We start from the raw sequence: 72089 nt of genomic DNA on the forward strand, positions 1-72089 counted from the left end.
ATTGAAAGGACCACTGGTCACAATCTATATAAAGTCTGCACTAGTTCCAAAAAGTAACATGAACAATTTACTTTTCAAGGCTTCAACTCTTATTCCAAATAAAATATGTGGTAAATAAACATAAATACACAGTCAGTAACACACTTAAAAGTGTTCCAGTCTATTGACCAGTGGGGATGTAAACTTCACTCACCTTTAACGACAGCGCCCAGGAGAAACACAAAAGGCAGATAACTGAGAACCATCTTTACGGTCTTCGGTTGTAAGGACCGGCCGGTGAAGAAGCTCCGTGTCCCGCCGGTTTCACGGTGAGTTTAACGGTGGGTATAACGGTGAGATAACGGTGCTGTGCAGTAGCTGTTTCCCCGGGCTGTTCTGCTGCCTGCTACAGGTGGCTCAGACTGAAAGCTGCAGCCTGTGACAGCATTAAAAGCTTTAGTCCCTCCTCTTATTGGCCGGCTCTCCTGTCACTCAGAGCAGCGGTTCTGCCTTCACCCATAAACCAGAGCTTGAACCTGTCATCAACAATGCAGAAGTTAAGTAAGCTATATGTGCACGAAACGTATATGTTTAGCTGTGAACAAAAAGTGAACAAAAAGGAACGTGTTCATGTTATGTTGGGCAGGACTATTTATCCTGAGGGAACTTTATCATTAGGCTTCACCATGACTACCACACAATGATCCATACCCAATCAAATTAGACCTATGTTGAGAATATTTCCTGATGAATCTCAAATGTTTAAATAAAGTTCATCACCTAAACATCATCCAGACACACTTTTTTTTAGTATACATATCATAAGAACTCAATTAAATTCTGCCCTAAATTCCCACAATGTAAAACTAAAATTGACATTCACTTAGTTTTGGGGATTTGATATTATCTAAATTACCATGTCCTCTGAGGTTCCAACTGTGTTAGAACTGTGTTAGAACTATTAAATAAATGTGAAGTTTAAATCCCATTCAATGCTATCAATATCTCTTGTAAGGGTTTTGTATTTTGTTTTCCGGCGGACTCTGGTCCGAAAATGAGAGCACAAGAGTTCAAACATAATACATGTCAATGTCATCCCTCTTCTTCCTGTTGCTATCCTCTAAATGGGCTCAACCATTTCAGTCTAAATAGGCTTTGTTAGGAAATTATAGGGCTGCTCCTCAAAAAATGAATCTGTTATATTTTCAGTGTTTATGTAACATCACAGACTATTTTATGAAGTAAACAAGCAATTGATGACAGACCCTTGTTATTTGTACTTGAGTTGGGTTCAAAAAGTTCAGTTTATCAAATCAGAAACGTATTTTCTTACTTAGCCTTTGTGGAATATTGTCATCAACACACTTTGCTTTGGCCCTAACATTATATAAAATAACATTTGGAAAACAAAAACTCAGTAAATAAACTGCTAGAGCTCTACAACCATTGTAACTAAATACAGTATTACAGTCAACGTTTGACTTTTTATAGACAATAATCTTTCTTTGGCAATATACTGCATTGTCACTATTTATTGCACAACTGTTTTGACATTTGCTTAATTGTGGATGACACAACTGGTTATTGCAAATGTTGAACAAAAGCAAACATATGAGAAGAACAGTACATTTATATAAATGAAGAACTATCACATTGGTCATACGTATTTAAAAACATTACAGTTGAAAGCCCAACAGATTTTCAGCCTACATAAAACAATCCTGACTGCTTATCAATGTTTGTCATACAGAAACTATTTGTATGTGTATTAATCAGAAGCTGAAACAAATGAATGATTGATTTCTTCATTAAATGGATTATTCAGTGGTAAGTTTTCAGGATGCAAACTGATTTTCTAAACTTTGAAAATGACAATTTTAAATGAAACTGTTACATCTTTATAATATAATACTAAGAAGTAACATTTTCAATTGAAAAACAACTGCTCTCCTACGAATACATTATAATTCAACTATTTTATTTATTCATAAACAATAAAAATTCACAAACTATATTTTCACATGTTCTATGTTGCCATAGCACAGCTTTTATGGCTCTGCTGCGGGACACTCCTTCATAAGAGACATAACGAATGAACAGCAGTGTAAACACATACACATAGCCGTCCTCACTCTTATCTCATGCAAATGCTTTTGGACATTGCACCATTTTTCAATACATTGTGTTGACTTCTTCCACCTGGCAACCAATATTAATGTTAGTGATGTGTCTTATTTCAGGACTGGATTCTGAGCAAAATATTTGTCCGGCTTAATATCTATTTTTTTTAGATGAGCATATATTTTCAACCAAAGAGAGAGACAAACTTAATAATAAAAACGTCATAATTATTAACATTGGATAAAGATGATCAAATGTTCTAAGTGGACCACATCAAAGTCTTGACATGTTAACTATATTTTTATCCCAATATAAAATAAAAAGACAAATAAATGTGCAAACAGCTCTCTGAGGCTCTACTAAAGCACAGTGGTGTTCAAGCCAAATGCTCAAATCTGAAAGCTAACATTCTGATGTTGAGCACGTATCCTGTTCATCATGTTCTTATTGAGCAATGTTGCATGCTAACATTTGCTTATGAGCTGTTATAAACACAAAGTACAGCTGAGGCAGATGAGAAGGTAAATACAAAGTAGGACCGATGGCATTGGCAATAGCCATAAAGGTGAAGGGGTAACAAATTGGAATTTATATTTATCTTAGAAAGGTCCTGTCCTGTCAAACTGTCTACTTAAATATATTTTGAAAAGTTTTACTCAAAATCACAGATGTCCATCTCATGGTGGCACGATACGAAAAATCAGGCAGTGACCAAAGCCATGGAGTCATCTTCTAGATATATGTGAAGAATGTAACAGTAATCCATGAAGTAGTCATTGAAATGTTTCATTCTGTAACCAAAGTGGTATACTTACTGACCAACAGACATATACTTGTATTCCTGTAGCCAAGAATAGTGTGCCTAAAAAGACTTATTTGCATTCTGTATTTAATTAAACTAACTAATGACTCATTCTACAGCATTAAAACTCACTCCTGTTTTTTTTATTGCTGCTGTTCCCTATTCACCATCTCTCTGTGTACACAACCCCATATATAGCTTCTTCCCAGCTTTGAAGATAAGAACATCATATTCCCGTCACTCTCGCATCCGCCCTGTCAACAGACCTGTGTCCTCTGGAGGAGAAAGAGACCTCACTAATAACAGTTCACCTCCCTCAGAATGAACTCGGCTTCTGTCTTAGTGCGTTCACTCAAAAGCACCTCTTAGACATTCAGCTCAGGAATTAAGGCGTACTGTTTTATTGCCACCATCTTGGCATCAAAACGATGTGGTAAGGTAATCAAATCCCCACGTCACACCTTGACCATTCTTGCTCAAAACTTTTATGGCTTCCCCATTTTCGAACAATGAGTGAAATGGGCTTACTGACTCATGATGATGCACAGACTTCTTAGAATGTTTAGAAATAGCAAATCCACAACATCTTTAATCATATCATTATCACAAAGGTCAATATTTTATTCAGTCATTTCTTCACTGGACAAAATGGGATTGGTGCTGAATCGTGCAGGTTTTGGGTGTGGATAACAGAAGCTGTGGAAAGATTTGAAAGTTAATGTTTGCAAGACAAACGCACATGAAAATGCAGGTTTCATTCTTTGGTGATGGGAAGACAACATCTCTTTTTGAATGACTTTGAGGAAGAAGATTAATTCCCGGAAGCGATAATAAATGGGAACTAGAGAATATGAAATCACTGATGTGAATATAAAAGGTTATATTTGTTTGGACGTGCAGTGGTGGCTGTGCTGCAGCGTCTTGATAGAGGGGACTAAATAAATACTTAGTTGCATATTTATCTATATTAACTTACCGAGGACACTCGTTGCCTGCCCCTCAAGCTTGGAACCTGCTTCAAACTGAGCTGAAACTCAGAGAGCTGGTCTCATTAGAAACACTCAAAGCAACTTTAACTGACCTCGAAGCAGGCCGCTGTGTCTGTAAATGCTTTGGCTAAACTTGGTGTATGACTGTGTTGTGATTGTGTGTTTTTTTTGTTGTTTTTTTTAATTGTTTGTAACTGTAAAACTGTCTGAAACTGTGCTGTTACCATTCTTGGGCCAGGACTCTCTTGAAAAAGAGATTTTTAATCTCAATGAGACCTATCCTGGTTAAATAAAGGTTAAATAAAAATTAAATAAAATAAAATATGACTTTTATTTCCGTTTTGCAAATGTACCTTGATTTGTGAACTTATAAGCAGTAGCAATGCAGGAATGACTAAGATTCGCCATAAATGAATAATATATACATTCATTTTTTCCCAATGGTTTGCTTAAATAACCCATATATAAACTAACATTTACCGTGTTAATGTTACATTAACGGTGATGCACTTCATGTGCTCTAAAAATCCTGGAAACGGGGAAATGTAGTAAACCGGGAGAGGGACTCATTTAGAGATGACGTTTTAGTTTTCATATTGCATCCTGATGAAACATGCAATGTTTTTTGCAGTTCTATGGAGGTGTGATGGCATTTTACGAGTGAATGTAAACCAACAGTCTATTAAGCCCTGGTCTTAAAAGAAAAAGATGAGCAGCATTAGAATCCAAAGATGAGCTGTCGAATGAGCCGAGTGGGTCTGCAGGCCTGCATTTAAAACTTAATAGAATTTCAAGCAGAGATTCAGTTTAAGTCCATGCTTTCTTCATAAAAATCTATAAAACAGCGACAAAGTTGCTAAAAGAGAAATATAAAGAATGGATGAGGACCAAAGCATATTAGAGCGGCATTAGGGTTTGATAACAGAGGACTTTTCACTTGTAGAACACCAACACCACCATGTGGTGGAAATAAACAGCTGAGATACAGTAAGCCCGTTATGCTACCAAACATGAATGAATACATGCTGTAGTGACAGTTTTTCCTAATCAGACTGATACATTCATTTGAGTGTAAACATGCATATGCTTCAACATGTATAACGGCACTCCTCACAAAAAGGATGACAGAACAGCTCTTGATAACAGTATTTTTTTTATTTTTTTCTCCCTAATCACTTTTAAATTCATTGGACAAGTACAGTCTTGTGAAATGTGTCACAAGAAGCTGGAAGAAAATAAAAATGGAAGATATCAGCTACAAAATTTGGCGGTGATAAAAAAGAGGGGGAAAATATACTAAAATTAAAATGTATACAGGGGTCAGAATTCATTCAAGATTTAGTGTTTTGTAAACAATAAGCATATTGCAACAATATGGAAAATCAGATCTGGAGGAGAGAGGTCGAACTGAAGAGACTGAAAACTGGCTGGCTTCCGACAATTACAGAAACCCTTAAGCATCATGTCTTAGTGAGTCACATAAATGTCATGAACACAAATGTTTAAAACTAGTCACACAGAAACATGACTTATTTGTACACACAAACAACAGCATTTCTGCTACATACATCAAACCGTCACTCCTGCGTCCCTGGGTTACTGTGATATGAGGTATATGTGAGGCGACTTCTTGTTCACGCCTCAACCGTTCAGCATGGCAACATATTATTTAAGATATTACAGCATTGCATTCACTCTGCCATGTTCAATGATTGCTTAAAACAACAGGCCATTGGGGCATAAAGGGGTTCAAAGACTCATTCAGCAGAGTGATATCATGTCCAGCACTCGAGGACAGTTGTAGCTATGGAAGACTGCGTACTTATTGTTGTCTTTACAAAATAATCGTACAGCATAAATACATTTAAAAATCAGCGAGAAATTACATTTTACATTTACTAGACAATATTTTGCACCTGCACTGCTCAGGAATAGGCACCCAATTTCTATTGGGACAAATATGCTCGGTAATGCCAGCATATGTGAGATATCTAAATGCTTACAAACATTTGGGTCAGCCACCTTTTAGTTCGTAATGTATATGGCCGCCTCTCAGTAACAGCTTGAGAAATACTTCATCACTAACACATTTGTCATCAAATTCAATAAGAAAGCAAAAGCTTCTAAGTTGGGTAACAAGTCAAAACTAAAACTAGAGGTTTGAATTACATTTACATTATCCCGATTAAATGTTAATTTATTTTAAAAGTCCCCCCTCCCCCCAATCTAAATGTTCCCTAAAAGTAAGGAGAAAGAGAAAATCTGAATGAAAAATCCCACTTTTCCATATCAACTCGGCAACCGCCTCCCCCCGCCCACCATCCCCATAGAAACCATGCCACCCAAACGAAGGGTATCCACATCATACCCCCTTGAAAATATGTTCAACCCAGAAACCCCTTCTGCATATGCCCAAACTCGTCTCTGTCCAAAAGCCAGTCCATACCTGACGTTTGAGCTTCCTTGATCTGACACGGTAATTTACGCAATGTAAGAAAAAACGGCTCAAAGTGCTAATTGGATTCTTTTAAAGAAATAAGAGAACCGAGGAAGAAGCGGGGGCAGGAAAAGGGGAAGGCCATTCTATCACTGTCCAACAGCAACCTCTATTGGCCAATTAAAAGCCCAACATCACTTTTGCTCTCCAAAAATATAGCAAGGACAACATTTAGCCCCCAAACCCGCCCTCATTCTTCCTCTACTTCAACTGGCAGTTCCCCAGAATGATTAAATCTGTTTTTACATTAATATATATTGTTATAAATATATATAGATATATATATATGGCCCTTATTGAAGAAAACATGAGTTTCACATTGACACGAAAGTACCATAATCTCTATATAGCCAAGTAGAAAGTGTTTTCAGTGCTCATGTGAGCTGGCAGCAGTCTGTTTGTGTCACACTCATTCAACAAGTAATAAAACATAAGAAAAATCCTCTTTGAAGTCGCAAACTAACTTCTGAAAAGAGCGCTCACTGCACCCCGTAGGCTTCTCCTTTTTCACTTTTTCCTGAGTAATACTTTAAACCTTGTAACAGACAACAACTTTTTTTTTGCGATTTCAACTCTGGGCTATTCCCTGCCATCCTTGTTATGTTCATTATTATTTTACAATTGTAAAGTTGATTGCTCAAACACTTCAGCTCATTGTAAAAGCAAAAAGTCCGGTGCAACTCTACTTAGTAAAAGTTCTTTCAGTTCATCATTTCTTGACCAGTCCTCATGCCACTAATATGACAAGAATAAACAGTAAATACATATTTAACTTAAAAATACCAGATACTTAAAAAAAGTTGCATTTGCAAGAAGCCTCGCAGGCTTATTGTTGGGAGAGGACTGGGCACACAAAAATAGAGCATCAGTATAATTAAAAGAAAGATGACACTTAAAAAATAATAATAATAACAACAACAACAACAATAATAAAATAGGAGCACTAAAAAAAATTCAAACAAGAACATCCACTTTAACGAGTGTTCTCTCCCTCTCAGGCTCTCATCTGTAGCTTTGGCTTGTTGTAGTTTTGGAACCTGTACTTACTGGCTCATTGACATCAGATAACAAACTACTATACCCTGAGAATTGAGACACAGGCGTCCGTATCCTGTGATCCACCTCCCCGCCATTGTCAGTGCCGTAAGACAAGCCGCGGCCGTCTGCCTTGAACTGGGAGCCAAAGGCCTGGGCAAAGTTTTCTATCTGGTAGGAAGGCTTTGAGGAGTCCAGAGAGGCCAGATCCTGCGAGGGGGCCAGAGGGTAGACCACTGTGCTGTTCTTGCCGGGCAGCTGCTCCTTATGGCGGCTCAGGTCAGATGGGCTGATCTGATAGGAGGGGGGAGTGGAGGAGTGCTGCTTCTCCATCTGGTCGGTAAGCTCCTGAGAAGGGGTGAGCTGCTGGTGGGTGGAGGTCTCCAGGCCGCTCAGGTGGAAGCTGTGCTGTGGTGAGGATCCCGTCAGCATCGCAAAGTGAGACTTTGGCACAGAGGAGGGCAGCGAAGGCGAGGCCACCGACTGGCCGTACCCACACTCCATCGGGGACGTAGTGTAGATGTTCTTGTCAGCGTAGATGAGAGTTCCTTGATGGGAACTGGTGAAGGGTCCTGAGGCGGGAGGACCCAGAGGGAAGCTGGCACTGTGGCTGGTGCGCTCCAACGCCTGCAGCAGGAAGCGAGAGTATTCGTGCATCATGACCGTCTTCTCTCCAGACGGGCTGGGGGTGTCGGCGCTGTGGCCGATGTCAGCGCCGTCTATCGAGACGGGGTGCAGATCCACGTGATGGTCGCCAATGTCAAAGTGAACGTCGTGGTGCGAGCCCTCTGGTTTCTGAGTGTAGTGGTCCAGGATGCTCTGCAGCACCTCGTCTGGGATGCCCGACTTGTCGAGACAGAGAGGAGCGTCACTGTCCATGGCGCTGGAAACAACGCCGTGATTTACAGAATGCTGGGAAGACAAGTGGCCGACACCGACATCATACTCACTGCTGGATATCCCAGCAACCCCTGGCCCTGATGAGTTTGCATTGTTTGCTGCGTGAAGGTAGCGCCTTTTCTTGATGAACTGCATGGCGTCGTCGTAGTTGCTGCTGGTGGGCTCTACTTTAGCTCCATTGGTTTGCATGAGGCCAAGACCATCCATGCCCCCGCTCTGCTCCAACGAGTCAGCTTTGGCCTGTCCCAAACCCCCCTTTTCAAGGCTCTTACGATTAGCCTTCTTGAATGCCATCTTTGGAGCCTGGGCATGGTGGCCCTGCTGCATGCTGGGTCCTGGCTCAGTAGAGGAAGATACCGTTGGATTCTCGACAGAGTAATCATGGATGTTGTAGCCCCCAGGTACAGCCCCTTGAATGTGCTGTTCCCTCGACCCTCCTCCATCCCCCTTCTTTTTCTTGCGCTCCCCTCCCTCTCCATTATTTTTGGACCTTCCTCTCTTCCTACCAATATTCCCAATGTTTTCCTGAGTTATTCCATAGCTGCCATGTCCCAAGTCTACACAACCCAGATCCATCATCCCGGGATCCAGCCCCTTCTTTATGGCTTCTCCACAGGTTCGCTTGTGCTTAAGCAGTCGGTCTGTCCTAGAAAAATACTGAAAGATACAACAACAAATGTTTTATTTAAAGATACTTTAAGAAGCGACTTCAGACATTACAAAAGGAATTTAAGATTCATTCATTTTCAATGACTCAGTCTAGGATTAAAAATAGATACAGTGGGGGAAAAAAGTATTTAGTCAGCCACCAATTGTGCAAGTTCTCCCACTTAAAAAGATGAGAGGCCTGTCATTTTCATCCTAGGTATACCTCAACTATGAGAGACAAAATGAGAAGAAAAAAAAGAAATCCAGAAAATCACATTGTCTGATTTTTAAAGAATTTATTTGCAAATTATGGTGGAAAATAAGTATTTGGTCAATAACAAAAGTTCATCTCAATACTTTGTTATATACCCTTTGTGGGCAATGACAGAGGTCAAACGTTTTCTGTAAGTCTTCACAAGGTTTTCATGCAGATCTCCTCTAGAGCATTAATGTTTTGGGGCTGTCGCTGGGCAACACAGACTTTCAACTCCCTCCAAAGATTTTCTATAGGGTTGAGATCTGGAGACTGGCTAGGCCACTCCAGGACCTTGAAATGCTTCTTACGAAGCCATTCCTTCGTTGCCCGGGCGGTGTGTTTGGGATCATTGTCATGCTGAAAGACCCAGCTACGTTTTTTGCAGAAAAACAGCCCCAAAGCATGATGTTTCCACCCCCATGTTTCACAGTAGGTATGGTGTTCTTTGGATGAAACTCAGCATTCTTTCTCCTCCAAACACGTTTAGTTGAGTTTTTACCAAAAAGTTATATTTTGGTTTCATCTGACCATATGACATTCTCCCAATCCTCTTCTGGATCATCTAAATGCTCTCTAGCAAACTTCAGACGGGCCTGGACATGTACTGGCTTAAGCAGGGGGACACGTCTGGCACTGCAGGATTTGAGTCCCTGGCGGCGTAGTGTGTTACTGATGGTAGCCTTTGTTACTTTGTTCCCAGCTCTCTGCAGGTCATTGACTAGGTCCCCCCGTGTGGTTCTGGGATTTTTGCTCACCATTCTAGTGATCATTTTGACCCCACGGGGTGAGATCTTCCGTGGAGCCCCAGATCGAGGGAGATTATCAGTGGTCTTGTATGTCTTCCATTTTCTAATAATTGCTGCCACAGTTGATTTCTTCACACCAAGCTGCTTACCTATTGCAGATTCAGTCTTCCCAGCCTGGTGCAGGTCTACATTTTGTTTCTGGTGTCCTTTGACAGCTCTTTGGTCTTGGCCATAGTGGAGTTTGGAGTGTGACTGTTTGAGGTTGTGGACAGGTGTCTTTTATACTGATAACGAGTTGAAGCAAGTGCCATTAATACAGTTAACAAGTGGAGGACAGAGGAGGCTCTTAAAGAAGAAGTTACAGGTCTGTGAGAGCCAGAAATCTTGTTTGTTTGTAGGTGACCAAATACTTATTTTACAGAGGAATTGACCAATTAATTCATTAAAAATCCTACAATGTGATTTCCTGGATTCTTTCCCCCCATTTTGTCTCTCATAGTTGAGGTATACCTAGGATGAAAATTACAGGCCTCTCATCTTTTTAAGTGGGAGAACTTGCACAATTGGTGGCTGACTAAATACTTTTTTGCCCCACTGTATATCAATCAATGTCTGCCTGTGTTAAAGACAAAGTGCCTGGGCAGATATGGTTAACAAAACTCCACATATTTATTTTTTCCCTTATATAGCATTATGTGGATCATTTACATTTGAATGACTTTCCCTCAAAATTAAGCAGTGTGTGTAAACACCCTTTTAAAAAAGTAGAATGGAGAAACCAGCTCGAGTAAGCTAGAAAGTTTGAAAGTACACAACCGAGAATATCTGCCCCTTCCTTCAGACTTCCTGACAGAGCCCCTCCTCAAACACACACGAATGCGCACATGACCAATGAGGGCACGAGATAAGTTTGAGCACGAGATGGAAGGCTGACATGCAGGTAGGCCATCTAATTATCTGCCGCGGGATCATTGGTCGTGCTTTTTACAGCGCCACGGCTTCCACAGTTTAAATATTTGTATATATTTATTGTCAACGCATTTAATTTATTCATCGCTATCGGGCTGTTAAGAGCATTCCATGGAATTTAACAAAAAGTGTTTCTGAAGTGAATTACCTACCCTACCTTTAAGCTTTCGATTTACAAAATATCATATTAAATAATCGGGGTAGTAAACCGCTCACTGACCTGTTGGCAGGTCTCACATCTGTAGGGCTTCTCTCCGCTGTGAGTCCTCTTGTGCCTCTCCATGTGGTACTTCTGAATGAAACGCATGTTGCACTGGTCACAGCTGAATGGCTTTTCTCCTGCATTACAAAGACAGCAGCGCTCAAGGTTAGTTGTTATTGGAAGCACATAATGACTCGCAGATTAAATAAGATATTATACGGATGGTTTTCGTCAAAACACTCACCGCTGTGGATTTTCTCGTGTCGCTGGAGAAGGTATTTCTGAATGAAACTCATGTTGCACTGATTGCATCTGAAGGGTCTTTCACCTGAAAGGAAAAATCACAGATATATATATACTGTAAAAAAAAAAATGTCATTCCTAAATGGTCATTGCCACATTTATGGTTAACTTTTTTGAAAATTAGAAGCACCTCTATACAATAATGAAATTGACTGACTTTGCACACTCTTCACAAAAGCCCTGTGTGTTCGGGGGTAAGGCAACTGATTGTATTGAATTTAATATCAATAGTCTAATTCAGTATTTGGTACATTAACATTCACAACACATGCCGTTCTCAAAGGAGCTCAGACTAAAATGGACCATCATCATTCTAAAAAGGAACAAAAATGAATACAAATTAAGTGTTTAATCGTGCTGATCGTATACTTTTAAAATCAATTATCTGAAATCACTAAACTTTAGCAGATGTTATATCATTCTGAAAATACACTTTTTTATCTTAGGTTACCTTTAGCTGATAGTATCATTTTCTGAAATGCTGAACTCTAGCCGTTTTATAATAACTGCTTTGGTCACAAAACTGCTAATCATCTCACATTGAAACCAAAGTGTTTATCGTAATGTTGTAACGTAGGGTTTAAAAGTCTTTTAGCTGACTTTGCTAACATTCAGCACTGACGTGGCAGTAGAGGCTTAAAGCTAAAAAAAGAGTTGTCCCTCCCTGTTTCCATCGCAGCAACACTCAGTTTCTAAACGTTTACAGCCTGTCCTGCTATTTTTCTAAGATAACGTTTGTTTTGCCCTTATCAAAATACATGATTTAAAAAAACAAAAATGACAAAAGATGAGCATCATGGTAAAACGTGCACTGTAAAATACCTGTGTGGATGAGGACGTGTCTACGTAGGTGATAGGAGCTTCTGAAGGATGCAGCGCAGTGCTCACAGATGTGAGGCTTGTTCCCCGGTGACATGTTGCCTCCTTCTCCATCCGGCATCATTGATTGCTGTGGAACCACAACAGAAACACAGGGGTCAGATTCAGTCAGCTGCCCTCTATATCATCTTTCATTATTCAAAAGGATCAGTTCATATTGGGTAGATTAAATAATAAAGCATTATTCTACAGATTACGCTCATAATAAATCTATTTGGACAATGTTTTCGTGTTGAAAAGAAATTACATAAACATATTTATTTATTTTTAAAATGTGTATATTTGTAATCATTTTTATTTATCCATTTAATAGATCTACATTTGCAAAATATGAAATTATTCACAGATATATATTTCAAACCTTTGCCTCATTTCTCTTCTTTCTTGGTTTACCATCCTGTCCATCACCATTTGACCTTCGACCTTTCCTCCCAGTGGGCTCCTTTCCTAACTGACTCGGCAGCTGTGAGGATGACAAAGGGAGAGGGAGAGGGCCGTGAGAGCGAGCTGCGGCAGGGAAATTATTTGATTGCAGGTTAAGGGCCTAAGCCTAAAAAAAAAAAACGATCCAGCAAACAAGTCTGTTTTTTGCTCACACAAACAAACAAAACACTTGGACAATGTCTAGTGATTGTCTGCTGAGCACCCATTGCGCACGCTGTGGTTCTAGTGGGTAAAATAACAATGCCATAAATTCACGGCCTTTCTTTGTGTAAGCAGCTTGTAATTCAATGAGAGCCATTATCCACTAGTCTAACCTCTTGTCTCTAAGAAATAGACAAAAACTGAACACCTCACATTCTAAACAATACAAGTATTACGCTTCACTAAACTTTATCACAAACAATCTGTGTTGCATATTTATGCAACATAAATAAAAAGATTGGTTCCTGATTGCTTCCTTTTTGCCTTCCAGCATTGCCCATTATTTCCCAGTGAACATGTTGCAACTCGGTGCCATATGGAGACTGACAGGGTACATGTGGGTGCACCTGCTGTTCTCAAAATTAGCTCAATGTTTAGGGCAAGAACAGCAGACAGAATAGCCGAAATAAAATAAAACTTGATTTGAGCAGTTTGTGGGCTAAAAACGCTATTTTACTTCCAAAAAGTCTCATCACTGTGTGAGAAAATGCAACAATTTAGGAGCACGACAAAAGAATACAGACTGTAAGGCTTATTAACATAGATTTCCTTAAAGTAATAATGAGAGCCAGACTGAAACATTTAAGGGTTGTTAAATCCTTAAAATAAAAATGTTCCTTCTGGCAGTGTGAGGACAATCATTAAAAAAATGTTTCAACAAACTTGCACCTAGAGCCCTGATGACCTAGGGTTTGAGGCTATTGTTAGAAGTGTGTGGTTGTGTGTATTTCTATTTGAATAAGCACAAAAGACGTCTGAAATGAAGGGCAAGCTCAAACAAGACAGCTGTGTCTCTGCCATGACGTTTTCATTCATGCTGAAGCGGTATGACATCACCCTTCTACCCAGAAAGAGAAACAGAGGGAGGGAGGGAGCGATGGGGGGGCGGCACTCATTTATATTTTGCATCTAAAGCCATCAGAAGATTTATGTCACCATAAACAGTTTCACACAGATTCTTCCCCGCACCCATCCTCTATCAGGTCCCCCTCTCTCAGGCTTTTAGAAATATTGGCTGTTGCACAATACAGCAGGGACTTTTATACTAACCAAAAAAGCATTCACTAATTTAGATTTTCTTAATGATCTTGGTGTATGTTGTTTCCTAACCACAAAATAATGCACTGAAGGAAAAGCTTATAAAATGAAGGGGTTTATATGTGTATATATACACACACACGCATTTTATGTTATAATGACAACGAGCTGGCTGGATCTACTGCAAAATATTGCTAGCCACAAAAGAAGATCGAAAACACTAACACTATGCATGCTATCTGACGTGTTTTATTAACTTGAATGAATAATGTATGATATATAAGAGATATTAATGTATTTATTTGTGACAATTAATCAATTATTTTACTTATTGTTTCAGCTCTTAACTTGAGCAAAGCTATTTTTTCAGCTATAACTCCCACTCACATTCTGATTCCAGTGGTACTTACGTTGCCCATGTTGAGATCATGCACCAGCAGGCTCTGGTTGTTACTGACTGTCACCTCCAGCAGCTCTGTGCTCTTCCCCAGCCCTCCGGGATAAACTGGCAGGCGGTAATCGTGTTCTGACATCTTCTCCTGCTTAATACCCATGGCGTGAACATAGTCTCCCACCCCTGCACACCCCATGTGCCCACCCTGGGTGCCCATGCTGCAGTCAGGCGAGTCACGCTCCTTCTTCAGGATCATCTCTTGTGATGGAAGGTCCTGCATGACGGAGTGGGCGGCCAGCCGGGTGAAGCTGGTCACCGGGGGTAGGTGGCTGAACATTAACATGCCAGGGCCGAAATTGGAGTCCATGCTCTGGTTTGAGCGCAGGTATTCATTGCCTAGTTTGTCTTGAACGATGTTCATGATGGAGGCCGGCGGGAAGGAAAACTATAGGGTGGGAATTAGTGTCATTCTGTGAGGGGGAAAAAACAGTAGAAGTTCAACATTAAAACAGTTAAAGGTCACATCAAGGAAGACATAAAAGGAAAAACAATCGGTGGCGATACACACAAATAATAGACAACAATTACGGAGCCAGTTAATCTCGGTCTTCAGGAATCAGTGTCACGGCCTGTGTTCTCACAACTGGGCGCTTAGTCGGATTAAATGTGATGGTTTGTGGGTCAACAAAAGGGCTGCAGTCTGGCACATTTACAAGTGTTATCAAGCAAAACAGACAACACTTGGGCTACAGAGTACGAAATATATCTCTAGTTGATTGCACTCTGTGTTTACAGTATTTTACAAGGCAAAAAGGTCACAGTGGCTCAATGCTAGACACAACACAAGAGGAGGAATGAGAGGATTGAAGTTGTGTTAATCTGTTTGATGGGGCTGTCTGACCCAGTCATCCTATTTGCATGAGCTTATCTGCCAATGAGAGTGCACATACACTGCATCAGAAAGGCTGTTGGTTTAATTACGTAGCTACAGGATAATCAAATGCATGTGTTGAGCTCCGAGCGAGATGTTTATTAATGATATTTGAAAATGGTGTATAACGTGTTCATATCTAAATAAAATGTATGCATGCATTGCACGCAGGTATCCAAATGTTGGACATGTGACTCTCTAAAGTGTTATTTTATTTATTTTGGGCAATTTACACTGAGGTTACATTAGTATTTCAAATTAAATGATTTGTACATACTCTACAGATATCTTTGGCTGCCACATGAACGACCCGTTCAGCTAATGAGTGCCATCTGACTGCTGACAAATGCCTTCAGCTCTGATGGCGAGCTAGCAGAAATAACCTACCCGGCTAACAAAAAGCAAACTTTTAATAAAAAAGAATAAGACTTCCGCCACTCCGACTGACTTCATCTTTGTCATATCTGTCTCAGCACACAAAGCGTACGTTGAGAGGACCCCGTGGTCTGCGTGCATTTAAGAAAAACTACCAAGCTTGTTGGCTATTCAATTAGCTACCTAGCTAACCATTTGGCTAACCACTCTTGCGGGGCCCTTCTCCTTTGTGATGCAGGATCAGGCAATAATTAATATGGCCATGCAATAACAGCAGCAGACTTGCGCTTGATGAACACCAAAAAAACGAGCAAATATGAACAGAAAAAAACAACAAAAGCATGAGAGAAGTCTATTCTGTTTTAAGACAAGTAATCAAAGTAAGTTTTGTACTTTTTGAGATGAAATTAAAGAATAAGAGGGAGATATCATTACACACTAGCATTACACAAGACGCACACAATCACCGAGCTGGAGAAATGATCAAGGACAAATGCTAGTTAGCGCATGCAAAATAAATGTAAACACTTATCGTACATTGTTTTAACTTATTATTGGCTGTTATCTCCAAGTGTTTGGCTTCGTTTTCCGGGCTGTGGACCGACTGTAAGTGATGGGACGACAACACAAGCATGACCCATAACAAACGGCCCATACAACTCTAGCGAACAATGATGCTCGTCCGGCTAGCCGAGACAGCTAACTTAGCAGCTAACTAGCGGTAACGTTAACGCTAGAGCTCCGTGCTTTGTTGTCTGTCCCGTCCCGGGTGTCACTGCTACAACGACCGGATAGGTCGATAAACTTGATTTCATGAATTTATCTTACCGTTGCATGACCATGACCTGCTATTTAGGCTCGCGTAGTTCACCCTCAGCTGTCCGTTTCAATATCTAGAGCCAAAACATTGTTCTCCCGCAGCTGCTGGGTTCTTCCATCTTGCCTCGGCGCTGAGGATTCTGGGTCCTGAAGACGGATGCGTCCTGTAACATAAAATAAACATTTTTTGATTTGTGTTGTTTGACTAAAGGCAATCGTGATATCCATATATATATACAACTATTAATACTTTAAAAAATGCCCATATTTTAATAACATCGTTTCATAGTTAAGTAATCATCGTCAATAGGCCATTATTCCTGCACGTTTTATAATTCTTGCATTTTATTTGCATACATCTTCAAATACGTTACTCTTTTTCACGAGTGAAGTTTTAACAAAGAATACTTTTTTATTCATGTATACATACTCAAGTACTCTACTGAGGTGAACTTTTGAAGTACTTTAGTATTTCTATTTTATATTTCTTTAAACGTCTACTCTACTACATCTGATGTGAATATTGTTCTTTTTACACCATAACATTTTTAAATAGCCTAGTATTGTTACTAGGGACTGTAATTACTAATACAAATCCATCTAATTAATTTGAACATATCATTGTATTGGTTAGGCAGCCCTGCAGTATAGATTTCTGTATACATTAAATCAAATGAGTTCCTCCTTTACCAGCTGCCACATGAAGCAATGAACACATTAATGCATCACTTAAAAAGTATAAATTAAAAACAGCGTAGTTTTAAATCACAAAATAAAAAAAAAACATTATTGCATACATCAAATAATATAATTAAATTAAAGTTGGTCTTATTGTCAATTTCTACAAATAGCAACTATAGGTTTTTTTCGGTGTCTTATTTAGGTTTAGTGATTAGTTTATTAATAAAAATAAAAATAACTTTTATTTTTTGGATGTCTATTCAGTCTCGCAAATTAATGTAGCTTCACACATTAATGGAAAGGGGGAACAATCCAGCTTGAATGGCAGTAGTGGATAAAGATCCACAAATGCAAACAGCTGAATGGTTCAAACCACAGCAGAGCGAGTCTCGGAACAGGCATTCAGATGATCAGATGTATTCAGAAGCCCTTAGATCTGCCAGATGAATGACTATGTATACATCTAAGAGCACATCAGTCAGGCCTTGCGCCCCCTACTACTAATTGCCTTTGCTAATGAACCAATTAATTCAGAAAGCAGTAACTAATGGAAATGCAGTCAGTAGAGTAATGCAAAAAAGGTTACCGAGTGAATTTGTTATGTCCTCGCTCCTTTCATACATCCACGATGACAACCCGCTGTTGACATCAGTGATATCTTTGAAATCACTCTCCTCAGTGTTTAAATATGTATGATGGTCCCCGGATAAATCTAGATGGTAATCAGATTACATTTGAACTTCTAGCTTAATCAAGTTCATCATCTTATTATTTAAATGTAACCAAAAAAACAGATATGAAGAAATGAACAATGTTTAAAAGGAAGGAATTTGTTAGAGGGTGTAAGGAGAAATTAAAAGCTTAAAGCATCTCCATATAATATATTCTACATTTAAAAACTGCATATTAAGAGTTACCATATAGCTTTTGACAACTCTTAGGCTACTAAAAATATTCTGTATTTAAGTATAGTTTTATTCATGGACATATTACACATTTGAAAACACTTAGATAAAAAATGTTGTGTGTTGAATGAATGGCTGAACTCGATCTTAGTTTTTCTAAAATGTGTGGCTGAAGTCATGCATGGCCAATAAAAGTAAATAAAGTGCTCATGTTTGCATGTTTTAAACACAGTTGCCTTTATACACACCCAGACATGGAGCAACATTATTATTTATTTTGAGTTGTGTTTCTGGCCACCTCATCCAATATGAACTATACTCCAAGAACTGTTTCAGTCTTCTTAGAGAAATATCCCATTTTATCTGCTAAATGATGTTTACCTGATAGATGCTGAGTCTGTCTGCTGTTTGGTACTGAGCAGGTATTGTTACAGCTCTTTACTGAAACAGCTGTATGCTGTGACCAAAAAGGACACTATGAAAGCCGTGAGAGTGAACCAAACCAGCAAATATGCAGGCTGTAAAACCAAAACAATGGGCTGGAAGGAATTAACTTGAGTAACGATTCTATTTGGTTTTTACGCTTGGCGTTTGATTCACTGTTGGTATAAAAATGTTCATGTAGCATTTGTAATCCTGTAAAACCTGCGCACAAACACACAGAAGCACATATAAAGGTTGACCTTCCTGGTGTTTTTTCAATGTCCTGTTCTGAGTGTCAATCTAATATTCGTAAATGTCACAGCCTGTCTCAACTTTCCATCACCCTCAACACTCAGCGAATGTTTGGGACACGGAGGTCAGAGACATTATGACTCCTGCACTTTGAGTCATGTCGTATAGCACTGACTCTACTTTGAATTAAGTAATATGCCTTCATTGCGAAGGAGACAGAGGAGTGATTACTTCTCTACTTCTGTATGGCAAAATGTGTAACAGAGACGGTTATCAAGTCCTCATTAATAATTCAGCCTGTGTGCAGCATGCCTTTGTTCCCTCCTCTCCTGAATCCATTGTAACCACACACACACAACAAATAATTTGATTGTGAATGCTCAATTTGCTTTCTCATCTAAAATTGGAACCCAACAAAACAGTTAAAAGCCACATTTAGTGGTTGCCTGCGTGCTGATTTGTATTCTTACTGGGAAAGCCTGATTCCTTCTTATAACAGATGGCGAGCCTGGCCGTCTACCTCTAATCCTCAATTGTCAGGAGAATCACAGCCGTGTTTGGGTTCCTCTACTGAGACACAAGTCTTTTAGTTATTAAAAAACTGTGCAGTGGTTAGACTTGTACCATGGGGATTAAAACACAATTGAAATGATTCTATTTGGTTTAATAATATTTGGTGCCACAAGCAACAAATAAGAAACTATCAATACTACACCTATTTGTTTGGTATTATACACAGTAAACCGGGCATATACACTTATAAAAGCTTATAAGCTACTACCTCATAAGGTTTGACTGCGCTTATAATTTTTTGTTAAATGCAGAAAAGGCTATAAAACATTCCTTTTTCTTTAAAAATACAATACTGTACTGTTTTCTTGCATACAGTTATTTGGACAGAAAAACATCAGAACATCTGGGAATGGTCTATGGTTGTCATGCAGCCAACTGCGACAGGGATATTTAGTATTATATCAGGGCCTTTTGATTAGGACAAAATAAAAAAATACTTTAAATTAGACAAACCTTTGTCAGTAGAGGGTGCTGATGAGTAAATAACTTTGCCATCTGCACAATGAGTCCATAGGCCCCCTTTTGTAACCAGATTTATGAATTTATGCAACTATTGCTGCCACTAATTTAACTTCAGAAAAATGATTATAACTTTTTTGCAGCCACTAAATGTGCACTTAATTTACCCTAAAACTGCCTGGTTCATCATAAGCTCTTATCTATTTTTAATTTGTTGTATTTTGTTGTTGTTGGGTTTACAAATTATGTCCCATACCTGTTTTTTTTTTAACTTGCTGGTGTGTTGCCCTTTCCCAAAAAGCACCTAAAAAACATGTTTCCCAATATCAAAGATATGTTCATTACACCATTTATTATTAACTTTGCGGGAGAAACTTTAACTGTATATTAATTAATAATAGTAATAATGAAATGCAAAAAGGCATTGTATTATATCTAATTGAAACCAGGGCAAAGAGATCCAAGGGCATTGCATCCTTTTTAAGGTGTCCTTTGGGAGGATACTTGTCCAGGATATCCTCCTCTCTAGCAGCAATCCAATGTCTAAATCAATAGAAAGGCTTCACAGGAAAGAGGAGAAGCAACGATTTAAAATGGGCAAAGCTTGTGAATGTTACTGGGACATTTGATAAGCTTTACTAATATGACACGGGTGAAAAGAGGCACACATAACTACCCTGTTTTAGATCAAATATGCACATATATCGTCTCTCCAGTAGATGGCAAAGTTTGACTTAAAAGCACAACTCCAATCTTGTTACTCGGGATCTCTGTGACCCTACATGCTCATACTTATAACCATGGAGCAACTACAATGTGAAGAGAATGTGAGAACTTATAAGTTATTAATTCAAACAGTATTTACTGATATTATATAATATACAAACCAAGCCATATACAGTTTCCCAGAAGAACTACAAAGAAGCGTCAAATTGTCCACCTCGCTCACTTAACACTCAAACGCAGTCTTGTGTAACTCTCCCCTCCTCTCTCCCTTCCCCCTTCTCCTCGCATCTCCCTCTCTCACTCACACACACTCCCACTCCCCTCCTCATCCTCCACAGCCCACCAGAAGCTGTCAATGGAAGATCCTCGTATTTCGCTCTGCTGGTGAGGACACGCCAGTCAAAGAGAGTGGAGACTGAGCAGAGCGCACAGTACAGTCAGCGATATTGTGATGTCATGTGAAACAACTGGAAGAATATTGGATATTTGTATTTATGAAAACGGACCAGGGGCTTCAAAACACTGACATTCGCGTAATTTTTTTTTTTTCTCCAACGTTTTACGCGCGCTGAAGTGCCCATGGCGCTTTTTACGCACTGCATGTAACCAGTGATTTGGAGCCTAAAACTATCGTAAACATGGATTAAACAGCAGGTAATCTTTCTTTACTTTAGGAGAGCTCAAATGGCGGCACTTCGAAGAAAATTTGGTGAAGACTACCAGGTGGTCAACACAAACCGGGCTACCACTTTTGCTGCTCCGGTTAAGAAAAAACGCCAGCGCTTCGTGGACAAGAACGGTCGCTGCAATGTGCAGCACGGAAACCTCGGGGGAGAGAGCAGCAGGTACCTCTCTGACCTCTTCACCACTTTGGTAGACTTAAAGTGGCGATGGAACCTTCTCATCTTCACCCTAACTTACACCATCGCTTGGCTGTTCATGGCATCTATGTGGTGGACCATCGCTTATATCAGAGGAGACATACATCATGGCCATGACCCTTCCTACACCCCATGTGTGGCCAATGTTTACAACTTCCCCTCCGCTTTTCTGTTCTTCATCGAGACTGAGGCGACGATCGGTTACGGTTACCGGTACATTACAGAGAAGTGCCCGGAAGGCATCATCCTCTTCTTGTTCCAGTCACTGATGGGCTCCATAGTGGACGCTTTTCTCATCGGATGCATGTTCATAAAAATGTCCCAACCTAAGAAACGTGCAGAGACGCTCATGTTCAGCCAGGACGCGGTGATTTCTCAGCGAGACGGCAAGCTGTGCCTCATGTTCCGTGTGGGCAACCTGAGGAACAGCCACATGGTGTCCGCTCAGATCAGGTGCAAACTCATAAAGGTAAGCTCGAGCACCAGATTTTTCTGACGATAATAACTCTTCAGAAAAACTTGCTGAAGTGCGGAAGTTGAGCACATGTTGTTGTCCATAAATCATACCTTCTTTCATTCAGATTAAATTCTTACATGTAAATAAATATTCAGTGCTCCAACTTATGATACTCCATGCTGCTGCATTAGTGTGGATAGTCAAAGTATTGTTTACTGTAGACCTATGAAAATAGTGAAAGCTAAGGGAGAGTAAAATAAAAAAGGCAATTTATTTGTATACACAATGACTGCAGGAATGAATTCCCTTTACCTTCCTCATCTGAGTCCACAGGAAAAGAAAAAGGTGCATAATGCCTGTTTAAATTAACCTTTTGTTTTTCATAGCTTGATATTAAGCAGGGCTCACACTATACTTGTTAAACAAAACAGGATAGGTAACATTACCATAATCCTCCAGCTGCAGGGTGGTGAGGCTGAGTGTCAGCAGGTGCATCTCAAACACTGAGATAAGACAGTGAGGCAGGTCTTTGTTGGAAGCGCTGCAGTAACCAGCGTCGGTGGTGGCACAGGCTGGACAGAAAGATGTGTATCAGTAAATACATGTGGCAAAGAGATGGCCCCCTGAGAAAGACAGTATTTATGGGCCTCATATAGAAATTATTATTTTGTTTATCTTTGGGATTTGTTTTATTAAGTTTTCAATCCTTCAGATATACAATTACACACCAAAAAAGGAAAGGTTTTTAATCTGCTGTACAAACTTTGCTATGGTGGTTATTTACTAAGGATGACCTCAGCTGTTTTCAAACCAACTTCGCACACTGAAACAAGCAGAAATGCAGAAAATGACCACAAACAATTTGAAGGTCATGCTCCTATTATAATTAAGGTAATAGATCTTCTTTCAGCCATATATTGTAAGTCGCTTTGGATAAAAGCGTCTGCTAAATGCAATGCGATGTAATGTAAATCCATGTTAAATGTGCAAACAGGGCCATAAAGAAGACCAACAGCATTGGTGAGGTGCTTGGATGTTGTTTATGTCAGTGTTCTCATCCGCACAGTCACACCAAGCAATGATTGGTCAGCTTAATGATAGGAGGAAAGGAGTTATTCCTCAGTTAAAAGCTCAGAGGAAATTAACAACCCAATTGACAAAAAGTCAATGCCAACTTCCCTCCTCTCTACTGTGACAAGCTATCAGCATCTCCATCATAATTGTTCATTTTAGTTTATCGCCACACTTGAACTCAATAATAATCATAATAAGGAATAATCTAGATTTGTGTTGATTAAAAAGACAAAGGCATGCAAGGCATCAAATAAAAGGTTCAGGATTTGTCTCGCATTGAACTGCAAGAAATACAATCTCTATAAATTCCAAGACCTCTCTGCCAAGCCCACATCTTTTTTACACTCTCTCTCTGTGAAATACAATACAAAAAAACAGCATCCACTGTGTGCTCCTTGGTGGCTTTTTTCACAGTTTTGCTCCAGGGCTTTGTAGTCTAACCTTATTCTTTCGCTTCAAAGACTTTCTTACCGAGACTGAATTTTCTCAGCAGCTCTTTCAGGACACAGAAAAAATTAACAAGTCATCGTGCAACAATAAAAGCATGTTGAGGCTGAAATAATCGTATCTTGTCATATTACACATCAGATAAATTGTTTAAAAAAACCATCAAATAATAAATAAAGTAGTAATCATATTTTTTACTAAATGCTTTCAGTGCAATCCTGGTGTAGAAATGATGGTGGTGCTGTTGAACTGCTACCTTCTTCATGTCATACCTTTTCATATGAAATACTCAGGATGACTGGCAGATGAAGCATTTGAACTTAAATAACCACTGTGTGTAAAAAATTTTTTGTTAAATAATTTTAGTGATGATGACTTGTACATCATGCTGTATCTAAAAACAGATTGGATAAACAGCTCACTGACACAACATCTAAACAAGTGCTCCTAATCTCTTCTACAACTTAACTACTTCCATACCATCTCATGGTATAACATCTCAAATGAATAACATGCAAGAGTTAGTTTTAACCAACCCAAATAGGTTATGTATGATTGTGAAAGGAAGCAGTAGCACCTTTGGTTTTGACCCTGTTCACGTGTTGGGGATGTTGACACAAAATATAGTTTAGTGCAATGCAGCGTAAGATTAAAGTAGCAGTTTTTCACTGAACTTTGATTTGAAGTGGGCCTCTGGCCATCTGCCCACAACCAGGTACAAAGTTTAAGTCATAATTTCCTCTCAGTAAGGGCCACACTGCTCATTAACTCTGTTAGGAGGTCATTTGGCCCGCAGTGGAGGGACAGGAGAAAGCTTTTAGCCACCTGAGGTCAATAGAGACAGAAAACAAAGACATGGCCTTCATATCTGCAGCAAAAGAAACAGAAATATAATATTTGTCCAACAGGGGCAATGATGAAAACCATTAATTCCTGAAGGCTTATTAGTCTCTTGTGTCTTGGGCTGTGGTTGAATATGGTATGTTTTGCTTGGGTAAGGTTCCTAACTGAAGTAAATGATCCAGAAGTATCTATGTGCAGCCATGATAAGAGTTATTTTCAAGGAAAGGTGCTTTATTTCTAATCCCATTGAGCATATAGTAGACTGGACCATCATTTACCAAAATGAAATGATCAAATATTTCAATAATTCCTTGTGGCAGCAAAACATATATGTCAACAACATCCTTGCAAGTGCAGTCTGGTTAAGCAGCAGCCTGTTCTGTAGTCCTTACAATCTGTCAAATATTTATTCTTTTTTTTTTTTACGGAAAATAAAAAAGGTTGTCCCCTTTTCACATTTAACATATCCCCATGTTGTTTCAGTAAACCTGGAATCATACAAGGTGACAAAGCTCCAAGGGTAAATGTACAATTGAGCCGTCAGATTAAGCTGCAAGTGTTATTTAGTGCAGTCTAAATTCTATCAGTATAGCTTCAATCCACAGAGCCCTGTCAGATGATAAGGCCTGTTACAATTGGAGCCACTTGGTTCTGCTGTGTTTGGACACCAGAGCTCTGCTGAACTGTCTTGGATGATTACTGGGTAGCAGCACACAGGAGAAAGGAGAGGAATACACCAATCGAAGCTGTCATACAGAGTCCCACCATGAGCAGTTGAAATGCAGCTTTTCAGAGCCTCCATGACAGACTCAGAGGGCTTCCTGCTGGAACATCCTCGCTGAAAATATGACTTGAGTATTGGGAGGGTGGAGGAATTGATTGAAAGTGATTGAAAGTGGTGAGAAAGCTGTAGAGACGTTTGTAGTAAGAGGGGATGCATAGAAAGAATTACAGCATTTTTTCCTTAATATTTTCATTGTGCCTCCTATTTCAAAGACATACAAGGGAAATAAATCCTCTTAGCTGTACACTGTATCTCCTTGGAGGATTGCAGGATGGGCTGCATACACTCTTCAATAAAACTGGAATTAATTTCCATTTCTCATCTAATAAGAGTAGAGATGTAATTATACTATCAGGTTTTTGGAGGGCTGCAGAAAGGCCTTGAAAACCTGCATTGATGAGAAAGAAGACTAGAGCCAGAAAACCTCAAGACTCTGGACTCCTCACGCTACTTTCACCTTTTGTATGCTAAACTTAAATAATTCAGAGTCTACACAGTTGTATAGAGTGTTTTACTTGGAGAATACATGCTCAAAATGAACAAGCACACACAAAATCTCAAGTGTTTTTGTTTAAAGGCATTCCAAAAAAGGCCTAGGGGAGGTGAAGTGTTCATTATGTGAAGGCAGCAGACTAAATTAGATAATGCAATGTTATTTTTGAATAAACGTTATATCTTCAGGCTACTTACAATAACAATGTATGAGCCTTGTTAAAATATTTTCCACACCCAAGTAGAGGCGGCACAGTCATAGCAAGATTTTTGCCACAACAATCGCTAAAGTCCCTAAATGTCACATTGAGGTTTTCAACTCTTTCCAAGGAGGCACATGGAAACCAGAGCATAATGCACAACAACTAGATTTCAGGCAAAGTAGCACCAAACTATATTTAAAACCGGTTTTGTCTTGGTTTGACTGACCTGACAACCACCTTATGTTGGTGAGCATAAGCCTCTACTGCCACATAATCAGTTTGACATGCATCCTTACCAGATTTACAATTGCATCTAGCAGCTTTTCACTTGTCATTCACCATCTTTCTTTTTATTTTTCAGAGAACCTATAGTATAAATAAAATACCTTAAGTAACAATGCAGATTATTTATGTTATAGCTTTCCCTTTATGCATAGCACATTTGGGACGTTAAGAGTGTGGAGTTTAAAATTGTTGGATTGGTTTATAGTTGGATTTGTTTGACAGAAATGTGAGATTGCATTTAATCAGTTTTGGGCTGTTGCCTATCCCTAATTGCTGTGTGCACATATTGCAGGGGTTAATAATTGCAATATTCATGTTGTCATCCATAATTTAATATGAATTCAGGTAGTCTTTTGTAAACTTTTGATGGACCATCTATATCAGGTTCTGACTTGGAGCAGTTAGGCATGTGAACAGTAATTGGTCTTTCCAACTAGGATGTTCCTTGAGGCAGACATTTTCACAGCAGAAGAGATGCGGCAGAAGGCTGAATTATGTGTGTGAACAGCTCATTATTACTCACGTGAACCTAAAAACAGCTTGCCGGTCTTTCTTTCTATGTTTACCTACAGCTTTCTGTCAGCTGTTTCTGTGAAAGGATAATGGGAAACAGATAAGTCCGGTTCTCAGTAACATTAACCATGAACCATTAACAATGACTGTGTAATCTTTCATTTTAGCCTTCTATACTCTCCAAACATTCTTACACCCAAAAGAAATGATATGCTTTCTAGATTTCCAACACTGGCCTCATGATAACAGGGAAATGGTCAGCATGCTCCCTCCAGCCTGTGTGGCAGGAAAATAAAGAGACAGACTCTCTTTTGCCTCAGTGTCTCTTTGTGATCACCCATTTTAGTTTTGAGAACAGCCAATCAGACAGCACATGTGTTGTAAATAAGCTGCATTTCAGTTTATGATATCGTAAAACAGTAGATTGTAGTAGCAGAGGAATTGCCGTTCACCTGGTAAACAGACAGCTCGAAGGAACTGTAATCAGATCACTACCAGGGGTTTTCAGTTGAATGAAAACTAAAAACTATTAACAATTTAAACAACAATTTTGAATGATTGCGTCTAAATTGTCAGTTTGGCTGTATGGAGATTAATATGTTGACCTTATAAACTGGTCAAATGCAACTGCACAAATCTGCTTCAAGAAGGTTATAATGAGCTTTTGGTATAATGATCATTTTAGATGCTGTAGTTTGATGGGGCTGTTAAATTGTATTACATGGCACAGATTCTGTTATTTAGCCCACCCTAATTGAAATAAATGGGGTGGACACATAATAGAACATCTGTCATTCTAACAAGAAACAATTCAGCAGCACGACAAATTAAATCCTCCAGAGAATCATAGAACTTGCTGTATTAAATAAACAAATCTCTTAAAAAGTTTTTATAAAACTAATACAAGTTCTGCAATTAATTCCGTCTATCTAAAAAGGTATTTTGTTCAGTTAGATACACCTATCTAAAAAGAATGAAGGCGGAGTCTATTCTTTGACACAAATGTAAAATGTATTTTGTTACGTTCCCTCCTAAACTAGGGGTACAAAGGGAAGTAACAAAACACAAAATCTACCGGGCGAGAGAAAAAGGAGAGGAAACTGTCCTTTGAAGCCACAAAGTGATGCTTTAATTAATGAAAGAAAAGAGGGTATCTGGCAGAAGGGAAGCCATGAGATGCCGTTAGCTTGTCAGACGACCTGATTGCCTACAAGCACCTCCACCCACTCTCAGGCTGCTGATTGATGAAGGCCAGGCAGAGCATGGAGTGGAGTTGGGTAGGAAGATCAGGCCACTTTAGTTGTCATCCATTTGTATTTATCACCTGTCTTCATCCATGAGCATCATTCACACAACTGAAACACATGAATCAGAGCCACAATGCCTTTCTAATGATAATGAATAGTTATTGTTTACAGGTGTTCTTGCAGCAATATCACCCAAAAGGATAATTAAATATGGATTTTCCACAAGTTGGTTTTGATTCATCAGAGCTCAGTGAGATAAATCAGATCATTTGTTAGTGTAGTATTTACATACAAAAAAAACTGTATACAAGCTCAGCTTTCTAAGGATCTTTGTGAAGGAGAAGCGTAGGAGAGTGCCAGAGGGGTCTGTGTAAGTAGCTTTGCCTGTCAATGTTGGCATACAGTCATCCATCATTTTAATCTTAAGCAAGGAAGACAGAAAGAGAAAAGTAGAATTTCCCTGAGCTAGCATGACATAACCCACATCCACCTAAAGAGTAATCATTGGCCTGTATGCACCTGAACAATGCCCCGCTAACGTGAAAGTGGTTTTCCAACATAAATCCAGGAGAGCAGCTCATTGATATTCACAGGAGATAGAAATAGAAAGGAATGTTTTCAGGGAAAGCAAAGCCTGTTTACTCACACTTCATTCATAGTTGGCTTCTAGGGAGCTATAAACTAGGGGGGGTAATGTCACTGCGAGGTCAGGGTGTAGTTGTGCTCCGAATGTTAGCTGCGGCAGTCAGGTCTGGTTGGAAGAGAAGACAGAACCAGAAATATAGAGAAGCCAATTTATTTATGAATTAAAATAATATGCTCACACCCTGAAACCTCACATGAATCTCTATCTTTCTTATCTTCCACTCTTTCAAAACTATTGACAAATAATATATTTTTTTCTAAATGAAAATGGATCAGTAATAAAAGTGGAAGAAAGGAACACCTCGTAGAAAAGAAAAATTCAAATGTTGAGTATTTTGGCATGAACAAGAACAAAAGATCCAGGAAAAAGGCAGAAAGAGTTGTACTGTATAGAAGAGGGTTGGGACTGTGTGGGAGATTTTTATGAACTGTTGTGAGAATGTATGTGTGGGTGGGTGGCTAGTCACTAATTAATGGTTGGATGTGATTTAGGAAAAATCTTTTGCTTTAAAATTATTATTAGAAAAATAAACTGTTTTTGTTGTTGTAATTTCCTCTTTGTGATGTTATTTTAAGTAGAAAAAATAAATGCTTACATTGAAAACAGAATAAACTTACTTATGTTATGCTTATGGAAATCCAACCAGCTCCTCGTTATCTCAAAGGTGTTGATTTGCAAAGATGACCTTTGCAGGTCAGATGTTTTCTCTTTAATGGCATGGCAGCAAGTTTCATTATTTCTTTAAAAAGGGGTCGGCCATTCCTTCAAGTTTATATACTTAAATATTTCACATGGGTTTTAGGAAATCCACAAGCCTCTCTCTGACAGCAGATGTAAGAAGACGGCCCAACATTTAAAGGTGAATACGGGGTAACACAGGCAGCTAAGGCAAACGAGGAGAACAGGTGAACAGATTGATTAGACAGAATAAGACAGGAAAGAAGAAAAACACATTCAGGGCCTTGGTGCGGTGCTTGAGCGTCATCTGGGCGATAAAATGCTTCTGCACCAGTTAACACTCGGTGGGCCATTCCTGTCCAAACACGGCTATTTCATACATGCAAGTTCTTCTAAAAATGTGAGTGATGCACATATTCTGTGGCCACTGCTAACAGGGCACAAATATATATATGTATTTTTCATTTTTAAGAAATATAAGTAGTCTTATCATAAATATATAATCAGACACGATAAGATTCAACGAAGCAGAAGAAAAACAGATGATTATAAACATTAAATTATTGGATTTAATTAACAGATCACAGATACATTCATTAGTTAGATCAAGGGGATCATCAGAAATGTTTACTGTTGCAGACCCCACCCATTTTTGCTAATATTCCCATATTTTGTCAGGGATACTATAAACATGATTTAAAAGTCAACAAAGGTTGTGTCCCACAGAGCCATTTATCAAAGTCGATTTAGATTTTCTTGAGGGACTTTAGCGTCCATTAGCGTGCAGGCCGACTGTTGCATCCGAGGTTAAGTTATATACCATCACCCCGCTCTGGAGGAAGAGGCTGAGCGTGATATTCCTCTGCTTCCCTTGAAACTAGATTGATAAATATCCAGTGCCTATGCCTGGTTGGGGATTCTTGTCGCGTTGAAGCCGTCTATGAGTTATCATAATTTCTACCAAACTTCTCATTCTCTTACTTGTTCTCATTTAAGTTGCAGTTTGAGACAAGCAGTGGTAAACGTATCCAATCATTCACAAGTAAGTAAAGCTAAGACAAAATAAAAAAATGTGAACTTAGAATCTCTGATTAATCACGTTAAGATCCCTCATATTAAATTAATTTTATAATTACCCCTTGTTGCTTATGTATTGATCCGTCAGTACTAACAATTTGACTCTTTTCTGTCTTTTCTTTTACTTTCTTGGCTCTTCCGTCTGTCTTCTTCTTTTCAAATCTCTCTCTCTCTCTCTTTTCAACTCTCAGTCTCGTCAGACCCCTGAGGGCGAGTTCCTGCCTCTGGACCAGTGTGAACTGGATGTTGGTTTTGGGACAGGAGCAGACCAGCTCTTCTTGGTTTCCCCTCTCACTATTTGCCACGAAATCAATCCCAAGAGCCCTTTTTTCGACTTATCCCAGCGCTCCCTAATGAACGAACAGTTTGAGATTGTTGTTATCCTCGAAGGCATCGTGGAAACCACTGGTGAGATTCTTCCTGAATTAAACTCCTTTCCCTTCACTGCACCTCTTTCATTTTATGCTTTGTGTATCCACTTATATGCCATTCTCATTTCTTCTTTTCTTCACTCTCCTTACTCTCAATCTAAATGTAAATTCCTATATTAATATGAACCCACAAAACATTCTCGTATACTTTAATAGATACTACATAATCTAAACTCTGAGAAATCTCATTTCCCTGCCTCAGTTTTGCATATTTGAAGAACACAGGAACTGAACAAAATTGAATAAGAACACTGACACCATGATTTAATTATGAGGGATATTTTATTACAGCAGAATCGGTTTAAGCCCACCCTATGCATAATAAAAGCCTGTGGTCATGGATGCGCGTGTCACTTGGATGGATGACCCTGGGTCTTGGTTGAAGTTCCACTACATTTTTCAGATGACGACTGAGAGCAGAGGTAACTCTGAGCCTGTGAGACATTGTTATACAGCCGCTGCTGTTAACTACAGGCCGCTGGAGGACTCTCACCATTCTCTCTATGGCACATGTAACAGAATGATTCTTCCCTTAAGTCCAAAACTGAAAAAATCCATATCCCTCCTTTCTTATTAGCTCCGCTTCTATCCATCCCCTAGAACCCTCATTTTGCTTCTTTTGTAGAAGAAACCACAGAGCTGAATAGTCTTAGAGCAGGAGGGAGGATTCTGCAGGGAAGCGTAAAGGCACAGTCTGTGCTCTGTTGATAATGCCATTAAATCAGAGGGCAGCCAGAAGTTTAGTGCCGCAGTGCTGTGGCCCTCGGAGCTGAGGAGTAAAGAAGGGAAGCCCTGGCAGTGTCACATTCAATGGGCTACAATATCCCATCATCCTCATCCTGACACACATCCCATTAACCCTGTTAATCCAATAACACATTAACAGGTATTTCCCACATGCTGTTCAGCTTGTTGATCGTGTCCCTAACTCATGTTAATTCTGTTTCAACCAGACCCATTATAATGCATACTAGTGGAATAGTTAGTGTCTTAGAGGCAGTAATACGATAAATACTGGTGTTTTTTTTTAGATGTGTTTTGAGACAGGGGGCAATTTTATTCCTAAAATAAAACTCATTATTTAACCAAAGAAATGGTCTCTTGAACTTTATGGACAGCATTTATTATTTTCTGCTCAATGATTTATCACTCTGGCAAAAACTAGACTCAACATCAGCACTGTATCAAATACACAACTATACTGTACAATACAAGTATTTTAAGCCATTATCTAATCAATCCAGTTCAGATAATTAATGGTCTTGAAATAAATGTTTTTCACCTAAAACAAAAAGAAGGAGGTTGGGACCTAATCCAAAATCGACAATTTAGAAAACATGCGAAGACCAAATCGATTTACAAAATAGACCCGATGATTGTTAGACCAAATTCATATTCTGTCAATACAAATTGGAAAGAGCACAGTAATGCTGATAGTAGCATGATTCACCAAGTAACAAGCGATTGATGCCGAAAGAGCAACAATTACTGCACTAACTCTCTATGAAGGTTACACATCAGATGACATGTCTCTCTCTTTCTCTGTTCATTTAGCTTATTTTTGAGTTGACATTGCCCGATTGAAATAGACTCTCATGAGAAAGGCAAAGCATAATAATTTGTTCTGTAAACAGTGCCAGTGAAAGCTCCTGCCAGCAATTTTACATAAAGTCTCCTTCAGGGACGCCCTCTTCGCCGTCTGCCAAGTGTTTGCATAGTTGTCTTGAGGGCTTCTATTTGTATGCAAGATGAAGTAAACATTAACCAGCTGGTTGAATACCCATATGACGCCTGCATGATGAAACAACACTGGCAGGCCTGTCAGGCTCTAACCCCACAAGGTTTTCCACTGACCGGTATTGTCTGCAGATAAACAGATATTTATGGAAAGAACACAACTCAGCTCACTATTTACCCTAGACTCCCCATTGTGATTAAAGCCAAGCCTCTGGGCTAATTAAGAAAAAAACAACCTTTGTGTAAATGTAGAACTGACTTTTCTATGGATAAAGATGAGTAGTGAGCCTGGAATAGCATCAGGCTATGATATAACACTCCCTCAGAGGGACGGACTCAGACTCCTACTCTACAGCTTACTGTAGTTTTTAACACTAGAACCGCCAACGGGTACATTTTACCCGAAGCTGTTTTTTGATTGTATGTAATTTTGTTCAATAACATATTAAAGTCTCCCATTCCGTGACTTTTCCTGAAAGTGTGTTATGTAGCACCCTTTGTTGTTAACAATTGTCAATATGAAGTCAGATTGAAAAAATCGCCAAAAAAAATGCCATTTATACCTATATCTGCCAGCTCATAGAAAATGCAGCGTAAACATGACGTGTTGCTATAGCAACGCCTTTTGTCTACTGCGGTTCCTTATAGATAGAGAGATAGATTGAGAGAGAGAGATAGATAGATAGAGAGAGAGATAGAGAGAGAGATAGACAGATAAATAGTTATAGATAGTGTAACATCTTGGAGAATATTCTTGGATGACTGAGCTCACGTTGAGGACGTAATGCATGTGTGCAGGTTACGTGCCAGTTGAAGAAAGACGGACACTCGGAATGAGAGAAGTAGTCCGCGTCGTCTATTTATGTTAGACAATTATATGTTCATAGAACAGTAGATCGATAGAGAGAGATAGAGAGATTTGTACCTAAACAAAACACAAGTCTAACACCAAGCGTTTAAATCAGCACTATTAGCGATATTTTAAACTTCATGCTATCTGCACAACCTATATCATATGAAAAGCTGAGAGTCCACAGATTCTATTGGTATAAGTTTCATCCCTGTGTGATCAAAACTCACTGTTCTGTATGATAAATAAAAGAACATTCTACCTTGAAAATCTATAGCGGGTACATTTTACCCGTTGGCGGTTTTAGGTATACAGCGACCTCTGGCGGTCCTAGTGAAAGGCTCAGGTAGAAGCTGAGCCACTGGAACAGAAAATATGAACTAGTTACGGATTCCGGAAAACCTACAATAAGCATCAAAATGTCAAGAACATTTTAAAATAAATTCTCAAGGTTGTAATCTTGTGTTCATCAGACACACAGACACTACATTACAGACACTAAAGACCTGTACAGACAGGACCCATGGCTCTTGACATTAATGTGTTGATGTACGGAGGGTGCTGGGGGACTGCTTATTTTGTTGTCCAGACTTGACAGGCAATTATCACGACCAACGAGCCACACTGATAACAAGCCCCACTAACCTTTAACCCACATTAACAGCATGCAACAATGGGAATCACTTAGCATTACATGGAAACAAATAGCACTAATTTGACCTCCAGGAAGGAACATTTAGAGACAAATTAACATCCCGTTGTGAAATGCTATACAAAAATGTCCTTTGTCTAATTTCAAAACAAAGTTATTCCATTTGAGTGCATTAGAAGTGACGATTTGGACAGACAATAGTTATAATTGTTAGTTGAAATATCTGTGTATCATCTTGCATGAACCATTTGGGAAATGGCAGGAATCCTTCCAAGTGGATTTGCATCAATCTACTCAATCTCCAGTATGTGACTAAATGCATCTAGGTGGTAGATTGAAAAAGCAGTAGCATGAAGCGGTGTTTCCATAAGCAATAAGGACGAGCCGAGCGGAAAAAGAGATAATGGGAGGGAATGCTGCCCTTTCACATTCCTCCTAACACTTAATAATTGTTTTAATGGAGCTAAACTCCATTTACTTATTACTACCCTGTTACTGTCTCCTAGGTATGACATGCCAGGCACGGACATCATATACCGAGGACGAGGTTTTATGGGGTCATCGCTTCCTGCCGGTGATGTCCCTGGAGGAGGGCTTTTTCAGGGTAGACTACTCTCAGTTCCACAGCACGTTTGAGGTACCGACTCCACCGTACAGTGTCAAGGAGCATGAAGAGAAAAATGCACTGCCCTCACCTCTCTCCACTCCCACCCACACACTCAATGAGAGTCACGGCGCCCGGCGTGACCGGGTGTTTTCCGTGGATTGCATAAACATATCTGAGGATAGAAGGGGAGGGGCTGGGGGTCGACTGCCGAGCAAGCTTCAGAGGATGAGTTCTTCGGGGAAGGATGACCTGCAGAGGAAGGTGCTCCGGCTCAGCTCCCAGCACTCGGAGAAGGCCTGCAGCACAGGAGACCTGCCCCTGAAGCTGCAACGCCTCAGCTCCTCGCAAGGACCCGAGATGGCAAACCGGCTGGAACTCAAGGCCCTCAAGGTGGGCTTCGAACCCATGACCCAGTCAACTGGAGACCTGTATGAACCCAGCTTAACGCCAACGCTGTCCCCTGCTCCGGTGCCCGTGTACAGCCCTCTGCTGTCAGCTGGACGGAGGCCAGAGGACAACCTGCCAGCAAAGCTCCGGAGGATGAACGCTGACCGCTGAAAACCATAGACAGTCCCAACAACACATTCCCACTGACCTCCGACAAGAGGAGAAGGAGGAGGAGGAGATGAGCTTGGACAGATATTAACTTTGCCTTTGGAGGCTTTTACCATAAAAAAATGATGGTTTTTCCGACAATTTATTGATTGGATTTTCTCTTTGAAACATAACCTTTATTGGAATGACTGTGATTGATGTGTTTTATAGATTCATGGAGGCTTCGTTACACATGAAAATCACACAAAAACACAAACTTCATGCCTAATGAAAACTTGATCATTCTGCAAGAGTATTGCATGTAACCACTAAATCTATGTATGCCCAATTACACTTAATAGTCATTCTTAGTTTTATCTAAAAAAAACTATTAAATAAAGAAAATAAATGCTGTTTGATGATTCTCTCTCCTGTGTTGTTATTGTCACACAAATAGTTGAGTTGTTAGCAACAGCTTTGCTAGTCAATACAATACTCAAAACTCATGCACTTATTGTAAGTCGCTTTGGATAAAAGCGTCAGCTAAATGCAATGTAATGTAATGTAATGTAATCAATAATTAATTCAACAGTGCAATTCACTGCAGTTTAATAGGCTGATGTTGATGGTCTAATTGTGTCCCCTTGGCAAGAGAGTGTATTGAGAGCTATGGTACTTCAATAAGAGAAATATGAAGCATTTTTTGTGAAGAACAGATTTTTTTTATAGTCAACCCATGGTTCAATACAAATAAATAATGTGTATACTGAAGTCTCTTCACTGACAAAACAATATGGTCTTCGTTTGCAATACATTTATCCCACTAAATACCTTTGCTTGGTATCTATTAATACAAGCACAGGAATGTAAACACATTATTTTAAATCATATTCGGTTATCTTTTGTATCAACATAGGTAATGGAGATCTACTGTAAAGCACAATCCTCTGTTCCTGACTAGAATCAAAATGTCTTCCAACAATTCAAAACAACAATCTGAGATTAAAGCAACACACACAGGGCTAAATTCAAAGTAAACACCCAAGAATGTGCAAATGTACCTCCACAAAAATCGACTTCAGCATCACAGCGTAAACATATCTGAGGTAGTCAGATCACCTAAGCCCTAATTCCGCCACAATGAAAGCACAAAGAAAGGGAAATCAATAGAAGAGGGAGATTTTCCCTGCTTCAACAGCCCACTCGCAGGAACCCTCCCCCTCTCATTACGCATCTGCAGCCTCGACCACCCTCTCACGTTACTCAGAACTGCTCCGCACACTCTATTTCTCTAATATAGTCTCCTCTGTGTGTTTGTACACTTCATCAAAACACACATGGTTGTCAGTGTTTTCACGCTGTGTATGATTTACCAAATGACACAAACCTGAATAAAGATAGTCTCATTAGAAGACACAGAACCTTGGCTGAAACAGGGAGAGTCAATAATGAAGGTATGTATGATGATGGTACCCAACATCGATTACATTAAGACGCACAAATGATCATGCTTAAGAAAACCATAATGTGCCAGTAAAGCACCTCTTAACAGCTTCAACCAGTAATTACATTTCGATGCATAGCTTTTCATGTGATGGATTCAAATACACTAAACAAAGGCATTAAATGTTTGCATCAATCATGCCAAACATTCTGACAAGAGGTTGGTGGGTGATCTGGTTTGTCTCTAAACAAGCAATTGTGATGAATCCCTCCCACAAACATCATTATAAGTTAACATGGAGAGTGTTACTTTCATATGTGGACAACACTGTGTCAATATCACACGCATGTTGCCATTTGAGGCAGTTATTTGCGCAGGTAATGGGATTCGCGGACGCATAAGTATTGTCACCTACAATGTTTGGTATGGCTCATAAAACCAAATCTATTTGTTGACAGCCAATAATTCATGAAGATGTGGGAAGTAAATTAAACAGTTTCAGCTAGCGTTTACCCTGGCGACCTCACAAAGAAAGATTCTGTTATTTTAGATGGATAGATGATATAAAGTATAAATACCTATTGATCCCAAATTGGTAAAAATGATTAAGTTGCAGCAGCAGCACTTTAATTGAAGTGATTAAACACACCTGGGTGTCAAGTCTTACCAAAAGGCAAAAGCAATAAGGCGATCTAATGATTCAATCTGTATTTCCTTAATAATTTCACAACCTCACCCTACTTACATCCCAAGAAATTGTCCTCATATATAAGTTGACGATTCCCATTGCCACCAAATTAATGTCATTATTCTTCATGGCAGCGATGCAGTTATGAAGCAATGACCATTAGTGTGTGACAACAGGAATTATCATTCCCAGTGGAGCCGACAAAGACTGTACGCTGCAAGGGGGAAGGGGGTGGGGGGGTGAGCAGCACTGGGCTGGACTGAACAAATGCAATTAAGGTCCTATGACATTTTCCCCTGAAAACCCAATCATGTCTATGTAGGAAAGACAGGGGGATAAGGGTCATTTTGTTCTTTCTAATGGAACGACAGAACGGTTGCACGTAATGATCGGGTCTTTTTTTATAGGCTTTCACTCACTGCCCACATCACTGTCACCCCCTCATCTTCATCAGTACAATACAGTGGGCTGCAGGAGCATGATTCAAAGGCTTACAGAGAGTGTGATTATAAAGTAGAAGACTTTTTAGTGTCTAAAGATGGATTGCAAATAAGGTCTCAGAAAAAGTTATTCAGATTTTGCTGAGTGCTGTGAAGTGATTAAATGAAAAGTGGGAAACAAGGCGAGTGAGGGCGGGGGCAGCGCTCTCTGTTGCAGTCAAGTGATGTTGAAATGCATGTGCGTTTGATTTTGTGTAATCATATATCGTCAATGTTCACGCCTGCGTGTGACAAGTACAATTTCACAGAAGAGGTGGTGTCAGACAAACGATGCGGCCGTGGAGAAAAAGTGCTTATCAGGCACATTGTAGCCAGGAGTGTGCAGCCGTTAAACAGCCAAATGAAACCAAAAAGAAATACATTTCGAATGGATAAATGGTGCATAAAGGAAACTATTATAAATGTGTACAGGTTGGAGACTCCATGTTTTCATTCAGAGAAGGGGAAACCTTCAGGCTATTGTAATAATGTAATAACTCCAGAGAAGAAGCTGTTACATGCTTTGACTTCTGGACAAGCACACAGTGTGTGTGTGTGTGTGTGTGTGTGTGTGTGTGTGTGTGTGTGTGTGTGTGTGTGTGTGTGTGTGCGTGCGTGCGTGCGTGCGCGCATTCTAAATGGTTTTATTTTACCGTAGGTTTGATCTTTTATCACTAACCAAACCTTCAACAGTTGCTTTAGAACTCAGATTCGTTATTTTACAGAAATGCAAGCCTTTGATTAACAGGCTCAAATTCAAATTAATGAGATAAAACAATCCTTTTATACAGCTTTTGGTGTTTTCTAAATTTACAATCAACCAAATTGTTCAAACGTGTGATTCTCTCAGTTACATATAGCTGCTTTTTTGTTATGGACGCACTGCTATTCCCTGGTGTTTGATCATACAAAAAGCCCTAATGAAGAGATGCGTTACACATTTTCAGTTTGTACAGAGTAAATGAATGTCTTCAAAGAAAATAGTACCTTGTAGGTGTCTGAGTGATGTATGGAGCTTACAGCTATTGATTTTTTTTGTCGTTTGAAATGAGGTAATTGTGCGAGGTTTGTACCACTTCTCTTTGATCTTTAGATGGACCTCATTCTTTAAAAAAAACCTGACACCAGCTGTCCCTGCAGACGGAGTGATTATCCTCCGAGCATCGCATTGTGCTGCGGGTCATGGGTCGGTTTGTGGCAGCAAGGCATTGATTGGTCCTTCGATCTTTAGCCTGGTTGCGTTAGGCGGAGCAATGAGAGGGCCGTCCCCAGAGGATGCTCCGACTACGCTTCGTTCCGGCACTTCAGTCCAGTATCAGATGCTGGCTTTAAATAACCAATATGTACACACTCCCCACACGGCCCACGGGGGAAAAATCAATGCAGTCGGCCATTCATTATTTTCAAAACACGTCAACAGTGGTTGTCTCGAGTGTAAAGCATACATGTTGAAATTTAAATTATACACTAAGATGAGCGCTGACGTAATTTGCAATCTTTCTTTGCCCCCTGTTTCCTACTTGCTAACTTTGCATGAGTAAGAAGGAATAAACCATTGATGACAACCTTGATATCTGCAGTTTAGATCGGAGGTCCAGCTCAGAGGCACATGCACAATTATTTTGAATTTGCTAAAGGAGAGAGGGAAAACAAGAGAATGAACACCACACACACACACGCATCTCAGCTGAACGCTTAGCCCTCACTGCAAAGAGACTCCCAAGTTGCCGTGGTGACAACGGTGCAAAGAAGTGGCTTACTTGTGATTGACGGCTGAAGCATCCCTTTGTGTGTGTGCCTGAAGACGCACGTATGTGTCTCAGTAAGGTTGTTCAGTCAGGCATATTTCCCTTTCAGTCACCACAAGTGGCTTAATTAGCCATTCATTCGGAGTCGGAGCAACACAGAGAAGCTCACTGTTCTTTACAAAGGAATCAGCTATATATCCAAACATCCCCTACGCTTTCTATCTGATGGGAAAGAAAGAGAAATTAATTTACTCAGATTTTTCTTCTCTTTTTTTTAATCAAATGTTCAGATTATTCTTCTCTTTTGTAACAGAGATAAGACTGATGTCCTTTCATTTATAACTTTTTCAACTCCCTCATCCCGGCGCTGATATTACCTTGTCAGAGGTAGATTTGAGTTGGAGGACAGTGAGAGGGAGAAAGAGAGACGAGCTAATAATGAGCCTCTCCATGCCTTGTCTTGTTATAAAGTATTCATGTTCCAGGTATTTTTAACCTGTGGAGATTTCAGTGGGTTATAATGGCAGAGGCTGAAACCCTCTGAAAACACCTCAGACAGGGGCTGAATATCAGTACAACTTAAAATAATTGAGTCACAGAGGTTTGCCTGGAAACAGAGAAGTGAAACCGCTGACATGTGTTCGTATTAGGGCTGCACGATATTCGAAAAAACTGACATTGCGATTTTTCCCCCCTGCGATATATATTGCGATATGAAAACATACATGAATTGAAGAAAAGACAATTTTTTCCCCCGCAAACCATCCTTTCTTGAACTTTAATGCTATACAATTGGTATTTTTTTAACTACATTTAACCGGATGAAGGATTTTAGTCACGAACGTCTGGATCTTCAGTTATCAGAGCAACAAGCTGAGCTAGCTCGGTTAGCAGCGCCAAACTGCCCTGGAGAAACACATGAAACTACTTTATTCAGCAAACAGACCTTTAATCACCGGGTCTGTTTGCTTTGGAGATTTGATTGTGATTGGTGGTTTGCTGTGCATGCAGAGCCTGCATGTCACTGACTCAAGTACCCCTGACATGAGAGCTACGCAAGTTTTCCTTTTGTAGCAAGCAGCAAAACAATTGTAACATGATGTGTTTGAGTACATTTGCCTTAAAAAAAAAAAAAAGTATTATTATTATCGTCACGACACGATATATCGTGCAGCCCTAGTTCGCATAAGCGTTATTTCGATTTTATTATGCATGTTTTTGTCCTGCTGTGAGGTTTCAGTTGGATGTTTTTTTAGAAGCGACCAGGGGAACAGGTTAAGATGTTGTGAAGTTGTGTGTGGTTAAATAAATGACCAAGTAGACACACAGCTGTGGTCGCAGCTGGTTTGGATTAGATTGAATTTAGATTGTATGGAGTCAGTACAAGAGGTCTAATTAAGCTCAATGGACAACAGTTTGCCAAACTGTATGCCGACATTGTTAAACTTAAGTCAGGTAACTCTGTGGATACACTACAAACATTTAATTTATAACGGCATCAGCTGAATGTGTCAATTAGCGAAGCTAAACAAAAACAGACTTGAAGGTTAGTGCTTCTCCTCACAGCACTCAGACTGCCTCCTGCTGCAGATTCAGACAGGGCCAAAGTCATTACTAAAGCTATAAAGTGTTTATCGCTGTGTACACGACACCACACTCTTTTTTCAAAGTGTTTGGAGCACGTTATACAGTGTGCCAGTTTCATCCTAGTTAGGTATTCAAGACTGATGGAATTTTGTATGTTTTTTTTCAGCAGACTACTTAATGTACTCTTCCTAATCAACTGTAACGTCTTATAGTAAAAGTATATTTTTAGTTTTCCCCACAAAATTAAGAAATGTACTACATTTACCAAAACAAGCTTGGGAAAGGCTGCTGTTGTATCTGAGTAACTCAGATACAAAGTTCAGCTCTTTTCATTAACAATCAGGAAGTGTGGACAACAGGGTGTTTCATGCCAGATAAAGACCAAATATAAATAAGTCAATCTGTGATTAAGAGGCTCACTCCACTCTTGTTATAAAAACTGTCTTCAGCATTGCTCTCCTGAGACTTTCTCTCGTTTGAATCAATATTCTCACAGAGCCTCTCCTCTCCGGCCTGACTTATGTATGAAGTATGAGCCTAAATGGCCGTGCCTGATGTTCCCTCTCGTCCCTCTGCCTCCTTGGCTATGAAATGTAAATTCTGTCCCCTGATTGCCTGCCCGACCGACTCACTACACACCGGTTGAACAGCTTGCTCCTAATCTCTATCACACCGTGTCTGCTTTAAAAGCGTCCAAACACAGCAGACCCCTCCTCACAAAAGAAGAATGCACACTCTGTTTGAACATCTGCCTATCTGTCAGCAAGCCAACTCGCCTGTTAAAGGAGCCCTGGATGATTTCAGGCATTTTACACCAGCAGGTTAATTATCTGCAGAATCACAGGCTCTCCACATGTTGTTTTGGTAAGCATGCATAGACCCAGCGGGATGTAAGACTTAAGTGTTTGTTAGTGCGAGAAACCCCCCTTGCGGAGCTGTAAGCCATTATCCCTATTTAAAAATTCAATGTGTCAAGAATACAAAAACTAAAGATACACAATTCTTGAAGAGAAATGTGGGAGTCTCTGGGATGCAGCCATGAGGTTGCCTAATTTGAAAATGGACTATCACTTGGCCTTTAGACAAAGTCGTACAGAAAAAAACACACAAAAGAAAATCTGATCCGGCAAATCTACTTGATTCCAATTGAATGTGGTCGGTCACAGTTTAAAAAAAAATGGACAGCAGACACAGGTGTCAAAGTCACACATTGACTTATATTAACCCAACCCTCAACCCATCCTCCTCGAGAGGAGCTGTAATGACTTCATGTACTTTTTTGTTCCGATGCACGCATCGACACAGACATTGATATCAAAATACTATTTGTAAAATATCAGCTCTTAGTCCCCTACTTGAGACATACACTTTTTATTGATAGATTTTAAAGCGGGAGATAAAAGGTATGACATGCACCAAGGGTCTGAGGGAATGAGCCCCAGTACATCGACTGCCATGCTATACGGCGGTCCATGTAGTCTTTCTTTTATATTTGCCACAGGTAAAAATGACAAATGCTGGTTCAGCCTGTTTTCATAAAATCAAACCCGTTTAAGCTCGTACACTGGACCGGTAAAGACTGTATATTGGACGTTTATTTGTTCCTAATGTTGCTTTATTTTAAGGTGAATTGTGCTCCCAAATCAGCATGCCCTCATTTGGCCTCCAGTACAGTAGCACCATGACAATTTGACACATATTCCTACTTAAACAAAAGTGATATATGTATCTATGGATAGACTTAAGATGCTGTATATCACTTGCAGTCATTTTTGTAAAGAGCACACAGGCCAGGTACAACTGAAACGTTCAAACGGTGTCTAAAGGGGGCTGGGGTTGTTTATCATTGAATAGGAAATTGAAAGTGAAATACCTAGAAATACCCTCAAGTCTGCATAAATCTAGACTCCCGACATTAACCTCAATTCTTGGATTCAGGAAGATCTCTGTGTCAGGTCTGTGTCGGGTCTGGTCAGACCTCAGCCTGCAGTCCACTGATCTGACACAGAAACCTGCCAACAATGTGATCAGAGCATGAGGGCTCAAAACCCACACATGACTCACGAACGAAGAGAGAAGAAAGAAGCACTTTTTGTCTTTTTCTCAGTCTCTTCTGTAATCTGTCATCTCATTGACACATTACAACACTGCAAGTTTGACACCATTGACAAAATATGTCAGCAACATGTCTGTAAAATGTCAGCCTGGTTGGTGACACACAGCGTATTGTCAGATACTCTCTAATTATCCTCCTCTCATTCCTTGTGACTTCCTCTCCAACACCATTTTTATTCTAGCAGACTAGAGAGGAATGACAAAGGAAATCATCACATTTCGTTTTGTTCACTCTGCAAGTGGACCTTTTATGTCTTTGCCTCTTACCTTTGCTTTTCTTCTCAGCAGTATGTTTGGCACAGGTTTGGGGCAGGAAACAATATTCTCTGTAAGCATAGCAAAGATCACCGCAGGGGGATTTGATATGCTTACACTTTCTTATGATTAGTAGCAGCAGTATGTATGAGATGATTAAATATAATAGAATTGTAATTGTAAGTTTTATCAGTTATTGCCAGCCAACCTTTCTTGATTTCAAAGTTTTTTTTTTCTTAATCTTCTCTTGGCATACATCTTAGCAGAGACCATTAAAGTATTCGTTATACTTTTTAGGGAAAACTATTCCTGCTCGTCTGCAAAAAATATCAAATCCAATGGGGAAGACTTATTTGTATTCCTATTCTGTTTAATTTATGAGGCACATAAGAAGCTATTATTATATATTAATCAGAGAAAACTACTTTGAGTAAATGCTGCAAGAGAAATCAGGTTTACAGATAAGGATGCAAAGGTTTTCTTTGACATTCATGGTTTCTTGTCTCAGAGCGGGATGAGAAAACAAACGCTGTTAGTGGACAAAACACTACCTGGATAAATCCCCATGCAACTTACTGAATGCCAAGTCACTTTAATCTTTCTACTGCCATTTTCTTTCCTGTTAGTTCCAAATCAACCAAGAAAAAAGCAAATGCTTTTTCTTCCTCTTTAAAGAAAAAACTTGAAGCATGATGATGGGGTTCGACCTCGCTCAGCCGAGGAACGAGTCTTTTGATTATTTTTGGTGCTTTACACAGACGAGAAAACATGACTGACGGACAGACAGATGGCTTTCCAGACGATTCGTTTTCGGTGCCAGACAGGGCCGACGTTTATCAACAGTGACACACACTCTCACATGCACACACACTTGTCCTGATATATAATGAGCCCCTCAAAGAATAGGTATTCAGACTCTGTGAAATAAAAGCCGGACAAACTTTCTTTCAGTTTCACAAAGCAGTTAATTGAGATCATTATCAGCTCTTCATTCTTATTACACGTCACTTCTTTACCCTCTCCTCCCTCATTAAGTGATCGGGGGCGTCACTCCCCAGCTAACCAATCACTCCTCTCTCCATTCTCACAAGCCTATAGTTGCACCCGCTAATCCCTTTATATCTGCTCTTCCCTCTTGTCAGCTGTCATTCCAGGTGACAATACGCAACCCTCCTCCACCCCTTTTGCCTCCTACATGACCAAGCCAATCCTTCTCCCTTAAGACCGGTCCCACCTACTTATCACCACCACCAGTGTCTAGACCCCAGGGGGTTCATCGGAGCGGTTTTTCCCCTCCTGAATAATCATCCTGCAAACCGGGGCCTAATCGCCAAACACCATTTCATTCACTTGTTATAATCTGTCAATCACTATCCATTCATATTACGTGTCCCGGTAATAAACATGTATTTCATACATCACGTCTCTCCTGATTGAAATGACTACGGTATATCTTCACTTCTAAAAGGGGTAAATTAATAATCTTTTTTCTCAAAGCAATGATAAACCTGTAAATTGGATGTACTGTAGAAAAGTCAGAATCAATATAGATTATTTATTTTAAAATAAATTCAGATTGAACATTGTAAATGATAGTGTCCGTCCAAAAAAAAAACATTACTTATAGTGAAAACCATCCTTGTATGATGGGATAGTAGACTAAAAGCTTTAGGAATCCAAACTATAACATATAGTACCCTGTATCAAGATTGATGTAAAACAAGTGAAACTTGACCTTTTTAGAGAGAAAAAAACACTTCTGGGGTCATTTGGGTGTATTTGCCATATCTCTGGAACCCATAGGTCGATTTTGGTGATTGCCACCTGTTTTGAACCGTTAGAGCCAATAGAATCGAGGGGAAGTTCCTAAATCCATCTAAACATTACCATTGGTGAATGAGAGTGATGAATGACACTGAATGACACTGAATGACACTGATTGCCCAAAACCGGAAGCTCTCACTCTCGTAGCTCTCATAGCAGCTATATATGAAAACTACTCTTATAGACATAAATGTAATGATGGATTATCAGTAATCATTTCAAAGGGACACAGAGACATTGGAGTAAACTTCAGCAGCGTTTATATGCGTTGTAATGCCATTGAACAGAACTTTTGATCAGAAAACAGCAAAGGTAAGACGTATTTGACGTTTTGGCCATGTAAAGTGAAGTTGTGTGTTGTCTTTGCTGGCTTTCGCTGCTCCGAAGCCGCTTTTCCGTTTCGGCCTCGTGTGGATGAACCGTCTAAACGATAAAGAACTGTGGCGGTACAACTTATATTGTCTCCGCGGGGACGGGTCCTTATATTCATCTATGATTAATCTTAATTGTTTCAAAGATAATATTTATTTGCATTTGTTTATGAGAAAAACAGTTATAACATACTGTGTTTGACTTTTATGCTTATCAAGCAATCTAGTGGCAACTTTGATTCCTAAGTTTTCTTTAGCGAGCTTTAGAACGGTCAGAGTGGATTTAGGTATATTAGTGTTAATCTTTGCCTCAGATGAGTTGACAGTCTCTAATTTATGGTAAGTTATTAATAGTAAATTAGTATGACTGTTGTCAGCTTTCATTTACACAGGTTAATTGTTGATGCTGGACTTAGTTAGGCCTTGCTTTAGAGATGCTCCTGTGAGAGGCTGAGCAGATAGACAAACACAGATTAATTAGACATGTTGGCTGATTAGATTTAAATTGTAAGGTTGATAGGGGCTCACTCATTTGTAAAATGAGATGACACAGCTGATAGTTAAAAGCAAAGTGAATATTTAGAGCCTCAATTTCAAAGACAGTGTATAACGAGTTTTTAATGCAATAACCTATTGTCCAGTCCAGTGGTTCTCAACTGGTGGGTCGCTATCCAAAAGTGGGTCGCGGACCCGTTTCGAGTGGGTCGCAGATGTGTGAGTGAAGAAAAAAAAAGTGAAAAAAAATATATTTTTTAAATTATTTTGGGGAAAAAAGTCAAACTTTTATTTTGAAGGCCCGATTTTCTAACGCTGTGCATGCAGTCGGCATTGGACTGGAAGTACCGGGGACCATAAACGGTTTTGAAAACTTCTGTCATGTAGTGATCATCTTCTCAATAAAACATCTTTGCTGATGTTTTTTCGAGTCTTCTGGCCTTTGATCAGAATCAAGATTGTTGCCGGAAGTCCCCGTCGAGAATAACTTTGCGGTATAACTACTCTTTATACATCCATGGGTACAACTTCAGATAAAAATGAACACATAATGAAATATGACCCCCGGTTTGATGATTGCAGGTCACAGAACAATGTGGGCTATCTACCCTACCCACAATTCACACAGACAAGTTCAGCTGTCAGAACAAAGTGAAAAACAAACAATGGCATCAAATATTATTAAAATGTCGGGTTGTAATACATTTATTTATTTTCTTCTCAGAGTGTACCAGAATGCGTAGTTCATATGTTAGTATTTCTAAAAATCTCCTGGGGGAGTCCCCCCAGACCCCCCTTCTGGAATTGGGTTTTCCGCATGTGTGCCTTTTTATGTTACACAGTTCAGCTTTGACTCCATCATCTCATTAAACCTTTTTAAAAGCATTCTTTACTTCTGTGAAGGGATATAAGGGATATATGCACTGTACTTCACTTTAATTAATATTGTATGCTGAAAAGCATATATATATTACAGCACGATTTTTTGTTGAATAGATTTGAGTGGTTCAAAATTTCGGGCCGCGATTTATTGTCAAAGGAAAAAGTGGGTCCCACGGCCGGTTTATTCTAATGAAACGTGGGTAAAGGTTGTATCATGGTCCAAAGGAAGAACCAAGACATTTAAGTTTCAAGGGCTAGCACATTTTTTTAAAACTTCGCAAAAGTATCAAAACAGTAATATGTTTTCAGATCTGTTTCCTGCTCTCCTCTTCTGGGTTCCGTAAGGGCTCACTGGAGGATACTCTGATTTGATAACATTCGAAAAGTATCTCTCCAAAGGTCTAAGGGTCTTATCATCAAGTATGAAACTATGCATTTTCTATTTTGTCTCAGGAAGGCGCCACTGTGAATATCTCAGACTCATTATCAAATAAAGTGCTTATTTCAATTTCTTCCGCGATGAGATGTGTGTCTAAAAGGAGCAAAATATGCACCGGTCTAATTTGTTCTCTGATATCTGGTTGATCTGTCGCATCAGAACAAAGGCAGTTTTAATCAGATCTATTTAGCAAAGTGAGTATCGGATAACAAGCTCTGGTTCGGTGTGTGCTGTTCTAGTCAATGTACAAGCCATTGTCAGATTAAAGTAAACAAATGTATTGCATCTTTTCGATGAATGTAATTTGGAAGGATGCTTCCTTTGGGAGCAGAAGTCAAATACAGTGTTCGAGTCGATGACAAGGCGTCTCGCAGCAAACCAGAGGCAGCTTCCAAATGATGCTGACGGCTCTCTGTGGAGAGAGGAACAACCACAGGTCTCCTGCATTTAGCCCTGTCAAACACAGTTAATACACTGTAGAAACCCTCCCCTGGTGCTCACTTCCATCAGTGAAGGCTGCTTAGACAAAACTGTGGAAAGGCCAATTAAGCTGATGTTCTACCAACTCGTGATATTAAAAGTTTTTCTTTCTGGGAACATCCAAATAATCCTTACTGAAACTCATAACAGAGCTTTTTGTTATAAAAGTATTGTGAGCCCTTTGTTGTCTCTAGAGAACAAAGTGAGTTGCAGTGAAAACATTTTTATACTGCATCTACTGTATTACTTTGGACACAGTTCAAATCCAACAACAATAGTGGCCTATGCATTTAATAGAGATACAAATGAGGCATTGAGGCACCTCTAACCATTTGGACAATATTAAGCAACAACAATTAGGAAGACAACAATTATGTTAAAGCATGCATGTGTGGGATTTGGCTGTTGAGCACAGGGAGACATAAAATCATCTTTTTATAAAACATAGTCCTATAGAGCTTATTATCTCTAACTCGCATACGACTACAGCGTTCTGTACGTCTCCAGCTTTGTTTTCTAATTGGCTTATTTGGAATCAAGAAGAAAACATTGTTCCTTAAATCAATCATCTTTTCCTTTACAGTTCAAAGGGAGTCGGGACTGCAAAATAACTAAGAAGGAAAGCCATGAAACACATTTGCTGCATATAGCTACATGTGTATCAGCCACAACACAGATTTAGCAAACACAGCAACTATAACATCTCTTAGCCACCTACGTATAGAGACAGTTGAGCAGAATGCAGAGGAGGGGCATGTTTTCATCCTGTGATACAGGCAATATGTGCTTTTGGTAGTGGGGAAAGCTAGCATTTATGTTGGACAGAGATTTTGTTAAAAACTCAAATGTGTCCTGCAGCTTTTATAGCAGGGGTGGGGAACCTTTTTCCTCTCAAGGGCCATTTCAATTTTTTCAACATCCTCCGAGGGCCTTACAAATTATTGACCTCTGCTTAAAAAAAACAAAAAAAACACAGCCCATTCATTTGGCCTTTCTTTCATGCTGTGCAAAGAAAAAGCAACCTCTTAATCCAGATATCTCACCATGACTCGTGCATCAATCAATCAATGTTTATTTATATAGCCCAATATCACAAATGTTACATTTGTCTCAGTGGACTTCACAGTTTGTACAGAATATCAGTATGACAATACGACACCCTCTGTCCTTAGACCCTCACATCGTACAAGGAAAAACTTCCAGAGAAAACCCACAGTTTAAAGGGAAAAATGGGAGAAACCTCAGGGAGAGCAACAGAGGAGGGATCCCTCTCCCAGGACGGACAGACGTGCAATAGATGCCGTGTATAAATTGAAAAGATAATACATTTGCAACATAGATAGTCCAAATGTTTGGAAATGCATGTGTGTATAATAGGAATATGAATCCACGAGTATATCCATCCAGGACTTATGATCCAGGACCACAGCCACGACTCAAGATCCAGGACTCGCAATCCATGACACAGGACCGCAGGATCATCCATGACTCCGGATCCCGGCGTATATAGACACCAAAAAGAAAGAAATTTGTGGAAGCTGGGTTAATCGGAACATGAGAGTACACAGGTATAGACAGAGAGAAGGAAGAAGTAAGATGTCCCCCGACAAACTAAGCCTATATCAGCAAAACTAGGGGCTGAATCTAATCAGCCCTAACTATAAGCTTTATCAAAAAGGAAGGTCTTAAGCGCACTCTTAAAAACGGATAGGGTGTCTGCCGTCCGAACACAAACTGGAAGCTGATTCCACAAAAGTGGAGCTTGATAAGAAAAGGCTCTGGCTCCCATTGTACTTTTAGAGACTCTAGGAACAACCAACAACCCTGCATTCTTGGAACGCAATGCCCTAGTAGGACAATAGGGTATAATGAGTTCTTTAAGGTAAGATGGCGCCTGCCCATTAAGGGCTTTGTAGGCGAGAAGAAGAATTTTAAATTCTATCCTGTGTTCTATAGGGAGCCAGTGTAAGGCAGCCAGAACAGGAGTAATGTGGTCCCTTTTCCTAACTCTGGTTAGTACACGAGCTGCAGCATTTTGAATCAGTTGAAGCCACTTGACTGACTTCTTGGTACACCCTAATAATAAGGAGTTACAATAATCCAGCCTTGAAGTAACAAACGCATGGACTAGTTTCTCTGCATCGTTTTGAGGCAAGATATGCCTGATTTTTGCAATGTTACGTAGATGGAAGTAGGCGGTCCTTGAAATTGATTTTATGTGGGTGTTAAAGGATAAATCCTGATCAAATATAACACCAAGATTCCTTACAGTCTCACTGGAGGCCAAATTAATGCCATCCATAGTTAGTATATCTTTAGATAATTTGTTTCGTAGATTCTTCGGGCCAAGTACAATAACTTCAGTTTTGGTCGTGTTTAACATCAAAAAATGTAAGGTCATCCACGTTTTTAAGTCCTTGAGGCAGTCTTGAATTTTATTTAGATGATTAATTTCATCAGGCTTGATTGATAAATATAGTTGAGTATCATCCGCATAACAATGAAAGTTTACAGAATGATTCCTTATAATATTGCCTAACGGAAGCATATATAAGGTGAACAAAATAGGTCCAAGCACTGTGCATGCATGCACGTGCACGGTGTGGCATGACCATGGGCGCGGGAAGGGGGGTGCTGAGGGCGCTGCAGCACCCCCTAGCGGCAGGCTGGGGGTGCGGAGCTCCCCTGTCTGAATTATTATTTGACGGTTATTGCTGCTCCCGCTGTGCATAATCTGTGTAATATGTAGCCAATAAATTCCACATTGTTGGTAAAATAATATTTTGGCCTGCCCCAAATGTTTTTTCTGTAGCCCCGGACAATTCTACCTCAATAATATAATACATTAACCGTGCTTTACGTGAACCTCATCAAGACACTAGAAAGGACGACAGGATTGTAATTTCCCGTGTTCAGTGAATGCAACAGAGGCAAGACACCAGACCAATCAGAGAGTTGCATGGAAATAAAAGTGTGCTTGTGTCATTCAAGCTCGCGGCTCTGTGTGTGTGCGGAAATAGCGCATTTAGTGTGTGTGAGAGAGGGGGAGAGAGAGGGACCGGTGCCAGCAGCAGGGACCGTGTTTGTTAGCATCTGGTTAGCTAGCTGCACTAACGGACATACGGAGCTGTTTGTTCCACAACAAGCTGGAGGAGAGCTCTCCTCTCAGACTGAGAGGCTCAGGTGAGCTAAAGGACTCTCTGAGTGTTTAGATAGTTAACTTTAGTCTAAGTTATCTCAGTGGGTCTCAAACGGTTTGGTCAAAAATTATTCAAAAGATTATTTCCGCGGCACACCCTCACATGATCATTATAGTTATAAAAAAAATAAGAGAATAAAGGAAAAACAGTTATGAAATACTATATGGCAGTAAAACAAGAATACAGTTTGAAAGGGGAGTGATTTGTAAAATATCCAAAAAGAAAAAGAACATCTGCTTACAGTTGTGTTTCATCTGGGTGTTGAGAGATGTATCCATAGATCTCTTAATGTTGCTCTCAAAGTGCACCAGATTGATGCTTTTAACTTCAATATTAAAACAAAATCTTCCCGGGGGAGCATCCCCCCGGACCCCCCTAGAGGAGGTGAGGTCCGCTCCCCACTCGTAAAAAATAGCACTTTACCCCTGCCTATATGCCGTGAGCTGATTATCGAGCCTTCATTGTAACAGTCGCGGGTTTACTGTGTGTTTGCGTGTGGGGAGTTTTTTTGTGCGTGCTCTATGGTGCCCGTAATACTGTTCACTGGAGTCCAGCACCTCAGCACCCCCACTCAAAATACCTTCCCGCGCCTGTGGGCATGACCACCACAACAGAAAGATATGGACATAAGATGTGTGCAAATGTATTTAGTTTCATATCCATGTGGACACTATTTAAGTGGGGGGGGTACCTCACACCCTCTAGGGGGGTCCGGGGGGTATGCTCCCCCGGGAAGATTTGTTTTTAAATGTTTAAGTTAAAAGCATCAATCTGGTGCACTTTGAGAGCAACATGAAGAGATCTATGGATACATCTCTCAACACCCATATGAAACAGAACTGTAAGCAGATTTTATTTTTCTTTATGGATATTTTACAAATCACTTCCCTTTCAAACTGTATTCTTCTTTATTAATAACAACTTTGTTTTACTGTCATTACTTTATTCTCTTATTTTTTTATAACTATAATGATCATATCAATAATAATAATAATAATACATTACATTTATAAAGCACTTTTCCTGGTGCTCAAAGCGCTTACAAGCAAGTAAAACAAAAATAACAACAGATAAATAAAGATAAAATAAATAAAGATGATGATAAAGATGTGCCTTTACCTCACTGGTTGGAGAAAAAGCTTCTTATATTCGTTAGCATAGCTAGCTAACCAGATGCTAATAACAACAAAGTTATTGACTGTATGATCAGTATGACAGATGAACAGATCGCCAACTGGGCTTTCAACTAAAGACACAGCAACGCAAAAACTGCGGCATGTATTGTATACGGCACCTTATGGGTATTGCAATTTCTCAAGTGCCGGAGCGGCGTTCTGGCGTTCCGGTGCTCTCTGTCAAAACTGCACCCCTGTCAGACACGTCAGGCTCGTGTTGTGTTCAAGGAACCTAATCTTGGTCAGGAAAAACAGGCACTCGCTTTTTTTATTTTTTTGCGGTCCATATTTCTTCAATTTTTTTATTTTTTGCGTGTTTATAAATTACCTCGAGGGCCGTACCAAATGGTCTCGCGGGCCGTATACGGCCGGAGGCCGGAGGTTCCCCACCCCTGTTTTATAGGATTGGGATTGGACCCAAACTCTGTGATCAAACGTAACATGTCATTTTGTGAACACCCTAAAGTGCAGGATGATTGGTTCTGTACTTTTCATGGAGAAAGAGAACAACAGCACAATATTAAGCTAAGGATGAGCAGGACACACTAACCAGAACTCATTCATTTTCGATGAATTACAACATGTGATGATAACACAAACTTGGCAACTAAATAATATAAAAGGGAAAACAAATGTTTAAAACAGCTATAATTTGGATGACATCCTTTTAGATGTGACCCACTTGTTCAATAGACAAAGCTAACATAGTGTTGTCAGGCTAAAATAAAACTCATTTGTGAAACCTGAATAAATACAGTACATTCTAACGGAGTGTTTTTCAAAGTGGGGGCGCCGACCACCATATTTTTTGTTTTCGAATCACACGACCGCCCTTCAAGCCAATCAGAATCGAGCTGCCGCTACTGCGAGTTAAAATCTGCTCAGCTTTTGGAGCACGTGAGAGCTAGTGAATGTTTCGCTCTGCAGCTGGATGAGAGCACGGATGTAGCAAATGTCGCAGAATTGCTTGCATACATCAGATTTATTTCAGAAGACAACTTTGTTGAGGAAATATTATTTTGCAAAGCACTGGAAGGTAGGACCACATGAAGAGACATTTTCCAAGTTTTAGATGAGTACATCATCTCAAACGGACTTGACTGGTCTCGTTGTGTGGGTGTGTGTTCAGATGGGGCAGTGGGGCTATGACAGGCAAATAAAGCGGAGTGACAGCTTCGATCAGGCAGAAGGCCCCAAATGTAGTGGCAACGCACTGCATGTTCCATCGGGAGGCACTTGTACACATCATTTAAACAAATAATTAAAACAGGGGGGTTGGCATGGCAAAGTTTGGGAACCCCTGCTCTAACGGACAAATTAAGTCAAGTAACTGATGGAAAAATGTCCTCACCATGACATCACTTCTACCTTGTTTAACATGAATTTAAGATAATCAAGTTTGCTTTGTAAGAAGACAGAAAGGGAGAGAGGAGACATTTTGTTTTTAACAAACTTTTCATCTCAGGTAATGCATGCCAAACATTAAAGAAGAAGCTGTCAGAAAACTATAGCTTGGTTAATATTTGCTTCAGAAAGAGATTAAGAGACTAAAGGAAAGAGAGAGAGAGTGAGCACCTCAGGCAGAGTGGAGGGAAGCAGAATATTACCAAAAGCTTGTCATATTTGCACAGCTTGTAAATATTGGTGTGGAGATGTCAGCGTCTCTTAATGTCTTATATATAGAAAACAAGAGAGCAAAAGAAACATAATACTGAAAAATGTGGTTTTATATTAAACAGAAAACTGCAACTAGAAATTCCTTTCAAGCTCTTCGTAAAATGCTTTTAATGAAAACACTTTGGAAGGGAAGGCAAAACAAATCCATCAGGAGGAAACTTGAGTTTGCAACTTCAGCGCAGCTGTTGTATAACTGGACCAAGGACTGTGAATTTGAAGATGATTTAATTTAGGTTGATAGATGTCTACCTCAACTTTTTCAATATATCAGCTGATGATACTGGACTCCTTAACACCGATCACGAGAGCAGTTGACCATTTTCAGTACAAAACATCAAGACATGCGAGGATTCAGGTGCTCACAGATAACCTTTCTGGGTATTTCCATAGATACCAGTGTCTTTGCAGTGAGCTGCATAGATCAGGTTTTTTTTTGTTGCACAAAATGGCAGTTGACAGAAATTATTCAGGAGTAAAACAGTTAGAGATACGGGCAGTGGCGGCCGGCCCATGGGGGCGCTAGGGGCGCCGCCCCCCCTCTTCCCACATGTTTGATTGTCATTAAAAATAAAAAATAAATAAAAAGATATATTTCCCAAAAATATATTTTTTTAATTTTAATTTTAATTTTTAAAGAACAAGGTAAATATTATATAGTTGGTATCAGTAAAATGTATAATCTACAATAAAATCTCGTTTAAAATTGTTTTACGATGTCTAAAGTTACTGATAAGTCACATGTTTCCTGCCTGGCCGCAGCGTGTATCATTGCCCTCTCTCGTCCGGGCGGTAGAAAAGAGCCCTCAGCCAGAGCAGCAGCAGCCAACAAGCTGACTGTTGCTATCTGGAAACTATGCCGCCGAAACATAATTTCAGCCAATCAGCGTCGTCAGATCTGATGCTCAAAGGGCGCCCTTTCAGCGCCCTGGCCTGTGTGTCTGTGAGTTGTTTAGACTCGTATCCAAGGTGACGCTACAGTAGGGGATGGCTGCGTCTGCAGGTGTAGACTCCGGTGCTAGTGGATCGCCGGAGCTGTAGATTAACATTTACATGCGTATTGTAGTTGTAAGGGCAATGCCTGTAGCACCATGGAGCATATGTGTGGGCTGGACCTGTATTTTACAGGAAAGGAGTGATCAGAGGGTCGAGTTGTCGATTCTTGTTCAGTTTTCATCTTCCTCACCCTGTCAGACTTTGAGTTGCGCGCGCTGCTAAAGAGACGTGCAACCATGGAAACCAAACAATGGGGTAGCTGTATTAAAGTCCGAGTGGAAACAGTCGTGAGTAAATCTGATTTTGTCAGAAATCGGGAGTCTCCCGCGGAAATCGGGAGGGTTGGCAAGTATGACACACACACACACACACACACACACACACACACACACACACACACACACACACACACACACACACACACACACACACACACACACACACACACACACACACACACACACACAGTTCGTATTTAGTCTCCTGATTTTAAATGCCCTAGTATGTTTTTGTCACCATATCCATAGCCCCACCAAAAATATTTTCCACCAGCCGCCACTGGATACGGGCATAGTCAAGGACTGTTCCAAAAGCAACAGGCAGGCATTGCCAAAAAATATGAAGCAAAGAGACCCCAGGGAACAAAGGGTACATGGGGAGTCAGCCAGGAGAGCCAATCAGGGGGAGTAAGACAAACTGTAGCATAATTCAGGTGGATTTGTTGGTGATTAAGATGACAAGAAGGCAACAGAACATTAGCCCACACCACATCCCAATATAAAAGTAAGGCCCTAGCTCTATTCCTGATGGTGACTTGTTTCTTATTAAGTTCAGTTTTTCATCAGTTTTCTCCGAGGCCCATTATTTCTGGCTGTGGTCCTGAAAAAACCCCTCCATCACTGGAGGTGTTCATTAAATAAACAAACAAATAATCATCTCCAAATCCTTCAGATGAATAGAGCAAATGGAATCATCGCCATCACTCACTCGCTCTGTGGCCTCATGTGTATCTCCTCTCACACGTACTATTGTCAGCGGTAACATTCAATGTATTATATCACTTAAGTTTGCTCTTAGTTGTGTTAGATTGTGTGAGTTTTGTGTCTTGTTTTTTATTTGGCCAATCATTGTCACAATCTGGGCTTTGATCAGTGAGTAGTATTTGTTTGTACTTGTTGTAGCTTTAATGGGATGTGAGTCATTGCACATTTAAAACCTGAACAAAGAATGTGGAGTAATTGGCATGACCGCTTTTTGTTTGTTTTCCCATAATTCTGCAACAAATGAAGTGGTGTTGACAATTGTATGTTAAATTGTGTTTCTCTTTGTTGGCTGATTTGCTGGATCTCTTCTCTTTTTCCCTTTTGTTTCTGTATATTTTCTGTGTGAGAGCAATCAAGGCTTTGCACTGTGCAGATAGATTGGGACAGAAAACAGTAAAAACAGAGCTCTGAAGCAAAAAGCTTTTTTGTTTGTTTTTGTTTTGGTGCAGTAAGCACCCATTGGCTCACTCACAACAATACAGAAAGGCTCATACACATTAACATGTAAATCACATGCATACACACAGTCTGGTTATCTTCCTCAGTCACAGATCTCCTGGATATTATTTCAAATGGTGCCTGACAACTAACTAGCCAAAAAGGAGCTAAATAAGCTGTGATATAAATAAATTCCACACATCTGCCTCAATCAGCCACTTCCTGCCTTTGAGAGACAGCCACTAATGGACAGAGATAATGCAGCCTCAGAGAGAGAGAGAGAGAGAGTGTGTGTGTGTGTGTGTGTGTGTGTGTGTGTGTGTGTGTGTGTGTGTGTGTGTGTGTGTGTGTGTGTGTGTGTGTGTGTGTGTGTGTGTGTGTGTGTGTGTGTGTGTGTGTGTGTGTGTGTGTGTGTGTGTGTGTGTGTGTGTGTGTGTGTGTGTGTGTGTGTGTGTGTGTGTGTGTGTGTGTGGGTCAGTGATCGTCCTCTGCTCACTGTCAGCTTGGCCCTTCCTGTCAGACTCGCGAGCCTCCAGACGACCTGAAACACTGTCCTGGCACGCCATTGGCTGCTACAAACTGCCACAGTATGACCTTACTGCTAATAATAACAAAAAGGCCATCACCCAACTAAACTCTGCTGACTGTTGGTGACGGAGAAGTGATGTTGAGCGATGTTATGATGAGACAGAAACAGACTTAAAAAAGCATAGATTCCATTTTCAAGTTGATTGACGTAACAATTGTATGTATCTCTGTGTGTTTCTGCTGTGATTACAAACCCAGGGTGATAGTTGTATCTGTTGTGCTCCATTTTTTATCAGGTTCTCTGCAAGAATGGAAAGTGATACACCCAAACAAAAACACAAGTGTGTTCCCAGTACTAAAGACGGATTGATTTGGTTTAGAAACTACCAAAGGAATGACTGTTGGTCCATGCAGGCAGGAGTGGAAACTCTTACTGTGGAGTTAAAGCTTAAAGCACTTTTGCTTTTCTAGTTAAGCTCGAGATTCTTATAATTTAGGATTAAGGTTTCATTTTTGGGGACGGACAGGGTGTAAAAGGTTCATATCTGAATAAGAAATGTTTAGTTTTGTGGCTGACAGTACAATACTAGATGCAAACTATACACCAGATGAGTATGACCTAGTGTATGTGATTAAATAGTTAACTTGAGTCCATCAATGTTCCCCTTAACACTCAGTTATGATGCTGTTTAGCTCCATAGCTACTGCCAGACTTACCCAAAAACTCACAGATATCAGTGTTTTTTTGCATTGCTGTAAAAGTGCAATAATAAATTATAAAACCTCAATCGAAATAAAACCCTCACAAATTCCTCTTTTTCAAATAGACTGGTTTTTTGTGAAAAGAAAATGAACATCCATATTTGATGCTATTTTAGTTTCCATTTTAATAAAATATTTCCAAAAACTACAAAACAGAGATATCTTCAGTTCGAATTATCAAATGATGTACCCATTAATTAATGTGTGATCTGGAGAGAGCTGCATCTACATGTGTTTGCTAACTCTAGACTCCCTGAAATGGGATTTGTGGGATTATAATCCAATTATCCAGGATTGTTTTAAATGCCAGGTGTAGCTCAGAACAGTGTCTGTGTGGGCGCTGCATGAGGAGGACAGATGGAGGTATCATTGTAATCATACGGTGGGAAAGTCTGTCCTACCCTAACCTTCCTGACAACTGCTATTTTAGCACCCTCTGTTTCCCTGAGCGTCACACGGAGCGATCAGCTGTCAACACTCCTGCCAGCGACAGCTTTGTAATATGTGTGAGGACTCTTTAAAGTAATCTCTCTTCCCTGACGCCTTCAAGAGCCAACAAGCACGACCACCGTTGGAAGCTTGAGATAGTTTCCCTGTGAGACCCCACTGGCCTGCGCCCTTCTGCTCTCCTGCAAACAACCCGATAAGGCTGTTCTACTAATCACACGCACCCAACAACACAAGCACAAACGGTCCTTTCAAACCTGTTTGCACAAGGCTTGGATTGCAATTTTTCAACAAAAAAAACTGCAATTTATCTCAACATCATCTCATCTTGTGCCGCAAAAACAGCTTGGTGTTAAAAAAGGTAAATGTGAAAGTCAATAATTGCTATCTAAACAGTTTACTGTCTTGTGTTATCTCCGATAGAACTACAAAGGGATACTGGCAAATATTTCTATTCAGAGGAATTGGAGATACCACAGGCACTTTTGTTCTATTCCCCACAATAAAATATACTGACTCCACCATGAGACGCTTTAACATTTAATAGAAAGAGGCAATTAACATTAGCTCTTGAGGACCTCGCATGTGTTTCTTCATTATACGAGAAATAATGAAGTGTCCACTTTTGATCTTTATTCCCAGCAAACTGAAGAGGCCTGCTGCCTTACTTTTGATCAACGCCTATTTCACAATGCGTTGGTGGTTTCATGTTTCAACATTTTTAAAATAAGTGGTATTTTCTTCCTTTCTTTTGTCTATATTTTTTTCTAGCTTTTTTCAATGGTACATACCAAATGGACGGCAAAGTAGTGTCGGTGAGTGCAGTTTTTCCCTGAACTCACAGATCGTTTCCAGAGAAAATATTTTGCAGGATGACGGTGCCCATAGTGAGAAATGTTTCAATTCACAGCTCCTGGTGATGTGTAAAGAAATACATGGAAAAACAAGTAGAGCATCTTCTAATGTCCCTGGTGTGCCAACATGTGTATGTGTGTATATTATTGTGTGTACTGTATGTTTTCCACTCATCCTCGGGTCGAAGGACATGCTGGATCAGTGATTTTGGGGCACTTAACGTTCCTCAAGGACAGCAGCCCATGCAGCAATCAGCTGGGTGTCAGGGCTCTACACATTTCGAAACATGGTGCTAAAGAGGTGACGGTTAGGCAAATTAGCTAATGTGATGTGCTGCTACAGGCGAAGAGCTTTAGGAAATGCAACCCTCTCCACAGACATGCTGGTTGGCCACACAAAGCACACTTTAATTAGAAGCAAAAGGTCAGTTTAGCACATTTAGGCCTGTCGGCGGCACCCGAGGCGATCACTGGTCATGATATTAAGAGCATGCCAAGTGGACTGGAGGTGTCCACCGGGGTCAGTGTTCCCTCAGGCTCTGTGGATCTTCAAAGGGCTTCCTATCCAGAGATATAGCCGTAGTTGAAATTCAAAGCCAGTCCTTTGGCCGCAATGAACATGGATAAACTTGCAGAGCAGCTGATGGAGCTTTGTTGTTCGGATAGGAAGTGTGACAGAGATATTTGAATGCCACTCTCTGGCATTTTAACTGTATGGGCGTCACACGAAGCTACTGTGTTTATCTCACATACAAATCTGTATTTGGAGGTGGAAAGGGCTTACATCCGATGTTGTTAAATTATAAAATATTTTCCGTACAAAAGCATGTCTCTATCCAGTCAAAAGGGTGGTTTGCTAATTGTTTGACCTTTATTGGGCAAAATAATGTATGTGTAGTTTTAGACTAGAAGGTTGTTTCTGCCCTGAAACTCACATTTTACCCAGCAAGGTAATTCACATTATTGATAAAATAATAGTATACGGTGAACATCATTTTACAATCCTGCATAATTAGTTATTTTTCTTTTGGTACTTTTAGTTGATATACTTTTTTACTTTTACTTACAATTTTGAATGCAGGACTTTTATTTGTTAGAGAGAATATTTAATGGGACTGCTACTTTTCATAACAGAACTGAAATTAACTGCTACCACTGATGTTTGGCCTAATTATACTACATCAGTTCTACTTTTTTCAGTGTTATTTACGTAGAATTTGAACCCTGTCTAATCTGAATGGCTCTGAGCATTTGAATCACTTTTGGCAAAGTCTCTAATTTATGTTAGCACATTAACCAGTCATATCCAAATGATGAATTTATATTTGTTTCCCAAGTGTGTGCTGACCTTTGGCAGGAACTAGATTAGCCTATAAACTACACCCACAGTCAAGAAATCCATTAAAGCAGATCAGTCTTTTCCTACCCACTCTCAATACTCTAAAACGGCCAAGCGCCCTCCCACTATCAGAGATAAAGAAATGCATGAAGCTATATTGCATCCCCGCCTGCCCTGACATGGCAATGTGCCGTGCAATCTTAACGCGTGCCAGTGACTGCAGGAAAGGATGTGGGGCACAAAATCAATTTCCTCTCTCGCCTCACCAGGACCGGCTGCTCCCCTATAGACCAAATAAAATATAATCCTGCCATGACTCCTCAATTAAAATAAAGTGCAAAAAAAACATTTGACTGTGACTTCTCTCTTTCCATTTCCAAAGGGGATTAGCCATGGAAATGACTTCTTGACAATAATAGAATTGTTATTAGAAAGTAGAAGAGGACACTTTGGTCTTTCTTCTGCAGCCAGTGGGCGAGCTTCCTGTCAGCGAGAGGCAGACTGGGAAAGTAGATGTTTGTTGAAGACGTTTTAAATTAATTTAGTGTGTCGTTACAGGTCAACCTTATTAAGTAATAATTATAGTGAGTTGTATATTGACAGCCAAGTAGATTTAGGAACATTTATGCAGGAAAACAGCCACTGTGACCGACATGATTAAATGGCTATAAATAATAGAATGCTTTTTAAAATGAGCAACGCGTTGTATTTTCCTTAAAACACAGTGAGCACGATTTTTGGACTGAATTGTGATTTATATCTTAGTAAAAACTTAAAGCGTCAGTTAAAGTCAGTCATAAATAAACACAAGCATTGTTCCTTCTTCGTTCTGGGTTTAGTCAATAGTGTTAAATTAGCTTATCAGATTGAGTTCACAGCACATGTACTGGTTGAAATGTACTAACATAACAGCAGTTTTTATAATAAGAAAATCTGAAGCTGCTTGCAAAGGCTTGACAAACAAATAGAGTCGCCATTTGTAGTTGTCAGCTCTTAAGTGTCAGTTTCAGGACAGATCCTGAACCTGCCTGTTTTTATCTGTACTTTACATGTTGCTGTGTGCAAGGTGTTTCTGGGTGTCAACCTCTATAAAAACGTAGAAAAACCCAGTAACCAGGAGCCAGATAGTGAGCATGCATCGTAGAAGAAGCTACAACTACAGTATGGTGGACATACCATTGGACAAACCATCAAGAAATGTAAAAATAGCAAGGAAACAGCCAAGTGGACAAAGACTGACATGTAGCATGGTATCATCCGCTAGTGAGCACCGTAACCTTTGTTGAGCTGGAGGAGGGGCCAACTCTGTATGTTGCTTGTACAAACAATCACTGAAAAATGCCACATTATTCCTTTTATTTAAAAAAGAAATGTATGAGGAAAGAATTATAACACTATTCCTTTTTTTAGTGTTCTCTTTCAGAGATGCTAAACACATATTTCCAAGGGGAAGCGCTTTTCCCCCGGGAATGACAGCAGAGATGAAAAATGAAGCCGAGTGAGGGGATGCAGAGAAGGTGTAAATGAAAACTTGTCAGTCACATAAAAGCCCCCTCCTGAGTTCTCCCCATGCTATAGATGACTTCGCCTGACCCTTGACCTCTCTTCAGAGACTCAAACATGTGCCTGAGCTCCCGGGATGATGAGAGAGGGGGAGAAGACAGCTCTTAGATCTGTTTTGATGTCACACATCTCCTCGGCTTACTGAGAGCAAAGTGAAGAGTGGAAAGAAAATGAAGGGGAAAGGAGATGTTGACGGCATGTGAAGTAGGAAGCAATAAAACAAAGAGAAAGCAGGAAATATTTCATGAGGTAAGAGTAGGAGGAAGATGCAATTAAGATAATTGTCTTTATGTAAGCGGAAAACCATCCTGTTTTTTATTAATAGACTTTTAGTGGTGCTTGTGTGAGGTCTGGTGTTCATGTCTGGCAATGGAGGACGGGGAACGTTGTCATATTTAAGATGTATAAACACTTTATTTATACATGAGTGTATAAAAATAGTTGGGTTGCTTACTTGCGTTGGTTACTTGAATGCCGCATTTAAAAAAAATAGGTTAGGTCTTATGAATTAGGTAAAAATATGTCAGACAATATATAAACACATTGTATTTTCATACAGTTTGTAATTGGTATGTTGTGTATATTGTGTTCATTTCATTTGACTCTTATTCCTACAGAACAGTATCCATATGACATGAGACTATTTGAGATAAGAAAGAGATACAGTGTGTTTATGATGGATAAAGGGAAAGTTAGGCAAGCAAAAGATTAAAACATACCCAATGTAAATATCATAAACCACTAAAGAGAGAAAAATCGATTTCTTTCCATCATGAGACAGATAACATTTCAGGAGTTTCATAATAATGATCGTGTATACTGGGGGATGATAAACCAACTTTCTCTGTTATGTATTTATCTGTTATATGGTAAAAAATAAAATAAAAATGTGGATAAAAATGGGATAGGTGTTTAACAAATAGTTTCTTTTTTTATGTTGGGGGTTTAAGATTACACATTGATATTGGAAGATGTATCTATTTATTTTATTAGGTAGTTATGCTTCACATGTTGTATTGTTAGTAGGCTCAGCCTTTCACACTTCATGCTGCATTTGGGAATGATGTTGTGTATTTGTGCTGTTTTACAGATGCGTAGACCTCTGAGGCACACAGAGAATGAGTAATCACCTTCTTGACCTTACATGTTCCCCGCAGTTTGAACAGCCCCACCTCACAGCCCCACCTCAAAGCCTCTGGTAAATGTTGGCATTAGCATTTTGGCATTTACAGTGTTTGTACTTTTTTGCATTAGAGATTCGTGTTGAGCTTCAGTTCGAATGAGTAGCCCATGGTCTGCATTAATCCAGTGCTGTGAGACATTTTCACAGTTTTATTCTGGGGAGAAAAAGCTTGTACTGTGATGAATTCAGAAGGATCGGACATGAACAGAAGGGCAGAAATCTTAGACGTCAAGAACATTGTCAGTAGACTTTCTCAACATGCTGCCTGCTCTTTTCACAGGGTCGAAAGCTCACTTTTCACTGATCTCATTACAGACAGTGGCATTTCATTAGCCAGGGTCTATCATAAAGCACCATTATCTCTCCATCTGATGGAGTCTGCTCTTCACAGCCTCCCAGGCCTGCTATAAATGATGGCTAATCTAATCCTGGAGCTCAGTGAGTCCCAAGTGAGGAGAGGATTGAAAAAGAGCAGCTAGATGAAGAGTGAGGGCAGAAAAAGATCACTTCAGAGCTAACACATTAAAGAAGCATGAGACAGAAGAGTTGGACTTGTTCCTTATTCTCCTGCTTGGCTATAGATCTTTTCATGACTGCCTAAAGGAATCAAGATGCACAAATGTGCAAGCTTCAGATATTCAATACTTTTTTGCTTCAGTTTGTTGTTGCTTTAGGGTCAATTCTTCATTGTCCTTTTAACCTTGTACAAGTATGTTAGCTGGTGTGATGAATGTGAGACTGAGTTGTCTATCACCACCCTCAATGACTCTTTCAACCTGAGCTAAAAGGGTATTCAATACATTGAGCCACAGTGAAGTCCTCTTCCGCCCAAGCAGCCCTCTCTAGGGAGCTCTCCATGGCGGCAGCGTAGGTGTTTTGACCTTTCAACCCCTGAATGAGTGTGGGAGGTGTGTTAGCAGTCAAGCCACCAGCGGTAATTTACTCAATTACAGTGAACTGTGCCATTGCATTATGTTATAGGCTTCAATTAGCAGCGGAAAAAAGTGACCCAGCCTTCTAATTTATGGGTACTTGAAATAGTAGGAGGCTTGATGTGTATTGATATCACAGCTCTATATCTTCAGCACGCTGGCGTCATTGCAGGCTTTCTACTTGTGATTTACAGTTCAAGAACCTTAAGGATGAAAACAGACATGCATTAATTCATTAGTTTTTTTAGTAAAGACTTATTTTCGGGGGCGATTTGTGTGAAATCCTGCCAAAGTCTTTGTTGCTGGTTGTCGTATGCGCTCTGACAGACGGGCTGAAGTGGCTCTCAGCTGCAGGCTGTGAGCCGAGTGACAGCTGATCTATGAACGCTTTTGAAATGAGAAAACCCACAGCTCTGTCATGTTACAGTACGTTTAAAGCTCTCTGTTGATATGCACATTGCCTAGTTTTACCAATGAAATATTGACGAAATTGAAAGGAAAATGATTCACAGTCAATAACTAATTAATCACAAGGGCCTTATGAAATATGTACAGAAAACTCAGAGAAGGATTAACCCAAAGAGCAAGTGCCAAGTCATAGCAATTTTGACTGACATTACTGAGGTTTCTGTCATAACATATACACAACTCGGTGTAATTGAATGAAACACGTACAGTTTACATCCAAATGTGCAGCTGGATGTCACTGTTGCTCAAGCTAAGACAAGTTAATAATTACAGTATTTAAGTGTATTTGTCTGAGAAGGGAGTGAGCCAAGGGCGGATCTACAGGGGGGGCAAGGGGGGGTAGCTGCCCGCCCCCCCTGGAGACCCTTGCCCCCAGCTGCCCCCCTAATCTTTGTGTCCCTAAAACTGTACATGTAGAAACAAACCTACACTATGTCCACAAGCTTCTCAAGCAACGAAACAAGTGGTTCATTAATTAAAAGTGAATCATTTTAAATATCATGTTCGGCCCGTTAAAAACGCAGCTACTGCCCTGCATTAAACTGCGGAGCAGCGTTCACACAGACCGCGGCTCACACAGCTGCAGAGAGGGAGCGAGCTGTCCCAGCACCTGAAGGTGGATCAGCTTCCCCTGGGAGCATTTCCCCTTCGACTGGTTTTGTTTTTAATAAGGACGAGAGATTGAAACTAAATATTAATAAAACGCTGCCGTTTGAATCGATAGCGTTTAACAGACGATCGCTGTTTTGGACGTTACGTTACAAAATACTACGCAGACAGCGCTAGCTGGGAGATCGATCACTTTATTTGCTAAACTATGCGGTACTATTAAATCCACGTATATTACACATCACAGCAATGAGGCCAGATAAATTAAACCAGGATACATCCTTTACCGTCAAACTGGATCTAAACACAGTGTGCGTTTGATAAATACTTTCTGATTTTATATTTATTATAGGCAATGCTACTTTTTAGCTACATGGCCCTAACGTGTAAAGTTATACAAGCATTAATACCAGTGCTTTTCACAAGTAGACTCTTGCAGGACAGAGTAGCTGGAGTGATTCAACAACAACAAAAAGACATAGGCCTATCTGAGAATGGATCAGGATGAACAGAAAGAGGAAAAGGAAAAGAGAGTACACTGAAGAGACCAGGAGGGTCAGAGCAGGAGAAAGCCAGGAGGAGATGAAGACATTGGTGAAGAAGAAGAAATGTATGTGAGGAATAAAGAAGAAGCGTCAGAAAGAGGGACAGAGGCAAGGATCAGGAGGCAGATGAGACTCCAGCTGGACTACATGGTATATTTGTATTCTCCTTGCATACATATTCCACTACAGCAGCACAATCTAGCGGCTCTTAGTACTGACAACTATTTATTGAAATGTGTTGCTGCATAGGTCACCTTTAGCTCTCTTAAGAGATGGGTAATTTCATTTGTGTACCTAATTATAACTAAGTACTTTTACTGTACTTAGTTCAACATTTATGCATTTATATACTTAGAGTAAACAGAATTCTATACTGTTTTATACTATATTTTAGTTTGTTTGTCTGAACACCTTGTTTCTCTTGTGCATTAAGAACACTTGTGTTAGGGCATGATTTAACAATAAATAGGTTATACAGTATAAAATACCACGTACGGTACGCCCTCCCATGCCAACCTGGCATGACCTCCTTTGCCACCCCATGTAAAATATTCTAGAACCGCCACTGGAGTGAGCAGAGAGGTCAACCGATCTAATATGATGTGAAGGGTTAGTTCAAGTCGCAATGTGTAATATAACAGTGTTGATCTTATGTGAAAGATGTGTTTTTAGTGTGGCAGAGATATCTATTTAAATAAGCACAAGGTATTTTCAAAATAAACACAAGAAAAAACTTGGTAAGGTTAATGTAACAAACTACTTGGTTAGGTTTAGGATCACGGTTTGAGATTAAATAACTACAAAAGTGAAGTTTCACACGGGACAACAACAGCTGTGTTCTTGAATAAAGTCTGGTGTTTTTAAAGTCCTCCTCCCTAGGCAGACCTCTTCGCTTTTTATACTTCACAACAAAGTTAAATATATACAAATTGATTTTTTTGGAATATAAACAAATTACAGAACAAAACTTTTTTTAGGAAAGCTACAAACAATTTATGAACAGCCTGCTTATTTTAAGAAGTCACGTACTGCTGTGGCTGTCATACAAAGGCTACTGTACTCTTATTACACTCCATTATTAATATTGCTTCACTGAAATTAGATTGGGCATTTTGCAGTAATTACTGTGAGGTTAATAACCAAAAATCATTAAAAGCAACTGTCAAACATTAATAAATATAGGTGGAAGTTTGTAAGTGTGTACAATGTAAAGTTAGAGAGCGCTTTGTGCATATTTCTGCCTAATAGAATATATAATGAGGACCTAATTGGATTTTCCAGGCAGTGCCTAGATACACATAAATCCCATAACCCCAGTTCCCAATAAGACTAAGTAGAGTTAACCATCACCATGGCAGTTGTTTGATCTTCTTCCATCCACTCGCCACCAACAGCACCATTTCTTGTTTAATATGAGAACTGGATATTAATCCCTGCCTGATATAAGCGTTATCTACAGCATCAGGCACGGAGCACAATGTGATTAGCAGAGCCGAGTCCTCTTCCATGAATAAACCCAGTTGAATCTCTTCCAACCGCTCTTAATAATCTTCTTTGCATATTTAAAGGTATCTTCTTTCATATATTCTCCAGGTGACAGTATGTGATACTCCACTTTTATTATTGATGATTTGACATGACTGAAATGTGGGTCATTGAGTGAAACTTTATTGTATTCCAGTCTGGGATTGGTTTAGGTTAGTGGTTTATAAACCTAAACTTTATACAGAATCCAGCTTTTGATGAGAAATTGATTGGAGTTCATCATCATATCTATGTCAATTTGTCTAAAATATATTCAGTAAGTAGAGATAAGTCTTTGTTTATTATTGTCTCTGCTTTCGCTCCACATAATGATTAATGCTGTTTTTAGATGGAAGTGCTTCAGCTGGAAAAAAGTGCATTAAGTTTAAATGTACAAGCCAGGAGTCTTGAAGGCTTTCCTTCAAGAATATCTCAGGTACCTTTTTTGATTATTAATCGACAATTCTACAAGTTTTGTCTGTGCAATGTAAGCCTAATATCTCATTATTCTAAGCCCGGTCTTTGTATAATAAAAGTATTAGAAACACATTGGTGAAGTTATCTGTTTATGTATCTAATTTATGAATAAACACACTGTATTTACTATACATTACATATTTATGACGTGTTTTTTTTTACAGATTTTAAAGAGAGTGATTTTGTGCTGAGTATTTCGATAGGAGCAAGTAAAATCAAAAGTATGTTTTGTTAAACCTTGAATCTCTTTTTGCAGATATACACACAGTTTTGGTTGTGTAGGTTTTGCATAATTCCTGTTAATAACATTTTTGCTCGCCAACTTAAACACTGAGATTTGGGGAAGTAGCCAACATCGCTTCCAACTAATTTGGTTTGCAAAACACAAATAAATTGGGAACATGTTAACAACCTGTCTGGTGATGTTGGCCACCGCGATGCTAAACCCGCTGGCAGGACTGTAGTGTTGTGTCTAATTCAACACAATACTCAGCTAAACGTTTTTTATGCAAAGTTCTTAAAGGAAATACAGCAGAATATTAGTCAGGGACACTAGCTGGACTGTTTTGTTAGCCCAAGTCACAAACAGCAAAACATTGTGCTGTGGAACTGTCATCATGTCTCCAGATCAATAACAACATAGCATGTAATGGCGTATTTCACTGATGGGCCTCGCACGGCTTAGTACGGTATAGAGTGTGGACGGTCGGGGCATATAGGCCTACTCTGTTAGCTTAGCTGATCTGCATTCAGAAAACACGCATTTTAAAAGGTTTTTCGTCTGCCGTCTTGTCTGCAGACTTGTCAAAGCATTAATTCATGATGTTTACTAACCGGTATCAGTATGTTGTTACTTCGGCATCATTTTGAAACGTGTATTACAATTAAATCATGGTAAAGTATGTTCATTTTGTTGTAGTTGCCAGCGAATCTCTCACTAGTTTAGCATACTCAGCCCGGTTGTTGGCCCGGAAAGAACCTCGATTTTGGAGAGCCAGAAAACTGTGAAAAAGTACCCGTTAGCCGGAACTACGCCTAGTGGAAACGCAACCAAAAACGGGCCAGGCACGGCACGCTTAAAGGGGACCTAAAGTATCATGCAAAATGCACTCCTGTACATCTTTTATACATGAATATGTGTCCCTGGTGTGTCAGGGAACTCACCAAGTGTCAGAAAATACAACCATCTCTCTTTTCCTCAATACCCAAATCTCAAAAAAAAAAAGGGGGCTGTAACGGATCTGATACATACTGATACAGATTTGAATTATTTTCTAGGTCACAAAAAGGGTGCTCCGCTTAGTGCTCAATTATCAACCTATCAGGGGAATGAGAGGTTGGGCCACGGCCGGCCATTGCCGCTCGAAAGCGCTGGAGACGCTGTAGTACATATGCCAGGCCTGTAAGTGGCGCTGTAGTCTGCCACAAAAGCAGCGAAGAAGACTTCCCACGCATGGTTGCCATGGTTGCCCTTTTTCTGTCACGATTCTCATGTTATGTCACGTTTATAGTTTTGTAAGTTTGGGTGTTTTTGCTGTTTTCCATGTCATGTTTTCCTTTGGATTATTGTCTGGTCCTTTTCCCTGTGTTTTTCCTCTTGTCATTAGTTTCCCTGGTGTGTCTAATTGTCTGATTATGTTCACCTGGGCCCCTGTGTTTTCTCCTCCCTCCTCACCTGTGTCTTGTTGTGTGATTGAGTCTTGTGTGTATTTAAGTTCTGGGTTGTCTGTGTGTCTTGGTCGGTTCGTCTTGTTCCCTGACTAGTTCTGCGGTGAGTGTTCTGTTTTTGTCATTGTACATATATCTCATAGCCTTGAAATAAAGGAAGTTCAGTTTATATCTGCATTTGGGTCCTGCTTGTTTCACGCAACGTGACAGTACGAACCGACCTTAAAATGGACCCAGCAGATCTTTTGAAGCTACAGGCGAAACGTCTTGGATATTCTCTGGAGTATATTTTTTATACGTGGAAGGGCGCCTCATCTAGACGGGGTAGAGAGGCTGCGTTGAAGGAGGCACGTCAGGAGGTTGCTCGCCAGCCCTGGCTCTGGAGCTTGTTGCCCGAGTGGCTTAGGATTTTTTCACGTAGCCCTGAGAGCCAGTCCTCATTTTCTGACCTTTTCTTGGGGTCTGGTCTGGAGTTTGGGGGTCCACGAAGCCTCCAAAAAACTCCTAAGAGACGCAAGGCCAGGGTTCCGCGCCCAACAGCCATGGTTCCGGCTCCAGCGCCAGACCCAGCAGCCGTTGCTCCGTGCTCCAGTGCCGGCCCATGCAGCTTTCCTTCCATACTCCATTACCTGGCTTACACAGCCAGGGTCCAGGCTTCTGCTCCGCGCCCAGCAGCCAGGGTTCCGGCTCCAGAACCGGACCTTACAGCCATGTTTCCGGCTCCAGAACCGGACCTTACAGCCATGTTTCCAGCTCCAGAACCGGACCTTACAGCCATGGTCCCGGCTTCAGTGCCGGCTCCAGTAACCATGGTCCCGAGTCCGGCTCCTCGTCACCTGCTGACCCATCGGCCGACGCCAGCTCCTCGAGTCCTGTCGGCGTACCGGCCGACTCCAGCACCTCGTCTCCGGTTGGCTGTCTGTCCGACGCCAGCTCCCCGAGTCCTGTCGGCGTACCGGCCGACTCCAGCACCTCGTCTCCGGTTGGCTGTCCGTCCGACGCCAGCTCCCCGAGTCCTGTTGGCGTACCGGCCGACTCCAGCACCTCGTCTCCGGTTGGCTGTGCGTCCGACGCCAGCTCCCCGTGTCCTGATGGCTGTCCGTCCGACGCCAATTCCATGTCTTGTCACGTTGGAGGTCCCGCAGACTACTCTTCTGCCGGGGGTCCTGCCAACCCCATGTCCTGAGCCGTTGGAGGTCCCGCAGACTGCTCTTCTGCCGAGGGTCCTGCCAACCCCATGTCCTGTGCTGTTGGAGGTCCCGCAGACTACTCTTCTGCCGGGGGTCCTGCCAACTCCATGTCTTGTCACGTTGGAGGTCCCGCAGACTACTCTTCTGCCGGGGGTCCTGCCAACCCCATGTCCTGAGCCGTTGGAGGTCCCGCAGACTGCTCTTCTGCCGGGGGTCCTGCCAACCCCATGTCCTGAGCCGTTGGAGGTCCCGCAGACTGCTCTTCTGCCGGGGGTCCTGCCAACCCCATGTCCTGAGCCGTTGGAGGTCCCGCAGACTGCTCTTCTGCCGGGGGTCCTGCCAACTCCATGTCTTGCCACTTTGGAGGTCCCGCCGACTACTCTTCCGCTGGGGGTCCTGCCAACTCCATGTCCTGTCGCGTTGGGGATTCCGCCGACTGCTCTCCTGCCGGGGGTCCTGCCGGTCCTGTGTCCTCTTCCATGGGGGATCTTGCCGACACCGGCTCCTGACCGGCCTCCGGAGCTGTCTGGTCTTCACCCCTCCTCGGACTCTGCCTTGCCCCCGGGCCGTCCGCCCGAGATTCCCTCCTCGGACTCTGCCTTGCCCCCGGGCCGTCCGCCCGAGATTCCCTCCATGGACTCTGCCTTGCCCCCGGGCCGTCCGCCCGAATTCCCCTTTTTGAACTCTGCCTTGCCCCCGGGCCGTCCGCCCGAATTCCCCTTTTTTGAACTCTGCCTTGGCCCAGGGCCGTTCGCCCGAGACCCGTCCTCCAGACCCTCTCCACCCACCCTGCTGGATTTTTGTTTTTTTGGGACGTCTGGAATCCGTCCCTTGAGGGGGGGGTTATGTCACGATTCTCATGTTATGTCACGTTTATAGTTTTGTAGGTTTGGGTGTTTTTGCTGTTTTCCATGTCATGTTTTCCTTTGGGTTATTGTCTGGTCCTTTTCCCTGTGTTTTTCCTCTTGTCAGTAGTTTCCCTGGTGTGTCTAATTGTCTGATTATGTTCACCTGGGCCCGGTGTTTTCTCCTCCCTCCTCACCTGTGTCTTGTTGTGTGATTGAGTCTTGTGTGTATTTAAGTTCTGGGTTGTCTGTCTGTCTTGGTCGGTTCGTCTTGTTCCCTGACTAGTTCTGCGGTGAGTGTTCTGTTTTTGTCATTGTACATATATCTCATAGCCTTGAAATAAAGGAAGTTCAGTTTATATCTGCATTTGGGTCCTGCTTGTTTCACGCACCGTGACATTTTCTCCCTCCCCGAGGCAAGCGTTGGCGCCTCCTGCTTTAAAACAAATGAATAATGACTCTATAGCAGGGGTGCCCAACCTTTTTTAAACCGAGAGCTACTTTTAAAGTTGCCAGTCTGCCGAGATCTACCAGTCCAAATAGAGAGGCGTAGCCATTACTGGCAGCCTACTACCAGGTAAATACACACTTCTACTTGTATAAAACTGACCTTTGTACGATTAATACTTCATAAAATACTGCAGATCCTTTATCTTACCTCTTTCTAATTTACACACATACAGAGTTGGAGTTTATTCTACAGTGTCACATACTACAGTGTAATGTTTTCAAGAAACATTGAACAGTGCTGCCACATATGACACAGGAAAAAAAGAAAAGACTCTGAACCCTTTCTTTGCCATTATATAAAAATAGTGTTGCTACAAAAGTACAAAT

At 40.4% G+C, this 72089-nt stretch overlaps 3 protein-coding genes and 1 long non-coding RNA gene across 6 annotated transcripts in view; 1 reads left to right on the forward strand and 3 right to left on the reverse strand.

Moving 5' to 3' along the window:
- LOC307016147 (uncharacterized protein) overlaps positions 1–386 on the reverse strand; it is a gene marked incomplete at its 3' end in the record, with an annotated part of 9722 nt that extends 9336 nt beyond the window's left edge. Inside the window, exon 1 of the mRNA XM_079645180.1 lies at positions 194–386. Coding sequence (XP_079501306.1) covers positions 194–245 — 52 coding nt within the window. The 5' untranslated portion in view covers positions 246–386. The remainder of the gene's footprint in view (positions 1–193) is intronic.
- Positions 387–5027: 4641 nt separating this feature from the next.
- On the reverse strand, positions 5028–16671 carry LOC307015924 (zinc finger protein 281-like). Of its 2 annotated transcripts, XM_079644888.1 has the most exons (8): positions 16538–16623; positions 16247–16313; positions 14420–14873; positions 12688–12789; positions 12270–12396; positions 11389–11472; positions 11163–11281; positions 5028–8980 (listed from the first exon to the last, which is right to left on the reverse strand). In XM_079644888.1, the coding sequence occupies exons 3-8, from the start codon at positions 14822–14824 to the stop codon at positions 7391–7393; spliced, it is 2427 nt and encodes an 808-aa protein (XP_079501014.1). In that variant the 5' UTR covers positions 14825–14873; positions 16247–16313; positions 16538–16623; the 3' UTR covers positions 5028–7390. The 2 variants fall into 2 exon arrangements, with proteins under 2 accessions (XP_079501014.1, XP_079501013.1); XM_079644887.1 differs by lacking the exon at positions 16247–16313 and having other exon boundaries at positions 16538–16671.
- A 4193-nt stretch (positions 16672–20864) lies between these two features.
- Positions 20865–35412, forward strand: kcnj19a (potassium inwardly rectifying channel subfamily J member 19a). Of its 2 annotated transcripts, none has more exons than XM_079645956.1 (3): positions 20865–21897; positions 30366–30582; positions 34351–35412. In XM_079645956.1, the coding sequence occupies exons 1-3, from the start codon at positions 21232–21234 to the stop codon at positions 35007–35009; spliced, it is 1542 nt and encodes a 513-aa protein (XP_079502082.1). In that variant the 5' UTR covers positions 20865–21231; the 3' UTR covers positions 35010–35412. The 2 variants fall into 2 exon arrangements, with proteins under 2 accessions (XP_079502082.1, XP_079502083.1); XM_079645957.1 differs by lacking the exon at positions 34351–35412 and adding an exon at positions 30094–30139 and having other exon boundaries at positions 30366–30528.
- A 13436-nt stretch (positions 35413–48848) lies between these two features.
- LOC307016714 lies at positions 48849–52729 on the reverse strand. The gene is made up of 2 exons (XR_013801879.1): positions 52112–52729; positions 48849–49280 (listed from the first exon to the last, which is right to left on the reverse strand). It is a non-coding gene; the product is annotated as an uncharacterized lncRNA (long non-coding RNA).
- Positions 52730–72089: the final 19360 nt, after the last annotated feature.

The sequence above is a fragment of the Notothenia rossii genome (genome assembly GCF_949606895.1).
Source record: "Notothenia rossii genome assembly, chromosome: 8".
Classification (NCBI taxonomy): Eukaryota; Metazoa; Chordata; class Actinopteri; order Perciformes; family Nototheniidae; genus Notothenia; species Notothenia rossii.

Excerpts from the sequence above, each read along its gene's own strand:
- LOC307015924 (XM_079644887.1), bottom strand. The coding sequence starts at position 14,824 with ATGAACATCGTTCAAGACAAACTAGGCAATGAATACCTGCGCTCAAAC. Across the intron at positions 12,790-14,419 it reads ATGATCTCAACATGGGCAAC|CTGCCGAGTCAGTTAGGAAA; the intron begins GTAAGTACCACT and ends TCATCCTCACAG. Across the intron at positions 8,981-11,162 it reads GATGTGAGACCTGCCAACAG|TATTTTTCTAGGACAGACCG; the intron begins GTCAGTGAGCGG and ends TGTATCTTTCAG.
- kcnj19a (XM_079645956.1), top strand. The coding sequence starts at position 21,232 with ATGGCGGCACTTCGAAGAAAATTTGGTGAAGACTACCAGGTGGTCAAC. Across the intron at positions 21,898-30,365 it reads TCAGGTGCAAACTCATAAAG|TCTCGTCAGACCCCTGAGGG; the intron begins GTAAGCTCGAGC and ends TTCAACTCTCAG. Across the intron at positions 30,583-34,350 it reads AGGCATCGTGGAAACCACTG|GTATGACATGCCAGGCACGG; the intron begins GTGAGATTCTTC and ends ACTGTCTCCTAG.